At 41.1% G+C, this 68,910-nt stretch overlaps 1 protein-coding gene and 2 long non-coding RNA genes across 3 annotated transcripts; all 3 read left to right on the top strand.

Moving 5' to 3' along the window:
- Nucleotides 1–29,381: 29,381 nt before the first annotated feature.
- LOC309714573 (uncharacterized protein) lies at nucleotides 29,382–42,407 on the top strand (the record flags this gene model as incomplete). Its single annotated transcript, XM_082547117.1, has 9 exons — nucleotides 29,382–29,635; nucleotides 29,952–30,030; nucleotides 36,542–36,566; nucleotides 36,647–36,829; nucleotides 36,925–36,981; nucleotides 37,107–37,181; nucleotides 37,266–37,346; nucleotides 37,674–38,402; nucleotides 42,324–42,407. Exons 1-9 carry the CDS (start codon nucleotides 29,548–29,550, stop codon nucleotides 42,405–42,407), a joined length of 1,401 nt encoding a protein of 466 aa, XP_082403243.1. The 5' UTR covers nucleotides 29,382–29,547.
- Nucleotides 42,408–46,507: 4,100 nt separating this feature from the next.
- On the top strand, nucleotides 46,508–47,528 carry LOC309713907. Its single transcript, XR_014278731.1, has 4 exons — nucleotides 46,508–46,636; nucleotides 46,777–47,005; nucleotides 47,219–47,384; nucleotides 47,470–47,528. It is a non-coding gene; the product is annotated as an uncharacterized lncRNA (long non-coding RNA).
- A 235-nt stretch (nucleotides 47,529–47,763) lies between these two features.
- LOC309713909 lies at nucleotides 47,764–50,445 on the top strand. The gene is made up of 6 exons (XR_014278734.1): nucleotides 47,764–47,784; nucleotides 47,952–48,131; nucleotides 48,380–48,475; nucleotides 48,568–48,648; nucleotides 49,883–49,977; nucleotides 50,333–50,445. It is a non-coding gene; the product is annotated as an uncharacterized lncRNA (long non-coding RNA).
- Nucleotides 50,446–68,910: the final 18,465 nt, after the last annotated feature.

The following is a 68,910-nucleotide window of genomic DNA, read 5'->3' as shown; positions in this document are numbered from 1 at the left end:
AAATAACATTTTTAAGTTATCTAAGTGACTCATATATCATGTTTAACCTGAGTAGTGAAAGACTGCGGTGGGTTTGAAAACGATTTGCTGGGAGTCCGGTGTTCTCACGGGCTCTGGTGACCCTTGACCTCCCAGCTAGCTATCGAGCTAGTGGGTAACAGACGTCTCCGAAAACGTCGGAGCGCTTTTGAAAATATGTGGTGTCTTGATAAACTGAGCAGATATTTGAGGTTTACACAGCTACATTCTTGCCTGAAATATGTTAAACATTTATTTTGTGACACAGAAAGAATAACAAGAGTAATATTAAAACTAAGTAGCTATAAAAAGCTTCAGGAGCTTACAGGAAGTCTCTGGCTGTACTGAGGCAGATGAAGGCCTGGGATCCTCTGGGTTGAAAAAAAACGGTCCAGGACTGGGACACTCAGGTTAATCCTGCAGTATCAGCATCTCGTCTGCTTAAGGAAAAGGTGGAGAACAACATAAACAGTGGAAGAGCATGATTTCATTTATTTTAAGGGATCCAAGCATTATTCTGATTTTTAGGCTTAAGTAAAATACACTAATGCGCTGTGACTTATATTTTACACACTTCATCTGTGTAACTAAGCTTGTTGTGTTACCCGTTTCAGCTTCAGCATTTTTACTGCTGTTCTATGCACACAAATATGTTACAGGATCCAATGAATGATAAGAAATAAATAGAACATGCTCTCCTCTCAGTTTCAAGGACCTTTAGTTTATTTTATATAATATGGTGAATGTGTACGAATGACCAGCAATCATTCAGTCAGTGACATTATCCGTTAAATTAGCTAAGTAATTCCTAAATGTGTGTAGTTTAGGGTAGATTATTTTACCTGCATATGACTGGCTCTGATGAGCTTAACGTACCAAACATGTTGATCCGGTTTAGTATCTTCTCTGAAATTAAAACAGCACACAACACACGGAGCAACATTTCTCAGTCCATTTTTCAGTTTTTGCGCTTTGGCGTTAGTGAGCGGACAAAAACGGAAGGGCGGACTTGAAGCTAGAAGGCTGTCCAATTTCACAGCTGCTCAGTTTCGTCCTACCCGGCCGTCGAAGGGTCCTATGCACCAACAACATTTGAAGACAGAATAAAATATTTGCAGCCATTAAAGTGGCTGTGGCAGGCAAGCACTGCAGGACACTCAGACGGAGAAGTAAACTCAAAGAGGTTGCTTTTTTATTGCAGTTACAGGACAAAGCTCCATAAACAATAAACCTGCAAAAACAAACCAAAACTTGAACCTAAACTTTAAGAATTCTGGAGACATGAGACGAGAGACGAGGAGCAGAGAGGGAAACAGACACTGCTAGCATCATGGACAGGTTTTTGACGGGGCTCCCACACAAACGCAAAGCAGAAAATGAAACATCGCCAAATATGTTTCCAAACCAACTTCATTCTAAGCCAAAGACTAGAAAATATGATGAAGCAAATCTTCCCTTTGGCTTCACCTGCACAAGTGCCGAGGTAGGTCTCCCCGACAGAATTAGTTTCCTCTGTGTCGGTAGCAGTGCTGGGCTGTTCAAATCATGGACAAACAGGATCCTACATTCTTGAGTTTTAGTTCACACACACACACACACACACAAAACTAACTACTCATTAAATTTTGGAGATGTTTGCTCTTTATACAGTAACGTTACAGTGGGATACAAATAACATCAGGCTGATCCTGCCGCAGTTTGTTCCTCCTACCAAATTACGGACAAACAGCATCCCACAACTGTTTGTGGTTTTAAACCCGCTTTGCACAGACAGATTTTTCTTTTTAATGTTGAATATTATTACACAGGAGAAAAAAAACCAACTACACGTAAAATAATGACGTCATAAAGATGGTTTGTTTTTCTGTTATTTAAGGCTACGTCCACACGGGTATTTATGAAAAGTCAAGAACAGCGACCCAAAACGCCGTTTACGTGTGGATGAAAGGCCCAAATGCATAGAAAAGCTGCGTTTTCTAAAATACCCGTGTAGGTGTGTGTGGAATGAGTGTAAAAGAGTTAGATTACTTTATTGCTTCCTCTAATTGATTACAGTTTACTTTTATTTATTTAATTGTTTAAAAAAGGTTTGAGGTGTGAAATAAACTGCAAAGGGGGTTGAAAGCAATAAATGGTTGGCTGAAGGATGGGATTGTGGGAGGAGATTTTCTTGTAAAACGAAGGGGGGCCCAGCAAAAAAAAGACTGGGAACCAGTGGCACAGATCCTGGGAAGTGATCTGTGGTGACCAGCTGCTGAACCACTCCTTTATTATTGGAGATGTCTCGCTAATTTCCATCTGTTGTCGATTCAATTTGCACAACAGCAGGTGAAACTGTCAGCCAGTGTTGCTTCCTAAGTGGACAGTTTGATTTCACAGAAGTGTGATTGACTCATAGTTACGTTGTGTTGTTATACTGTTCCCTTTATTTTTTTGGAGCAGTGTATATTCAAAAGAAGAGAGGGGCAGGTTTTTCTCAGTGCACAATACTAACTGTTTACCTGCTAAACATCAGGTGCTACTAAATTAAAAAAAAGAAAAAAAGAAATGCAACTCAATCACATTATGTTTCTTATATTTCTCGTACAACACTTAATATAAACATTAAGTATGATTCAAAAAGAATTAACATCACTTCCTGTAATGGAATTAAAATCCAACTTTTATTTTCAAATGCAAAAAAGTATATCAGCCAACATACTGGACACTGCTGCACAACAAACAAGCATATTGCCAGCATTGTAGCTTGTTTTATTTCATTATATTTTAAATATTATCAAATTGAAATTGTATATCTTTGTTTTGTCACCAAAAACCTCCTAAATCTAAAAACTTTTACAGGTATATTTGTGCCAGAAATGAAATGTCCACTGAAGACTGAAGCTGGTGAATCTCTACGCCTTGCATTGATCTCCTTGTGCCTTCATCTAGTTTTGGAGACATTCATTTGACCACACTCTTACATGCTCTGTGCCTACATCACCATCCCTGACAGTCGTAGCTTGGCCCATCAGAGGGTGAAATTAAGTGTGCAAAATGTGTTATTTTGCAAAGTGCTCTCTAGGGTTCCTAAATCATGTATAGCATCATTTCTTTTGAATTATTTTTAATAATCCCTTCTTCTGCTATATAAGATCCTCTCTTGGTTTTAATGGTACTTTGGATTTCCTTACTTTCTGTTGCATTCCCAATCCTAAATAGATGCTGACACAGTAACATGGAGGAGGGAGAGAAGTTGGCAAGGACTACTACAAATAAACCTAATGCCTAACAATGAAACATGTAAAATAAGAATAATAAAGATAAAAGATGAAGTAACACGTGTCTGCTTTAGTTCTTTGTTTACTCCAGACAGCATGAACACAATATGACAGGTGTGGTTGAACTGCATGAAGACTGAAGTTTCTCTTCTGGCAGGACAGGAATGTGGCCTTGTCCTGTGAGCCACCGTAAGGATGTACTTAGAGTAGAACTGGCCCGTCACCGGCCTCAGGCTCTTCACCGTTTCAAAGACAAAGCAGTCATTTAGATAGAATATTAGATATAGTTTACCTGCAACTGCACTAGTTTAGAAATGGAATTTTTTTTTTATTGTTATTAGCAATTAACCATTACCATCAAGAATACAATACAATACAAAATGAACTCTCGTACAGGATAAAATTACAACAAAAATAACAGCAAGGATATAAGGGGGGGAGGGGGGTCTAGATAAAAATTCACATTCATAAAAATCAATCTAATGTCACTGTGTGTGTCTCTTCTTTTTATAAAAGCCGACTGACACTCGTCATCTAAGTGTGTTAAACATTCATTTAAACAGTTCGCATAAACGTGAGCCAATAATTTATAATCATTGCACAGAAGGGTTATGGGTCTCCAAATATCCAAAAGAAGTTTGTCTTTGTTGGGTTTTGGGATTAAACTGATGAGACCTTGTTTCGCTGATGAGATACATTCTAAGTATGTAAATAGTAAATACACCGTTAGCCCATCAATTCCTGGTGATTTACCCCTGGGCATTTGTTCAATTACAAGTTTACCCTCCATACGATCCTTCACACCTTTGTCCAATGTTCCAATAAAGCCTCTAAGACACAGGTGTCAAACTCCAGGCCTCGAGGGCCGGGGTCCTGCAGGTTTAAATGTGTCCTTGATCCAACACAGCTGATTTAAATGGCTAATTTATCTCCTCAACATGTCTTGAAGTTCTCCAGAGGCCTGGTAATGAACTAATCATGTGATTCAGGTGTGTTGACCCAGGGTGAGATCTAAAACCTGCAGGACACGGCCCTTGAGGCCTTGAATTCGACACCCCGGCTCTAAGACTTTCCAGAAACACATTCTCTGCTGAATAGTTTGACTTGTAAATGTTACTGTAAAATTGAACTATTTCCTCATTTACTTTGTCTTAGTCCTCAGTCAGACCCCTTTGATATTCAGTGATTGAATCTTCGTTTTTGCTTGTCTGTGTTTCTCTAAATTAAAGAAGCAGGAAGAGTTTTTCTCACCCTCTTCAACCCATCAGGCTCTTGAACGAACATAGGCGCCATTAGCTTTCTCTAAGAACAGTTTGCCCACTTGAGTTTGAAACTTGTTTAGATGTATTTGTTTGTCCAGTGATAAATCCTGTTTGCAGCATAACCTGTTAATTCTCTCAATGGTTTGTTGCTCCTGTCCTTTCTCTTTAGCAGTGGATTTGCTCATTTGAATTGCCATCTGTTTAACTTGGAATTTAAACCATTCCCATTTGCTAACATGTGACATCTAATTTGTCGATTTGGGCCATTAGATTTCTCACTTCGAGGCAGAAGTTGTCATTATACAGAAGGCTGTTGTTAAATTTCCAAATAAGGATGTTCCACCTTGGTTAATGAGATGGACAAGGAAATCAAACAGTGATCAGTTAGGGAGGAAGCTAAGATTTCCCACTTGGAGATGTCGTTGATCAAACTGTCAGAGATTAACCAGTAACCAATTCTGGAACCATTGTTAGATGAATGAAACCAAGTATACAGAGACACAAAAGGATTATTCAGCCTCCAATAATCACACAGACTGACTGTGTTGACCAAATTAAGAATACTTTCATCAAAACTGAGACATGAAGTCCTAGATGGAAAACTGTCTAAAGCGGGATCGGGAGCTACAGTCCCCTCCCACAATAACCTTGTCAACAAAATTAGCTTATCTTCCATTGCTCCCGTTTTCACAGAGGAAGGTTAAAAGTTTCTTGTTCTGAGCTCTATTAGTATAACCATACACGCACAACAAAATGTAGTTAGAACCATTAATCTCTGACACTACCATCAGCCAGTGACCATCAGAATCACTTTCACAGTCTATGACATTTCCTGGAAACCTATTAAGTAAAATCCTCACTCCAGCTGAGACATACCATTACTAAAGAAAACAGATTCACCCCACTGTGTTTTACACAACTTTGAGTCTGCCTCTGCCAAATGGGTCTCCTTGGAGATCTTTTCAGAGAAGCCTTCCTTGAAGCGGATGCACATACTCACAGGACAGTTATCAAAAACAAATATGGAATAATTATGGTAGAGTTGGTGTCCTGTTAGTTCTTCCGTAGTTGGTTGACGTGCACAAAAAACTGTTATTGCTTTTTATAATTTCACAGTTTCAGGACAAAAGAAAACCAAAAACGTTTGGACCCCTGTAGTAAGGTTGCTAGTCACTCTGCCATCTTGGATCCTCCACAGAAATGTAATTATTGACAAGAGTGAACGAGCACTGATAGTGTCATCTACAGCTGTGGCCAAACATTTAGAGAATGTGAAGTGTTGGGTTTTTTTCACAAAGTTTGCTGTTTCACTGACAGTCGTATATCATATCATTTCAAACAGGGGTGATCCAGTAATGCTGCACTTAATGAATTAGACTAACTATTCACTTTAGCTAAAGTTATTAAGTTAGCTACAGAGTTGGGATGCTGTAAGACATAAATAAACCTAAATTACAATGGTTTGGATATTCATTTGCATGTTTCCCTACTGTAGTGGTCTCTGCAAGCATACAGGGCTCTGAGAGTGTACAAGACACGACTTTGGAAACAGTCGATCATGTTTGCAAAGCTGATGGTCAGACTGTGACGGTGAAGAAGAGTCTCCAGAGGACCAGAGTCCAGCTGTGACAGGTGGAGGCGTCCTTCCATGACCTCTGAGGACATGACTCTACACTCACAGCGACACTTTCACTGAGAAACTCTTCCCATAGTTTATACTGGAAACGCAAAACCTCTGATTCCAAAGTCTGTCACACTGAGATTTCACAGTAAAGTGATTATTTTAACTGTGTGTGTGTGTGTGTGTGTGTGTGTGTGTGTGTGTGTGTGTGTGTGTGTGTGTGTGTGATGATATGATGGGACAGCAGCAACTGAGCTGGTTTGTTGTGAAGGGAAATCATTAATCAAACTTTCTGCTTCCATTATTTGGTTTTTACTTTGTTTCAGTATTTTATGAGACTCGTGATAAAACCACAGCAGCTTTTCCATCGTCAGGACTCTGGGACCCAGCATTTTGAGTTCACTTTGTATTTTTCATTTCATATTATGTGAAAATATGCTTAGTTCTTGTGTTGCTATTATTATTTTGGATTTAGTTGAGTTTCATTCTAGTTTTTTTTTCTTGTATGATTCCTGGTTTAAATGTCGTTTCTTGTCTTCTGTGTCAATCTGTCATGTGTTTCCTGTCTGCGTGTTTCATGTTGTCAAGCTTGTCACGTCTACGTCTCCCCATGTTTCCTGTTTTATTGTGAAAGTCTTGTGTTTCTATGTTCAGTGAGCTTAGTTTTATTTTTGCCCTGTGGCACCATCATGTTCATTTGTGTCAGCTGTGTCTCCCCAGGTGTTTCCACTTCCCTCGTTACCCTCTTGTGTGTTTAAGTCCTCTGTCTCTTACGTCTGTTTGTTTCCACGTCACAGAGTTTTTGCTCTTACTGTTCAGATCCTTGTTTGGTTTACTTCATAGTTTCATCTTCTACTCTCTTGTTGTTTCCCAGTTTACTTTCAACTTGTTTCGACTCTCCTTGCTTTTCTGTTTTTCATCAGCCTAAATAAACGACTCGCTTTTTAAACTGTAGTTTGTTTCTCGCGTGGCTGATTTTTTGGTCCGTGCCTTAAACACACTGGCTGCTTGTGAACTTGTATCACATCAACAATCCCCGACTTTACAAAGAAAACATGTCAGATATCCTGATTATCAGCGTTTTAAGTCAAACCACATTTTATAGTAACATGTCGGTTCAAAGAAATTAACTCTAAAGTTCTGAAACTGAATCACATCAGCAGGTTAAACCTGTTTAAACAGAAAAAGCAGCATATTCATTTCAGTCACATATCAGTGTAGCTACACCTGATTGGATTAAAAATGTTCCTTTGTCATCTTTAACTTTAATCAGCTGCTGCTGGATCTTATATTTTGAACGGTTTCTGGATCTTCTGATGTTTCATAATCAGGTTTTAGTTTATTTAGATTTCGTTCTCAGTGTTTCAGCAAATCAAAACAGATTCTACCTTTGAATTTGTTTCTTTGAGTATCACAGTCTGTCTCTGAAGTGAAGTAAATGAGTTGATTTGCTTCTGTTGGTTTGTGAACACTCTTGTTGTGCTGAAGCTGTTTTCCTGAAACAATTATAACCAGATTTTTAAGCATGAATTTATTTTGCATTTTAAATATTTGCTTCCATTTTCAGACCAACATTGACATTTAGCCTCAGCTCTATTAAACTGCATATTAGAGAAAAGCAGTTCATTATGATGGAGTCACTGATTCTCACTGGTCTGACATAACCAGGCAGCAATCAAACATAACCTTTGATCAGCTTTGCAGTGTCACACCTGATCTGTGTGTTTATACACTGTAACTTATGCTGTTTAACGGTAAAAACAAAGCTATACTGTATATCCTACAGAAATATTTCCACAGTTTTTATGAACAAAGCTGCAGAGATGTCTGATGAGGGTCCAACTTTATAATAATTGGTTCTTTAAAAGCGTTTAGATGGAGCAGGACTGAAATGTACTTTACTCACAAGGTGGAGACAATGGTTCCAACATTTTATTTCCACTCTGACATTTATTTTAAGTAAATCATTAAATGTTAGAAATTACTTGACTTACCAAGTAAAGTAGAACATTTAGACTGTTGTCAGTGCAGCTGTAAGCATAGCAAATAAACAGTAACAGCTTATATCCCCTATGCAGGTTTATTTAAGAGAAAAACTTATTTTATTTATTTGAGATGATGGGTAGTTAATTAAAAAATCGTTATTTATTCACTTTTCAGTCCTGAACACAGACCTGCTGACATGTTGAGAAGCAACTGATAAATTTGTAAAAGTTTACTTTGCTTTTTTTTTTAGTCGGCTAAAACACCTGAAGCTTAACCTACTTTGTGACACGTTTTATTGTTTTATTTGTTTATATATTTGTTCACGATTTAATTTATTTCTGTATTGACCACAACTGATGACGTTCTATCAGCGCCATCTGGTGGAGACTAATAACAAGCAAAGGTTCCTTCTTGTTCTTAAACATGAGTGTTTCCTAAAGTAGCGCCCCTACAGGTGGCAAGAGACAACACAGGAAGATAACATGAGATTGCCTAAAAGTCACTATTTTGATGGAGCTCAAAACATCTATAGGTGAAGGAGCATTTCTCTGGAAAAAAAGACTGAAATTACAATTTCTGACCCGTGTCTATGTTGAGGAGACAAATTTTCTTACTTGTTGAGATCAAGTAATTTAAAATAAAGCCTTTGTTGGATAGGAACACGTTTGGAATGAGCACAAGGATGACCTGTTACACCTACTCTCCTAAGTGAAAGTATTTAAGATTCCTAAGAGTTTCTCCAGGACAGCAAGAGTAGTAGCTGAATGAAAACAGTGATTGAGTGAGTAAAATGAGTGGAAGACTGATCAACAGGAACGCTCTGTGGTAGCTGGGATTGGATAAGTTAAAGAAATTGTCTGTATGGATAGATGGAAGCTAGCATGAAGCCAGGTTAGTCTGGCTAGTTTTTTTTATTTATTTTTTGTTATTTATTTATTTCTTTAAATGTAGTCTTTGCACAAATGTAAAGACTCTCAATGGGAGATAACATTGGTGCAATAACATCTGGAGAAAAAAAACCCATTTACAATATAAATATGTGAAGGCCATTCTAATGCCTTTTTTCATTTTCTTTTCTGGCAACACTTTAACATACATGAGGCTTGCTTGGTACAAAAAAAACAAAACACATTCATAAAAGGATAGAAACTGGGTCACATTTTCACATAACAAAGCAGCATCTTTACATGAAGCATTCAGTAGTTCTAAAGATGAGGAAAAAGATGGTTCCTCAAGCCATTTACACTTATGGATGTGCTATTTTCCCATAATTATTAGAACGTTGTAAAGCATGACAAGTTCCTTAGAGTCAGTGGGGTCATCCCAACTATTCTTACGCTCATCCAGTTTACCAAATCCTGCAGGAAGCTAGTCATTACTGAACAGGAAAAAAACACCTGGTCAATACTTTCTTCTTCTTGTAAACAAAATGGGTCCACCTCAAACCCAAACCTTTCTTTAAGCCTTTCTGCTGCTGGGTAATATCCATTGATTATTTTAAATGACATTTCTTTAACTTTGGGGGGGGGATAGGATAGGTTTCAAAAATGTGTTTATTTGTTTGTTATTTTAATATTACTCCATTTTTATATTGTGTTATTGTTAAAATTGTAAAATATATTTTCAAACATTTTATTTATGATTTTATAACCACACTTTAGTTTAATGAATCTTATTTAACTGTAAAGAGGGTAAACTGGTTTGTCCTTTAGAGTGATTTAAATGATTTTGTATCAAACTCAACAGAGATAAAGGGATTGCATTAAAAACTTTATTATATTCTCTACGGGAACACTGAATATTAAACTGGACAGTAAAGTAAAGTAAATCTGTTATAAAGATGTTTTTTTTTTTTTTTTTTTTTTCCATTCGACTCTTTAATGAATAATGACTTCCTATTAATTGTAATGGTCCTGTTATTCCACAAGGTGGAGCCATGTGGCGTGAAGTTATGGGCTTATGAAATCCTGACAGGATATCATAAGCAAAGCATAAGGATATCTTGACAGGCAACTTCAATATATCAAAATGATTAGTCTGGCTAGTTAGCTTATTGAGAATGTTAACTGGTTACATTAGTATAGCTAGTCGTGTGGCGTAATAAGTTTTATTGTGAAAGGTTTAACACGAAGTGAACGTCGGGTGAAGCGGCAGCTAAAGAGAGAAATAGTTCGTGGGGATTAGTGATGGTAAATTTGATTCTTTTTACTGAATCGAGTTTTAAAGAGTCACTCACCAAAGTGAATCGGGTTTTTTGAGTCATTTGATTCACTGAGTCAGTCGACCAGAGTGTGCAAAAAATTTACATTTTCACTCAAACTTAATTTGTTTCTCTTTTCATGTAAATCCTACTGCTAAGATGAATGATTCTAAAAGAAAACAACTATTTTATAGAGCAAAAAAGAGCAAAAACATTTATAAAATTAAGCAATTTTCTATCAAAATTTTATTTTAATATATTTTTATTTATTTATTTTATTAGTATTTTCCTTAAATGTGTTAAATATACATTTTCTCATCTAAATGTCCACTGAGCTGTGAGCCAGGGGGCGGTAATGCGCCTTAACATTGGTTGCCAACCAAGAAGAAGAAGCTGTGAGCCAGGAGGGAGGGGGTGAGCGAGCGAGTGAGTGATTCGTTCGTTCTATGATTCAGCACAGGAGGGAGGGGGTGAGCGAGTCCTGAGTGATTCGCACACGCTTACGAATCAGCACAGGAGGGAGGGGGTTAGTGAGTCCTGAGTGATTCGTTCGCTCTATGATTCAGCACAGGAGGGAGGGGCTGAGTAGCTCAAATGTGCTGTTAGCATGTTAGCAGAGCGATGCTACTGTGAACCGAGGAGCTATTTTCTTGATGTGAGCTTCTACTCAGGGTTTTTTCTTCCAGTTCAGAGCAGAATTTTTTTTTTTTTTTTGTTACGATACTGGATGTTGTGTTTTTCTCCACAATTTTAATTATAAGCTAGATCATTGCTGCTAACAGCAACAGGGATGAGTCAGTGAGTCAGTTGGGCTTGTGAATCATGAGTCAGTAAAGTGATTCTCGAGTATTGAACGATTCGTTCATGATTCGCGCGTCACTAGCGGGGATTTTGAAAGTACCAGTTTGAGTTGCTCTACAACAATAAGATGTCTGACGAAGAAGCGGAAGCTAGCGCGACAGCTACACAGCCTCGCACGCCACCGCCCCAAGCAAACACCGGGGGACAGGGGAAGAGGCCATACGGCTAGCGAGTCGGCTACGAGATTAGCTAAACTAAGCTAGTGAGACAGTAAAGACACGGTGAGTTAATACTTTGGTTATAAATTAGCGTGTGAGTACACAGAGTGTGCAAGTGAAGATTACACTATGACATAAGAAGATATGTACAACTTTTTCATTAAATTGCTATGCAGATAAGCTACACAGAAACACCACTGTGTGTTGGAACAAGAAACAGGAAGTGACACTCAACTGCAGAGAGAGCGAACACCAAATGACAGCGCCACCCAACTACAGAAAAAAACCAAAACAATCATAAAGTATGTGTAGTCATTACTAAAATGTCTGTCGAAAATATGTGGTGTGACCTCTTAATTCAGAATGAATTCGGGTATGAATTCCATGTCTATTAGTGGCATCACACTGGATCCACTGGTGCGGCTGATCCTGTCATCTTCACAGGCCTGCAGGAGGTTGTTGTTGCGGTGTTTATACGGGCACTTAATTTCCACACATCCTTTACCACAACATTCACATTTTACGAGCGCATCAGGGGTGGCACCCAATTCTGGGAATGAGGGGTTGATTATGAAACCACACTTATCCACTTTAAGTTCTCTATGCCGCACCTGTGTACCACTCTCGTGCTGTGTTTTCACTGTCTCTTCCCCACTTGAATTGTTGCGGTTCGTGGTCGGAGAGCTGATGTGACAGTTTTTGTGGGTAGCACACTTTCTTAACAGTTGACAATGCAGGAGTGGCAATGGAGGTGGACACAACTGCATGTATGTTTGACGCAGTGATTCTTCCTGCTCGTGCTGTGTGCCAAAGGTCACATTTGTGCTGCTCCCTGGTTTTCTCTTCCAGTGCCTCTGCCTTTGAGACAACAACACAGTGCTTCAGACGATCGCAGTGCTGCAGAAGGACAGATAGCTGACATGCATGAGATCTGTGAGAGGCTTTAAATCGGCCAGTGTACGCACTTGTAGCGAACTGCCACCAGTGCGAGTCCGGATTTTGGGATTTGGAGAACAGTCACTTTGTCCAGCACTGAAGGATTGGTCGAGTGCCCTTTTTCTTGCTGCACTGGTGGTGTAGTCAATTGTGTGTCCAGGTACTCCTTGCCCTCTCTTGATGTTGGAGGGCATTATCCAGTAAGCTTGGACATCTGTTGGCGTGATATTCCCTTGTAGACGCACAGTTGTGTCAACTTTGTAAAGGAGAGCCGCCACATGCACACACTTCTCTGCCACACTTCCCATGCATGTGCAATGTGCACTTTCAACATCCCCATTAGATTGCTGAATAACCCAGGGCTGAAGAGGCTTCTGTTTGAGGTGCATGGAGTGATTTACCTGAAACAGTCAGTGCAGAAAAACGTGTTTGTGAGGACAGAATGTACAGTAAATATTAGGCTTGGCATAAATTGTGAATTGTCCTGACACAATATTGCGTTTCGCTTCTGTTATTACCATGGTACATTGACAAAAACATATACTTTTATTCACAGGATATATGACAGATTTTTGTATCACTAATTGCCCTGTACAATTACAGCATATAATATTATGCACTCACTCCAAGAACCGTATAATTATAAATCTGAGCGTGGTGAAAGTTGGGCAGCACGCTAACGTCTTTTGTTCATTCTGTCTGCTCATAAGGGTCTAACCCTTTCACTCCTTTGATTTTTTTTTTCTCGTATCTTTTCTTTGCCTTTTCGTCGAGTCTGTCTTTGTACGGACCGACATTGTTCTCCTTCGTTTTGTACCTACCTTTTTTGGGGAGCAAAGAAAAACCAAGAAGGTATTGGAACCGGAGAATGAACATTTTGTGGTGCTGCAAATGCTTACATTTGATGCGGCGCTTGGATTGTTTTGCCACGAGTTCCCGGCATGCAATGCGCAAAAGTCACGTGGTCTGTCAATCGCTATACTCAACCAAGTAGGAGAGGGACTAAAGCTCTGTGGTTTAGATGAGGTGTGGGCACCCCCTCACCAGATGTGCCAGCAGCTCTTACAAAGGATGTAAGTAAAGTTGTAAAAGAGGCTCACACTCGTTCTAAAAATATATATATTTTTAGTTATGGTATCTGTTTCTTGTGGACGAAAGAACCCCACTTTTTGTAGATATGCAATAAGCCATAGACACAAATTTGCAGTGTGCAAAGATTACTGCATCAGCAACTTTGGTTATGTGCATTGTTACTTTTATCATAAAAGCATTTTGTATAATTATTTGATGTGTTTCTTTTTTCCAGGTGGATGCAGACTTCCTTGTGTTTGCCTTGTTACCTCCCTTCAGTAAGGAAACCCCAATCAGAAGACACTGAGAGATGCGTGTCGTCAATTTTCTTCAGGGTTTCTTGCTTAAGTTGGAAGATGACGATAAAAGCACATAAATATCCACCTTCTCTGGAAGTACAGGAGTCGGGATCTGAGAATGTAGGAGGGTCCCTGCAGGCAGCAGCGTCAAACCAGCTGGTGAGTCTGGTGTAGTGATGGGATTTCCGGCTCTTTTTAGAGATCCGGCTCTTTCGGTTCGGCTCACTAAAAAGAGCCGGCTCTTTCGGCTCCGAACCGGCTCTTCAGGTTGTTTTGTTGCTTTAATTAATTTATTATTAACAACAATATAAAATTATGCACAAAAGTAATTACTAATGTAAAAAAAAAGGTGGTTTTATTTATATATGTTTATATATAAATATATGCGGTGGCCCCTAGAGACAAAACACGTACAAACTCCAAAACAATTTCTTTTTTTTTTTTTTTTTTTCCTTTTTTTCTAAATGACATCAGAAACAGCAGTATGCGACATTACGTGATGGCAGAGCTTCAGTTCATCCTTTGTCATTTTTTTTTTTTTTTTTTTTTTTTTTTTAATAAATAGGACAGGGGGAATGAATGAGAGAGAGAGGGGGAGAGAAAGAAAGAAAACCCAAAGGGGAGAAGAGACGGTGAGAAGGGGGGGGAAGAGAGAGGAAAAAAAAAAAACTCCTGGGTCACCTGTATGGAGAAAAAACAAACAAACAAAAACAAACAGAGGAGACAGCAAACAACAAAGAGCAACATAATAATAGAGAAAACAAAGCACCATCACAATAAACTAGCTAGTCATAGATATCAGTATTTACTAAGTAATAAACGATATTGTGCAGCACGCAAGATAGACAGCGCACAGTGTGCTTTGAGGCAGCAGCCAAGAAAGCTTTAGTCCGCGTCTGTGAATACCCATGTGTGCATACCTGTGTGGATCAGCATGCTTGCATTCCAAAGGTTTCTCCATGTAATGATCTGCTAGGGAGTGTGGGGGGGCCACAGCCCCGTCCTCCAGGGTGTGAAGCGGGTATGGAGGAGATCAAAACTCCAGACATCCAGAGGCCCCCAGAACACAAGAGACCATGGAAGACCAACAGAGGGGCAGCCGCGCCACTGTCCCAGTAAGAGCTGAGGAGAGTCCCAGATGAGGGCTCGCCCAGCAGCCGCGGAGCAGAAGTCAGGGGGAGTTGCAGTGACGCGCCCGTGAGCTCCGCCGGCCCCCAGCTGCGCCTGAGTGACCGAGCCCTAGGCCGAGAGGCCGGGGGCACCCCACCTCCAAAGGGGCCCGAGCGAGCCCCAGGCCCCAGGCCCCGACAAGCGGCCGCCAAGGAGTGAGCCGGTGTGCACCCGGACACCCACCCCCAGACACAAAGAACCACCAACACACCGACACCTGAGGGAGTCCGCCACCGGCAGGGGAAGTGGTGGTGGGTGGAGATAGGCCTCCAAACCTTGGAGGGCCTGAGGTGTCCCCAGAGAGGTGGCGTCTGATACCCAGCCTGACATATAGACACAGACATACAGGCACACACAGATACAAACATCCATTCCCACCCTCATGCTCTCATATGCACTCACTCCACACTCAACCAACGTGGAGACAGACATAAAGAGACGCTGTACACACAATCACACTCCCCAAGCGTACTCTACAAACCGGGTCTAGGTACCCTTGCCCCTGGAGGGGGGAATTGCACCCAGACCCAGGTGGTGTTACCCTTTTCCCTGCGGTGGGGAGAGGCAGACCACCCCGACTCCGCAGCAGCAGGGAGGCCCCACACCCCAGACCGCAGTCGGACGGCCAACTCCTCCTACTAGCCCTCCCGCTCCAGCAGGCCGCAGAGAATGGGGGTGGGAGAAGACTCCAAACCTCCCTCCACCCGCTCATTGTAGTGTTGATGCATATGTGTTCTAAGGTGCAATTAAAACCCAGGAGGGCATGGAGCTACCTGCCAAGGAGCAGCAGGTAAGCGCATAGTCCCTCCTGCTAACCCTCAATGACTAAGTGTATTTAAAATTGAGAGGTGGGCAACGACGTCAGGGGTGAGGTATACACCCTGATGGTGATTTGGACTCCGTGATTGTGCCCACCCCAAGATCCTATATGTATGTGTAATGAGAGTGTGAATAATGTGAATGTCTAAGTTGTGGGATAAAATTGAGGCAGAGGCAGCCAGAAGGGGACAGGGGGGGGGGGGGGGTAGCCTCCTCTGCACCCTGGTGACATACCCCCACTCCAAGGCCCTGCATGTGTGGGTGGTTGTGGAGGAGCGGGAAGAGGGAGGCAGCTGGAGATGGGGAGGGAAGGAAGGGACGGGCAGGTAACCCCTCCCTGGGGCCAGCTCCCCCGCTGACCCCAGTAGGCACTCCCACCCTCCGCGACCCGCCAGGGAAGGGGGGCCCAGGCCCATCAGACCGGGGCCCAGTGCAGTAGCGCCCCCCGGCTCCACAGAGCCCTGGACAGTCCACCCAACCCCACCACAGAGAAAACTGCACCCACCCCACCAACCACACATCTTCCAGACTACATAAGACGGTAAACGCCCAGGCTGAGATCTTCCTCCACCTCTCCTGTATCTCCCCCTCCTGCAGAGAGTTCCTGAGAGAAGAAAGCTCCTGCAAGATGTGACCATCCCCCCCACCAGTTGAAGAGCCCCCCAGGCGGCTCGATGCACCGGCGGCACCCTGCTCCAGGGCCGGGCCCCCATGCACCCACCCGCCCACAACCCCGGCAACACACCAACCAGGACCCGAGCCCCCGAGGCCCGGCCCGGGCCCCAGCCCAGAGACGGAGCGCCCCAAAAACCTCACGCCCATCCCGGACCCACCCAGGGGCAGCCAGGTTGCCAGGTCAGTAACCCACGTCCGTCAGCACCGACCCTCCCCTAGCCCCGCTGCACGCAGCCGCGAGGAAACAGTCACCTGAGAGCCAACAGAGCCCTCAACCGGACGTGACCGCTACCCCGGGTTGAGCCCCCCAAGGAAGATGCCTCCGGGGAACCCCCCGACGCCCTAAGCCTGTCCCTACCCCCTCACCAATCACAACAGTGAAGGCGGGACCAAACTATGACCCCCCACCCCCACTAGGTGATGGAGCTGATAAAAGGGGCCCAGAGCAATTGATCTAATGTGGTGGCAGAGGCTGTGTCAAGACTAATGTAATCTAATAGATAATTTCTATATTGGTTAGAATTAAGATTATTTTTATTTTTCCAGTTCATGAGGACTGTTTTCTTGGCTATGCATAGGGCAGTGAAGATCATATGGGCTATATTCTTTTCTGAAGTGACATTATCTAAGCTGCCCAACAAACACACTAAGGGGGAGGTTGGAATGTTACATTTCAGACATTTTGATAAGTCTTCACATATCTCGCGCCAAAACTTTTGCACTGGTGGACAGAACCAAAGAGCGTGGATGTAATTGTCTGGTGTATTGCCTTGACAGTGTGAGCAGTTGTTGGAAGATGTAAAGCCCATCTTGAACATCCGATGACCTGTATAGTGCACTCTATGAAGTATTTTGTATTGTATTAATTGCAGACTGGGATTTTTAATTAATTTAAAAGTTTTTAAGCAAATCTGAGACCAGAAGTTTTGGTCTAGGTTGACTGATAAATCTGCTTCCCACTTTGCAGTAGGAAGGGATATTGATTCATCTAATTTAGAAAGTGTTCTGTATATTTTAGATAATAATTTGGGGGATTTAAGAGTAAGAAAATGTGCCGCACTTAGTGGTGTTTGTAATTCAACTTGACTGAGGTTAAATTTCTTTTTTACTATGGATTTAATTTGTTGATATTCTAAAAACCTTGTCTTGTTGATCCCATATTGTGCAACTAAATATTCTGTTCCCTCTAATATATGTTCTAAGTATTTAATTCCTTTACAACTCCATTCTGGGAAATTAATCATATTATTGTTTTGTAATATGTCAGGGTTATTCCAGATAGGTGTACGTTTGCATGGGATTAATGAAGACTCCGTTATTTTTAGAAACTCCCACCATGCTGTTAGAGAAAAGCTGATGTTGATACTTTTAAAGCATTCATGTCTTTTGATGTTTGAGCTAATAAATGGTAGGTCTGAAATCTCTAGATCCTTGCATAGTGCCTGTTCAACATCTAGCCAGGGCTCAACTAAGAAGGTATGTTTTAACCATTCTGAGATGAACTGAAGCCTGTTGGCTAAGAAGTATTGGTGAAAATTAGGCAGATCTAATCCTCCTCTATCCTTGGTTCTTTGTAGCGTTTTTAAGCTAATACGCGGGGGTTTATCTTTCCAAAGGAATTTGGAAATATATGAATCCAGAGATCTAAACCAATCTTGTGATGGTTTGTTAGGGATCATCAAAAATAAGTAATTTATTTTTGGCAAGATCATCATTTTTATAGTGGCGACCCTTCCCATGAGTGATATGGGTAAAGATTTCCATCTAGTCAGATCGCCTTCTACTTTCTTTAGAAGTGGGATGTGGTTTAGTTTAGTTAAGTCTGAAAGCTTAGGAGAGATATTAATACCTAAATATTTAATATTTCCGGATTGCAGTGGGGCAGAGGAAGAATTATGGAAGGAGCAGTTAATGGGGAGAACTGTAGATTTTGGCCAGTTAATTGAATAATCTGAAACTCTTGAAAACCAGTTTATTAAAGTAATTACCTCAGAGAGGTTGGTTTGTGTGTTTTGCAGAAAAAGCAACACATCATCCGCATAGAGACTGATTTTATGTTCTATGTTCTTACATTTTATGCCCTTAATTGTTGTAGCCTGTCTAAATGCTGCTGCTAGAGGTTCGATAAAAATTGCAAAAAGTGAGGGGGAGAGTGGGCATCCCTGTCTGGTGCCCCTCAGGAGACAGAAGCTGGGGGATGTCTGGTCATTTGTTCTGATACGAGCCGTTGGGGAATTGTATAATATTCTTATCCAGTTTATGAAAGAGTTTCCAAAACCAAATTTGTGTAAAGTTGCGAATAAAAATTTCCAATTAACTCTGTCAAATGCTTTTTCTGCATCTAGAGATAATATTATGGCTTCGATGTTTTTATCGTATGAGTAGTCTATTAAATTAAGTAATCTACGAGTGTTTGTTGAGGAGTGCCGACCTTTTATGAAACCAGTTTGGTCAGGATGAATTAAGAGGGGGGTCATTTTCTCTAATCTCTTTGAGAGAGCTTTGCAGATTATTTTAAGGTCTACATTTAAAAGAGAAATTGGACGATAGCTTGAGGGAAATAAAGGGTCTTTGCCTGGTTTTAGCAGGAGACTAATGTTGGCAGAATTCATATTTGGTGGTAGTCTGCCCTTTTCCTCGATTTCCTGCAACATGCTGTGGAATACTGGTGCCAAAATTGTCCAGAATTCTTTGTAGAATTCTGCAGGGAAGCCGTCTGGACCTGGAGCCTTATTATTAGGCATACTTATCAGGGCTTCCTGGAGTTCACTTGGCGTCAGTGGCGAATCCAGTTCCATTGCTTGACTGTCTAGTAATTTTGGAAGAGTTACGTTGTCAAGAAACAGATCAATTTCATTTTTAGATGGGTTTATTTGTGGTGAGTATAAAGTTTCATAGAAATCCCTAAAAATGTTGTTTATTCTTCCAGGATCATATATTGTGTTCCCCGATAAATCTTTAGCAGCACATATAGTTGTTTTTTCTTTATTTATTTTTAGCTGGTTAGCTAGAAATCGACCTGATTTGTTACTGTGTTCAAAATTCTGCAAGCGAAGTCTTTGTATAAGGAATTGTGTTTTTTTATTAATAGTTTCATTTAATTCTAGTTTTGTTTTGCATATTTTGTTCAATGTTTCCTGATCTTGGTGGGACGCGTAGGCTTCTTCTAGTGATTTGATGTTTTTTTCTAATTCCTGAATATTTTTGTTTTCTTCTTTCTTTTTGTGTGATGAGAAAGAAATTATTTTACCTCTCATCACAGCTTTCCCTGCTTCCCATAGAACAGAAGCAGATATTCCGGGAGTGTCATTAAAGTCTAAATATGAAGTCCATTCCTTTTTAAAGTATTTAATAAAGTCTTCATCTTTAAGTAGTGATATATTAAATCTCCAGTTTTTACTTGGCGTAGTATTATTCTTGTGCATTAGTGTTAAAGATACAGGAGCATGATCGCTGACAGCTATAGGATGAATCTCAGTGTCTGAAATGTCACACAGCAGTGAGCTGCTGACCAAAAAATAATCCAGACGAGAGTAAGAGTGATGAACATGCGAGAAAAAAGTATATTCCTTACTGGTGGGGTGAAGAGAGCGCCATGCATCGCAAAGACCAAAGTCGTTCATATACTGTTTGATTATATTTGTGGACTGCCAATTACGCTGAGTTCCTGTTGTGTTGAGCCTATCCATTTCTTCATTTAGTCCAAGGTTGAGGTCACCGCCAAGAATGAGTGTGCAATCAAGGTGTTCAGAGAGTGCACTAAAAAAACCGTGGAAGAATGAGGGTTCATCAACATTTGGACCATATATACTAACAATACATAGTTTTTTGTTCAATATTGATAGTTTAATAATTAGAAATCTGCCCTCTGGATCTATAACTGTATCGAGTACTGTAAAATTAACATTTTTATGTATTAAAATTGCTACTCCCCGTTGTCTAGAATTATAACCGGCTGCAAACACGTTAGGAAACTCAGGTGTTTTAAGTTCATTTAAACCTGTGACAGGTTTGTGAGTTTCTTGTAATAAAACAACATCTGCCTGTAGTTTTTTAAGCTGGTTAAATATTTTTAACCTCTTTCCTCTGGTGCCAGCTCCATTTACATTCCATGTGACAAACCTCAGCATGCCCTTAATTGTGCGTGTATGTTTAATGATGTATGCTGGGTGTTTCGTTTAGACAGGTGGAGAGAATATGGAAACATCCCTTGTTTGTAAATAGAAAGAGAAAAAGAAGTGTGGTGAGAGACTCCATAAGTCTGACTATGTGTGTGAATATTCACTAATATGAACAAGCGTGGCTTGCTTATGTGTCCTGCAAGTCTGTGCGTGCTGTGAGGCTGTTGTGAATGTGCTGCCGTTGAGCTGATGTGTTTGCGTGATCGTGTTGTGAAAATATGGAGAAATAGAGGGTGTTGTTTGTAGGTGAGTGGGGGAGTAGGTGACCACAGCAGTGAAAGACAAGAGAAAGAAAGAAACCACATGAACTGTGAGCGACAACAAAAAAAAGGAAACGAAACGGAAACATTCCAATTAAAGCAATGACGGAGGGTGACGGTGTTATATCTGCTATGACATCCTACTGATATTACTAGGTTAAACACATTTTAAAGGAGAAAGTGTGAATGAATAAGAAAAGAGTGTAGCGGGTTCTTATCTGGAGTGCAGTCAGTATAACCACGGTGTGGTGCCGGGGTCGCGGTACAGCTGTCCGTCCACGTAGAGCCGGTCCACAGCGATGACAGCACGGGAGCCTTTCTGGATAAAGCTACGTCGAACTGGGAACAGGACCTTGCGTCGTTCCAGGATCTCTTTGGGGAACTGGTCGTTCACGCTGAAGTCCGTTCCTTTCAGCTCTCTGCCGCGACTCTTCACCTGTTCCTTCTGTTTGAATTGACTGAATTTGGCCACAATAGGCCGTGGTCTCCCGGTCCGCAACCGCGCGCCCCCCAAGCGATGTACTCTATCGAAGTCGATGTTCTTTACGGTGTCCTCCGGCAGCTTCAGGTGGATTTTAATGAAGTTTTTCACCGTTGCCTCTGCGTCCTCTCCGGCAGTTTCTGGAATACCAGAAAACACAAGATTATCTCTCATGCTACGGGCTTGTAGATCGATAACGGACTCTTTTATTTTTTTATTTTCAATGTTTAGCTGGGTCACGTTATCGGTGAGAGATTTAACCGACTCCCGTAGCGTGGCATTTTCAGCGGCAAGCGTTTCCACCTGCCGCTGGCTGAATTCCAGGGATTCTCTCAGAGATTTAAATTCCCGGTGTAAAATCTCCACCAGGGACAGCCTCGCATCGAAACTGGACAATCGCTTGTCGATTGACTCCAGGATTTCTGCGATGTCTTTGCCGGCAGGCGATGTTGTACCGGGGGAGTCTGCCTGGCGACTTCTCTTCGATGACGGCGTCTCGATTTTGGCCGGGGAAGATGCACTCTGGGCCTTATGCATTACTAAATCTTGAAAACAGCGGTCGATGTAATCTTGGAGAGCGTCTAAACTCTCCCCGTTGTCCTCCAGGGTGTTAGAGATGATAAAACAGATGTTGTTAGTTATATGACAATTGATTAGTATATTTGGTAATACTGAAGCTTGAAAAACCTTTGTTAAACTCTATGCTACCATTTGCTTTTTCTCCGCCAAAATCTCCGGCGTCTGACGTCACCTACAACATCACTTCCGTCACTTACCTCCGACCCAATTTCCGGCTCTTTTTAGAGATCCGGCTCTTTCGGTTCGGCTCACTAAAAAGAGCCGGCTCTTTCGGCTCCGAACCGGCTCTTCAGGTTGTTTTGTTGCTTTAATTAATTTATTATTAACAACAATATAAAATTATGCACAAAAGTAATTACTAATGTAAAAAAAAAAGGTGGTTTTATTTATATATGTTTATATATAAATATATGCGGTGGCCCCTAGAGACAAAACACGTACAAACTCCAAAACACATTTCTAGCATGAACTGAACTTCCAAAGCAGAGCTACCTACATCACTTAAATTACACAATTGAAAGCATGTGTATATTGTTTGTGTATTTATACATAGGCACTCATATACAGTGGGGCAAAAAAGTATTTAGTCAGCCACCGATTGTGCAAGTTCCCCCACTAAAATGATGACCTCTGTCACAGAGGTCATCACTAAAATGATGACCTCTGTCATCATTTTAGAGATGGGTTAATCTGTGGGAGAAACAAACCGAAAAGACAAGACACAGATGCCTCAGTCCAATGGGTGAGACACGGTGGTGGGCCAAGCATGATGCCCTCCAAAAAATCTTTGGACATTTTGGAAAACCAGATGATGGCCTCTTCGTTGATGTAGTGCTGACGATGGAAGCCATTGAAAAGAGGGAAAAAGAAAAGCCAGCTGTTCGTGCCAAAGCACGAGGCTTTAAAGAGTGTCTCTTGAAGCATGAAACTGTGTTAACAGGACAGATATTTCTTAGAGTGTTTGAGCAAACAACTCCTCTGTCGAAGTACCTCCAGTCAAAGGGGATGGACATTCTCTCTGCCCATCATATGGTGACTGCCACACAAGATGGCCTCAAAAGTATCGCCAGGAACTTTCCAACTGTGAAGACAGCTGCAGACACATTTGTGAAACAGACAAATCAAAAACTAGAGGAGAGGGAGAACAATACAGACATGGAAGTGGAGGCTGAACTACCTAAAAAGAGAGCCAAAAAGAGAAAAGGCATGGCCGGAGAGATGCCTGAAGATGAGTTGCAAATCAATGCAGAGAAATCATATGAGGTGAAACTGCACAACATCATCCTGGACACAGTTATTTAAGCAATCCACATACGATTTGTTATACATGGCCCTCTTCTTGCCGATTTGGCATGGTTGGACCCCAGGAAGTTTAGCCAGGTCAGAACAGTTTCTCTTCCAAGTAATGCATTTCAGAAACTCAGCGCCTGTCTACTTAAATTTGACAGCAGGGCTACAGTTAATAACCTTCAGTCAGAACACAAACGTTTTGCTGAACAGTGGGAAAGGCTTAAGACATCACATGTAGATGAGTACACGACCAGAACAGCAAAGGACAGATCTGAAGAATGGGACGAAGAAAGTGAAATTGTGACCAAAAGCTGTGGTTCTTGCAAAAATTGCCCACTGTGCTGCTATCAAATACTCAGGCGGTTCAACATGCTGTCTGATGCCTATCGTCTCCTTGGGCTGGCATACAAGTACCTGCTGACCCTCTCCCTCACTCAGGTTGCCTGTGAAAGAACATTCTCTACACTCAAGTTCATTAAAAGCAGACTCCGAAGCAGCCTGCCTGCAAACAAGCTGGAGATGTTTATGCTGATGGCCACTGAAAAGGACATTCTCATGTCATTGGACTCTGACATGGTCATTGACAGGGTAGCTGAGAAGAGTGACCTGCTGAGAAAGCTCCTTTTGTAACCTGGTGAGGTGAAATAAAAATGAGCAAAACATTCCTAATTATCTATTGTTAATATTAAATTCAGCTTTATTGTTATTGCCTAAATGAATACGTTTAGTATCTACCTTCACTTCAAACAAGTCAAGTGATTGGTAAATGCTTAGAATTTGTCCATCTTAATAGATAGAATAAATATGAGATTGGAGTATTAGGCATTTATAAACATATATTCTTACAGTCTTAATCTGTCATTGTTTCATTTCAGATGCTGTCAGTCATTTTAGGAGGACTGAAGTGTGTTCATTTTAAGTAAGTACTATATGGAATATGATTCAACCATTTTTCTAGAGTAAGCATACCAGTGCTGTCATCCTCTGAAAAAATCTATTAAGTACAATTCTTTCTCAACCTTCACTGTCTGTCCTTTCACTTCTTAAAGGTTTCCATGTCTTAAGATATGTTCAGTGTTGCTGCTGTGGAAGTGTTGTAGGTGACCTTTTATTGATGAGTGAATAGTCTTTGGTGATACAATTCAATCATAATCTGTCCTTTATAGATTTTAATATTCATCTAATCTTTATTCCTTTCTGTCCTGTTTGTCAGGGTCTGATCATACATTGTTTGTTTGTTTGTTTGTTTGTTTGTTTGTTTGTTTAAGAGGTTCGAGACCTTTCAACTTTTTAAGTTCATCAACGTAAGTACTAGTGTATATGATTCCTCTAATTCCTTTGTGGAATAAAGATGCCAGTACTGTGATCATCTGAGCAAGTCCATCAATTGCCATTCACAGTTCTTTGTCCTTTCACTTGTGTCCTCTTTTTCAGGGTCCCATATAATTTCTTCAGAAGTCCATCCATCCATCCATCTTCATCCGCTTTGTCCGGGGCCGGGTCGCGGGGGCAGCAGCCTAAGCAAAGAGGCCCAGACCTCCCTCTCCCCAGCCACCTCCTCCAGCTTATCCGGGGGAATACCAAGGCGTTCCCAGGCCAGCCGAGAGATATAATCTCTCCAGCGTGTCCTGGGTCTGCCTCGGGGCCTCCTCCCGGTGGGACATGCCTGGAACACCTCACCCAGGAGGCGCCCAGGGGGCATCCTTGTCAGATGCCCGAACCACCTCAGCTGGCTCCTTTCGATGTGGAGCAACAGCTGCTCTACTCTGAGCCCCTCCCGGATGGCCGAACTCCTCACCCTATCTCTAAGGGAGAGGCCAGCCACCCTTCGGAGGAAGCTCATTTCTTGTATCCGCGATCTCCTTCTTTCGGTCACTACCCACAGCTCGTGGCCATAGGTGAGGGTAGGGACGTAGATCGACCGGTAAATTGAGAGCTTCGCTTTTACACTCAGCTCCCTCTTCACCACGACGGACCGGTGCAGCGTCCGCATTACTGCAGCTGCAGCCCCAATCCGTCTGTCGATCTCCGGCTCCCTTCTCCCATCACTCGAGAACAAGACCCCGAGATACTTGATGTGATGGATGCATGCAACCACACAACTGAGATACTTAGGTAATATTCATGTGGTCTTTTGTATTATGTTTACGTTATGCTCTAAAGCTTCTGTGATCATAAGTTAACTAATTTGATATTTTGAGTTACCTGTAATGCATGACAGCACTAGCTATAGCCCAAATGGTGGCATAGACTTTGCTTTGCATTGTTTGTTATTTTATATAGGTATATGTTATATTGATTATATTTCTGCTCTTTCTGAGTTACCTGACTTCCGCTCCAGTCCTTCCTGGTTTGGCTGAAAGAGGAGGCTGAGGGTGGAGCTGGTTTAAATGCAGAAGCCAATAAAGTGGACTGAACCATCTATTGTGATCATGCAGGGGGAATGGGGTTCTTCTTGAATGATGGTTGGCTGTTATCTCTTTAGTTTTCACCTTTGGTGTATATAATGGTTTATTCATTTGCTATATAACTGGAGCTGTTTCTCATTTGAGCAGGTCAGTTTGTTGAGTTATGTTTTTGTTAAGTGACTTTTGAGTAGCGTTATGTTATGTTAACCTCTTTTACGGGCCCACTTGGTTCTTAAAAACTTTATTGTTGATATCTTGAATTTTTGTAATCATCTTGTCCTTTTTGGGGGTATAATAAAACCCATTTTTTGAAGATTACATTTGTGCCTGTGTGTTCCTGGCTGCTTGGATCATGACACTTGAACTCCTCCACTTGGGGCAGGAACTCATCCCCGACCCGGAGTGGGCACTCCACCCTTTTCCGGCTGAGAACCATGGCCTCAGATTTGGAGGTGCTGATCCTCATTCCCGCTGCTTCACACTCGGCTGCGAACCATTCCAGTGCGAGCTGGAGGCCCTCACCCGATGAAGCCAACAGAACCACATCATCTGCAAAAATCAGAGATGAGATTCTGAGGCCACCAAAGCGAAAGCCCTCCGCCACTTGGCTGCGCCTAGAAATCCTGTCCATAAAAATTATGAACAGAACCGGAGACAAAGGGCAGCCCTGGCGGAGCCCATCACCCACCGGGAACGAGTCCGACTTATTGCCGGCAATGCAAACCAAGCTCTTGCAACGGTTATATAGGGATCGAATGGCCTGTAGCAATGGGCCAGACACCCCATATTCCCGCAACACCTCCCACAGGACACCCCGAGGGACACGGTCGAATGCCTTCTCCAAGTCCACAAAACACATGTAGACTGGTTGGGCAAACTCCCATGCACCCTCAAGTATCCTGGAGAGGATAAAGAGCTGGTCCAGTGTTCCGCGACCAGGACGAAAACCGCATTGTTCCTCCTGTGTCCGAGGTTCGACTAACGGACGAACTCTCCTTTCCAGCACCCTGGCATAGACTTTCCCAGGGAGGCTGAGGAGTGTGATCCCCCTGTAGTTGGAACACAGAAGTAAGTACTGTATATGATGCCAGTATTTTCCCATATTTTCTAGATACTGTATTAGTACTGTGTGTAAAATGCCATCAAAAACTCAATTAAGTGTTATTCTTATTCTTCTTTCTCACCTTTCACACAGGTTGCTGTGTTAAAAAATATATTGTGCTACCATGCTGTTTTGTATTGTTTTGGTAAATAAATACTTTATGAAAATATCCCTAAATCTGTCATTTATTAATTTTAATATTAATTAATGATCATGTCTCACCTCTAGTGTTCTTGGTCTTAATTTCAGGTTTCCACCATGTGTTGTAGATAGTTCAGGAGGTTAACTCTACCAAGCAGTCTTTTTGTTTCCGCTATGTACTGTTTAAAATCCAGAATAGGGAGAATGGTGTAGGTTTTGTCACGGCGGGGCGCGCCGGCGTGAGGAATGAGGTAGACCCAAGAGCAGACACGGTGGAGACAGAACTAGGTTTCCAAAATAAGGCAAGCCTTTATTGTGGCTGCAGGCATAACAAAAACACTAGGGGACACTGAAACTGGGAAAACTAAGAAGACAGAGAACACTGTGTAAACTAAGAAGGCTAAGGCACTCTGTGAAGGAACTATGGAAAAAAAACTATAAACACAGAGTAACTAAGCAGGCTATGAACACAGTGTCACAATAAGGGAAAATACGAGGTGAGGATAACAGACGATCTGACACTGACACAAAGACACACTGGGCTTAAATACACTGAGGCAGTCATCAAGAAATTAGAGACAGAAGGGGAACACAGCTGGGAGGAATAAGACCTGATAAGACAGAAGGAACAAAGCTAGAAACACTGACATAAGACGGGAACATGAGCCTTCAGAGTAAAACAGGAAACAAGACACCACTAAACAAACACGCAGACACGACACAGAGAGATAGACTAGACACTGAACTAAACCTGCAATAAACATGAGAACACAAAAACCTACGAGCTAATCCCTAAACAAGAATAACCGAAACATAGAGTCATAATCATCATTATCATCATAATAAGAAAAGAATCCAAAATGCAAAACACACCAAAAGCATAACTCAAAATACTGGGTCAAACTGACCCAGAACCATGACAGGTTTAAGTTTATTAGATTGATACATATATACCAACAAGGCAGTGTACACCAAAGCAGTTGTTTTCATGCAAAGGCTTTATGGTTTTTCCTATAGCAATTAACAGACCACGTGACTTTTGCGCATTGCATGCCGGGAACTCGTGGCAAAACAATCCAAGTACCGCATCAAATGCAAGCATTTGCAGCACCGCAAAACGTTCATTCTCCGGTTCCAATACCTTCTTGGTTTTTCTTTGCCCCCCAAAAAAGGAATGTACAAAACGAAGGAGAACAATGCCGGTCCGTACAAAGACAGACTCGACGAAAAGGCAAAGAAAAGATACGAGGAAAAACCAAAGGAGTGAAAGGGTTAGACCCTTACGAGCACACAGAGTGGACAAAAGACGTTAGCGTGCTGCCCAACTTTCACCACGCTCAGATTTATAATTATACGGTTCTTGGAGTGAGTGCATACACTCATGAAGTTTAGTAACTTCAGGTCACTGCAACAAGCCCAGGTACAGTTTGCCAACGGATGGGTACAGGACCTTGAAATGCACCGTGCAGATCGAAAGACCATCGTACGAACAAAGGTAAGTTTACCAGTCTCACAAATCGTCTTCATAAATACACATTCGTTAACCGTTTATTAATAGGACCTTTGAGCTCAACGGTAATTAATTAGTAGTGGAAATAATTTCTGGTTCGCATTACAGAAATGTAGCAGTGACAATAATATTGTATGCTGTAATCGTACTGGGCAATTAGTGATACAAAAAACCTGTTTTATCCTGTGAATAAAAGTATATGTTTTTGTCAGTGTACCATAATAACAGAAGCGAAACGCAATATTGTGTCAGGACAATTCACTATTTATGCACAATAAACAAAGGAGCATAGCGCGACAATTTCTGTTCAGCGCCAGACTTGCTTGTAACCTATATCACCAATTATGTTATGAAAATGACGTATTAACTACTAAAAAACACTGACCTTCGTGTAAATGCTTGGAGCAGACTAACCTGTGAGCTGGAGTGTTCTGGGACGTTATATTTGGTATATCCAGGCAATCCGTCGCCTCTTTGTTACTTCGGAAACATGGCTTAAAAAATTTCTCTTCCACGACGTAATCCGATAACAACCGATCTCTTTACCTGTCGGCTTCCCGTGGCTCTCATGCAACAGGTGTTGTGCCAAAAAGTGATTGCCTGCCAAAAACTGATTTCCAATGTTTGCTTGTATTTTTTATGTGTAATATCTTTACGTGTGTTGGTAAATAGACTTTAGTGAACAGCGTTTACAAAGGGACTATATATGGAATTTAAAAAATTATGTTTTTTCAAGTATCTTTACAACTCTGTGTTATTGTACTTACATTATAACCAATCCGGTCCTTTATCCCCACTTTAAATATTTTTACAGAACTATTGTAATATTTGAGCCATTTCTGCTGTCCAACTACTTCTTACAAAAGACATTTTTAATGTTAATTAGATTTTTTTAACGGCATAAATAACGGTTATATAAAAGTCACTGCCAAAGACTGATTGCGGCTTCTACCTTGTTACACTAATGTTGTTTATAGCTCAATATGACTTTATGTCATCCATGAGGGATGCATTTGACATATGTTTCACATATTATAGCCCAACAAGTTACTTATAGCAATTTAAATACCAGCAATCAGTTTTTGGCAAATACCGGAAATCAGTTTTTGGCAGACAATCACTTTTTGGCACAACACCGGCTATTGCAGTTAATAATACAACAGCTTCTTGCCATTTTTTGTGTTTCTTTTTATCCAACACGTTCTCACTCCCAACTCGTCAAACGTGTGACGCATGGTCAGGCTCCCTCTGCTTTACTTATGGACGCGCAGGGTACCCCCCTTGCGTCGGGAATTGACGTGAAGGGTCCTCCGATTGAAGAGATTGCTGCGGAAGTGCCTGTTGTCGGTATATTTAGACATTTTCCAAATCACATTGTAGTGACGTATACAGAACACAATAAATTATATAATGTAAGCAACTACCTGAGAAACAGCAGATACAGCAGATATATTAATTATAGGCTATTACTTTTGTATCGTTTATTGCATTTATGGAGGGAGTGGTGTATGCTGGGTAATGGCACAGCTAGCGACTGGGTGACTTTATTCACCCGCTTCGGCTGTTATTAGTCCATACAATGGGCGTTATTAGCACAAATCAGTCCCATAGATATAGGCCATCTCCTGCTAGATTGTTCAGAAGGTTGTTCTCATCCATCCAGATGGAGGATCACTAACAGGAGCGTGGAAGACTCCAGAATCCACTCTGGCTGGAATCCGGTGGATATGCAGTGTGTACAGGTAAGACCATTTAAACGGACAGCATTTATAGAATGACTATTAAAAGTCAGCTAGTGTCAATAATGTGGTTATCTTAGTAATACACAGAGTGCTAATATAACAGATTTAAGATGCATTTGTAGATATTATTACGTGTTTTACCGTCTTTATGGTGCTAGCTTAAAGTTACGGTGTAAACGCTAGCTTATATTACTGGTGTCAAGCCAGCCTCCAATTCGAGACTTGCAGTCAAGCCAGCCTCCAGTTTGTTTTACGTTCCCTGTGTATTCAAAGTATTACGGGAATGGATGTGGAAACCGGATTTCAAAATAAAAGCCAACTTCGAGTGAATTAACAGATGGTTTTTTTTGTTTTTTTTTTCTTTTCTACTTTCTTTTCTTTCTATTTTTACTGCACTTTACATACGTCAACATGTCAAATTGTTTGCAATCTATCTAAAAAGAAACCAATTCAAAGCACGGGCATGGAGGACTTCCTGGAAAGTTAGCTGGGAATTTTTTGGCTTCAATTTCACACATATTTGAAGTGCTTTGAGGAAGTTGTGCATTTACTGTCTTTTAAGTAACTCACTCTTGGGATCCGCTTGAATGTATGCTAGTTTCTTTCCTAATTAAATCATGTGAATGTCACCTTGTGGCTTGGTATTCTCAGCAAAACCATGAAGGTAGGTGTTGTGGAAAGGACAGAGAGGAGCAGCATTATCAACAGTAGGTGCTGTAATAGGTGGTGTTTGGCAGGTGAGTCAGTGGCTCCTAATATAGAGCCAAGTAGTAGTTGTGGGTGTTAAGTGTTGGAGGTGTGACTGGACTTTTTTTTTTTTTTTTTTTTGCCTGTCCCGTTTGGCTCTTTTGCCATCAGAATTGTCTAAAGGCAAAGAAAGATGCCCAACGGATTTACTTTACCAAATTGACCATCCCAGCCTTGCCGTAATGGTCCATTTGATTCACCTTTTATTGTTTATTTTATTTTTACTTGCTGAATACGGGACAGACTTGACTGGGGGAAAGAAGGGGAGAAAGAAAGAGGGAAAGAGAAACAGCTGAGAAGAGGGACGGGGAGAAGGGCAAAAAAACAAAAACCAACAGAATGAGCAGAAAGAAAAAAAATTCATCTAATTAACAATTAACAGGTATGTTAAGAACATAATAACATATAATTTAGGCTTTTTTATTTTATTTTACAAACTCTAATGAACAATCTATATGACACAGCCTTGTACCCTAATTGTGCCCTGTCACTATCAAGGCCATCTTATTTTGGATTTCAAAGTAAAAGCCCTGTGAATCTTCATTTTTGAACTACTCTTTCAATGACTTCATAATGCTCTTAAAAGCAAAAGTCGTATTTCCAAATACTATTTGAACTTTGTATCAACACTTTCCAACCGCAGTCTTTTTCACAGTAATACCATATCAATATCAAGTCAGTCTGGTTTTGCCTTTCATAGTAATGGCCCTTTGAAATTGCCGATATTTGACTTAATCTTCTAACGATTCAAAATGCTCTAAAATGAAAAATTCCTGTTTCCACAGGGTAATTCTACTTTAGATCAACAGTATACAACCCCACAGTGATACCATATCAATATCAAGTCATTCTGATTTTGCTTTCAAAAATAAAAGCCCTTTCAAATTGTCCATAATTGACCTAACTTTCAGTGATTTCAAAATGCTCTAAAATGGAAAATTCCTGGTTCCACAGGGTAATTCCACGTTAGATCAACAGTATACAACCCCACAGTGATACCATATCAATATCAAGTCATTCTGATTTTGCTTTCAAAAATAAAAGCCCTTTCAAATTGTCCATAATTGACCTAACTTTCAGTGATTTCAAAATGCTCTAAAATGGAAAATTCCTGTTTCCACAGGGTGATTCTACTTTAGAATTATTCTGAAATGTTTTTTTATTCTTTCTGTTACTCACATTTATGTTTTGATGTGCAATGGTGTTAGTTTGAATGACATCTCCAAGGCCCTTTAATTTATAATTGTCTTTTTGGTTTTTTCTTTTTACTTTGTTTGTCAAGTATTCACCACATTTAAAACCCACAAAAAAAAGACAATAGTTAACTTTAAAATTAGTACAGAGGTGGACAATAAACTCAGCCGTGGTGTCTTTTGTCTTATGCAGTCAGAGAGATTATTGAATGTTTGGGTGGATGTACACTGAACAAAAATATAAACGCAACACCTTTGTTACTGCTCCCATTCCCCATGGGATGGACGTAGAGACCTAAAATTCATTCCAGATACACAATATAACCATCCCTCCCAAACAGTGGTCACAAATCAGTCCAAATGTGTGGTAGTGGGCACATCTGCTATATTGAGATAATCCATCCCACCTCACAGGTGTGCCACATCAGGATGCTGATCTGACATCATGAGTAGTGCACAGGTGTACCCCAGACTGCCCACAACAAAAGGCCACCCTGGAATGTGCAGTTTTGTCTCACAGCAAAATGCCACAGATGCCACAAGCAATGAGGGAGCGTGCAATTGGCATGCTGACAGCAGGAATGTCAACCAGATCTGTCGCCCGTGCATTGAATGTTCATTTCTCAACCATAAGCCGTCTCCACAGGCGTTTCAGAGAATATGGCAGCACATCCAACCGGCCTCACAACCGCAGACCTCGTGTAACCACACCAGCCCAGGACCTCCACATCCAGCAGGTTCACCTCCAAGATCGTCTGAGACCAGCCACCCAGACAGCTGCTGGAACAATTGGTTTGCACAACCAAACAATTTCTGCACAAACTGTCAGAAACCGTCTCAGGGACGCTCAACTGCATGCCTGTCGTCCTCATCGGGGTCTTGACCTAACTCCAGCTCATCGCCGTAACAGACTTGTGTGGGCAAATGCTCACATTCGATGGTGTCTGGCACGTTGGAGAGGTGTGCGCTTCACGGATGAATCATGGTTCACATTGTTCAGGGCAGATGGCAGCTGAGAATGTCCCAGTTCTTGCATGGCCAGCATACTCACCGGACATGTCACCCATTGAGCATGTTCGGGATGTGCTTGACCGGCGTATACGACAGCGTGTACCAGTTCCCACGAATATCCAACAACCTCGCACAGCCATTGAAGTGGAGTGGACCAACATTCCACAGGCCACAATTGACAATCTGATAGACTGCATGCGACGATGTGTTGCACTGCATGAGGCAAATGGTGGTCACACCAGATACTGACCGGTTCTGGGTCCCCAGACCCCCAATAGCGCAAAAAACTGCACATTCCAGGGTGGCCTTTTGTTGTGGGCAGTCTGAGGTACACCTGTGCACTACTCATGATGTCAGATCAGCATCCTGATGTGGCACACCTGTGAGGTGGGATGGATTATCTCAATATGGCAGATGTGCCCACTACCACACATTTGGACTGATTTGTGACCACTGTTTGGGAGGGATGGTTATATTGTGTATCTGGAATGAATTTTAGGTCTCTACGTCCATCCCATGGGGAATGGGAGCAGTAACAAAGGTGTTGCGTTTATATTTTTGTTGAGTGTATTTTCCTCTGTGGTGGGTTACGATGTGCGCCCACCACCCAAGGCTCCGTGGGGCTTGGTGGTGGTGCTAATGTAGGCCCCCGTCCGGATGGGCCTTTGTGGCTTCCAGGGGTGCCTACTTGGGTCAGCGGGGGACTTGGCCCCACGAGAGAGTACTTTGCCTTCACTTCCCTCCCCTCCTCATCCCCACTCCATCACACCGCCACACATGCAGGGCTTTGGCGTACAGTTGTTTCACTGAGGTGGGTGTGAGACATTCCTGCTGTGTCCCCTTCCGACCACCTGTACCTCAATTTTATTCCACAATCTATACATCAACATCACTTGTGCTGGGCATGCTGAATGCCGTCCAAGGGATGGTCTGTGTATTCAACCTCTCCTAAGTTGCCGGTCCCCACGTCTCAATTTTAAATACATGTTATTAGATTATTCTGTTATTATATGTTACCTTATATATGTAGTCAAAGTAGTTGAATTATGTTAACTGCTGTAGGACACTTATTATCCTTTAATTTAGATGGTGCTGTGTATGTAGTTTAGTTCTTATTATACTTTTGAGTTAAAAGAACATATTCACTTATTAGTTTATTAGATAAGTGTGCATCACTCTGTATCCTTGATCTGCTGTGAATGTCTCACACTGTGATTCTTGACATGTTTTATTGCTGAATCATGAAGAGAGAGGAGACTCTGAGTCTAGGGCAGAAGAGATAAACTACATTCCATACCCCCACCTTACAGAAAGCAGAGAAACAACTGCCGAGGTCATAACTTAGGCGCTGTAACAGAGAAAGAATGTGATGTTTAGGCTTTTACGACTAGGTGGGGGCCGCTAGGAGCTATAAAAGGCTGTGTAATCCGTCACCATTTTGAGACTGCTGTGACCCTCTTCAGGCATGTCTCCCCATCATGATGGTCCTTATGCTCTTAAGTGTTGAATTGTATGGAAATAAATGATTGAGCATAAATACACCAAGTATTGTCCTTCCTTCAGCCCAAAGATTCAAAGAATTGGGAGATTTCAACAATGTAGATGGTAATGTTTCTTGGCAGGGGCCGTGCTGACACCAATATTTATTATCTACTGTTACTTATACTTATCTAGGTTGTGGATGTGATACTTGCTGTTGTGTACTGTGTTATATTTTTGCTTGTTTTCTTTTCTGTTTTTTTCTTCCAGTAGGTATCCAATGGAATTTACTGTCTTGTGTCACCGTCCCACATCCCCTCTGTTTTTTCCCATCTTTTGAACGTCTCTTGTCTAAGTCTTAATATTTCCTATCAACCACTTATGTGTATTCCTTTGATAATAACTGCAAATTTAAATTTTACAATAAAACGATTGAATAAATAGAGATATTTTAAAATTTTAATCAAGTGGAGCAATATTGCAAAGCCATAATTGTCCACTTGAAAAAAACAAAATCTGTTGGAGAGCCTATACCGCCCACTACTGGACATGCGAGCTTTGAGTGTCTGACTCTGTCGACATTCCAAAAACTAGAGGTGAAAACATGTCATTTTGAACATAAAAGTCTTGTGCAGAAAAAATGCCGAAGAAGGAGAAGGGGTGAGTTCGTTTTTTAAGTATAAACTTTAAATATTAACTTTTAAAATTTGCTAACAAAGTAGTTCATCTCCAATTACATGTAACTGAGTAATCAAGTCTTGTAGCTAGGGATGGGTACCGGTGTCCGGTGCCAGTTCTGACATAAACGGTAGTAACCAGACCGAAAAGCAGCGCACATTTCGGTGCTTTTTTTTCCTGAGCTGTGATACACTTCTAGCCAATCATTTTATGTTCCCGAGGACAGTAGGCGGGTCCAGGTACGTACGTTCTTTTAGAGCAGAGCTACAGATTAAAAATGCCCAAGACGAAGCGGTCAAAAGTCTGGCTGCGAGACCTCACACCGTGCACATCTACTGCGGGTGTGGTGCCTGTTATCAGACCCGGATTTAGCAACATCCCCAAAAACCCGAAGAGGAGAGTCCTGGCCCCTAGCCCTGCCAGTGTAGCAGAGGATGATGATGCAGCAGCAGCCGCTCTTCTCTGCGTGAGTAGCTTCATGTTGTTCGTGTGTAATTTACGTTTAGTAGGCTAACCACGTTATTACATTAATGCATGTAAGGTGAACTAGCAAACACCGTCGTAGTTACATGCGGCTGTCTTCTTGTTTGATGGCAGATACTCCCTTCACCCTGGCCAAAAAGGCTAAAATGACCAAAGAAAAAGAGGGAAACAGCTGAACATGAGAGGTTTTTGGACAAAGTTTGTGTTTTTTCCATTGTTTAAGCACTGCTTCCAGCTAAGAGTGATACCATATATGCCCCATAGCTGCAGAAAAGGCTAACATTGTTATCTTTTTACAAAAAACCAGCTGAACATGAGAGGTTTTTGGACCAATTTTGTGTTCTCCATTCTTTAAGCACCGGTTTGAGCACCGTTTGAGCACCGGCACCGTTTCAAAAGTACCGATTTGGCACCGGTATCGGATAAAACCTAAACGATACCCATCCCTACTTGTAGCCTAGCCTAAGATATTAGCTAGTTTATTTCTGATTGTAAAAATGTCATTTTTCTTATGTGTAACACTTAAAATTACATTTATTTCACCATATTATTACTGGGGTTTTTTTCGATAACAGGCTTCGCTATGAGCAAAAACAAAAAAAGATTTGCGCACAGGACTCAGGCAAAGTTGTAGCATACGGCAGAAATTAATTAACACGTGTTCTATAACAGGCACATCTGTTGCTAACAGGCAATGGCTTTTTAATATCAAGTGCTGCACATTTTCTTCAGGGGCATTGCATTTCACAAAAACATGTTCAAATAGTACTTGAATAGAAACAAAGTTGATAGTTTTGTAATTAGTGGCACCGATTTAAAATTGTTCTCAATTCATTGAGAATATTATACATATTCTTTATAAAATGTTATGATTTCAATGATATAAATGACAATGTAATGATTTCTTTTTTTACACTTAGAGTCTACCGCTTCTGCTTATTTGGGGTATGTATTTTTTTCTTCTTTTCTTTCATATACATTTTCCACGAAAAATAAAACTGAAAATGCTATATCTTCTGTTTTAGAACAAAAATAAAACGATTACAATCAATGAAATTATTGAAACTGTGGAACAGCTGAAAAAACATGGCATCCAACTGGAGGACCATGCACTTCATAAAGAAGGCCCCTGGGGTCAAGTTTGCCTGACACTTGGTATTCAGAATAATCAAAATAACCGCTACAGAATTTGTGATGCATTTCGTCAGGTTAGTTCTTTTCACTTATTTTTAAAAAATATATATTGTATTAAATTATTTAGTTAAAATCAAATTTATTAAAAATGTATGCCTGTTCTCTACAGAACTTGTCTATACCAGTCAAAGGGGATTCAGATAATGGACAAAAGCCACCAGAGCAGGTTCCATAAATAAAATTCTATGTGTTTGATATCAAATATGTTGGTATACCAAATTTTAGTCAATGTGTTACTGTTGAAATTATCCCTCAAATTAATATTGTTACGGGTAATGTCATTTTCAACAGGAAGAACTATCAGCTGCCGCTTCTCTGTCACCGGACATCTCCTCGCAGGAGGATGGACAGCTGTCTCCTGCGCAGGTCAGTCTGTCTGTACTATCATAATGTCTTCTTAACACTTCCATGTAATTACACTAAAGTTACACCTCTCAACTCATGTAATAGCAACCAGAAGAACTATCAGCTGCCGCTTCTCTGTCACCGGACATCTCCTTGCAGGAGGATGGACAGCTGTCTCCTGAGCAGGTCAGTCATTAAAAATGCTTTCACATAAGTTATGATTGGCACTAGGATCATTGTTTAAATGACCACTTTATATTACATAAAAAATATTTTTAAAAACACAATATACAATTAAATAAAGAATTTTATCAAATGTTGTAACATAGAATGAAATTTATATTTCATGACACTTCTCAACATGAATTTTTGCTATATATTCTGACATTAGAAACACTGGTTGTTAATATACTTAAAATACACAAGTATTTCAAGTATATTTACTGATATTACGGTAGTTATGTAACATGGACAAAATGTTTTCTCACAAAATAAATTTTTCCTCTTTTTTAGCCTAACAGCAACTCATCTGATGATGGATTCATAAGAATCAGGGTCCCACTTGCAACAAATTTTTTTTTCCTGAAAAGGAAAGAATGGACTAATATAAAAAATAAGAGATCCCAAAGAGGATACAAGGGACTACAGTGGACAAATCTGATTTCAGACGGAATACGGACAGTGTTTCCATATTGTTCCTTTGCCTTCAAAAGGCACAGAGTCAAGGCTTTGGACTCAGTAAGAAAGGGCCCTTTCTTCTGGTGTCTGGGTTACTGCAGTTTTGAGGATTGTCCAGTCACTGTCACTGTCACTGTAGATAATGAAGACGATCTAAAGGCAAAAGTCAATTTTCAAGGTCTCGAGTGTGTGCACAACCAGTATGAACTAAGAAGAAGACCTGTAAGAGCTCATAAGAGAGATAAAATTGGCCATGAATTGGAAAAGCAATTACCTAGAGCCATGTATCTGGAAACAATGAGCAAAATGGATGATGATGTTGTGCAATCGGGGTGTAGAGATGAAGTTCCAACTCCTCAAGTGTTGAGAAACATAGCCTTGGAAATCCGAAAGAAAAGTCGTCTTCATCATAATGAGATTATGAGTCTCCAGTTAATGGTGGCAAACAAGAAGAACAACCCAGAGGATGTATTGCAGAAAGTGATGTTACATCCAAAAGGTGTTTTTTTTTATGGTCTTCCAGGAGCATTGAGATTTTCCAGAGCCGCTGTCGGGAGTGTCACAGTACGGCTGTGTGCAGGCAGGAGAGGACCCAAACGCAAACTCACAGAGACAAAAGGTAAACTCAAAAAACACAGCTTTATTGCTGGCGTGGGACACGAAAAACAATACAAAATAAACTAAACTGGGAAAACTAAAGCACAGGGAAAAATCACACAGCTATGATGGAGACTACGACACTGACAAAGAGAAACACAGGGCTTAAATACACAGAGGGATAACGAGGGAATGAGACACAGAAGGAGGGCACAGCTGGGAGAAATCAGGACTGGACGAGACAGAGACGCAAAACTAGAAACACTCACATGAGGCATGGACCTTCAAAGTAAAACAGGAAGTATCACACAGAGACGCGAACTAGACACAGTGGAGACAGCAACTAAGAAACAGAGACAAACCATAAGGCAGAGGTCTAAGAACCAAAATACACAGAGGGAAATACTCAGCTTTGAACACAAGAGACTAGACTAGAGGGAGTAACAAAAGACCAACCATGAGAACATAATGCACAATGCAGGGTGACAGAAAACAAGAAACTCAAACATGCAAAGACACACCATAAACAGAACAGAGGGGGCACAGAGAGACATGAAGGGCAGGGGAGACTTAACATGGGTTGAAACACAAGGGGGAACTAATAAGCAAATCAACATAGGAGGCCTAATGAGCTAAACATACTATAAACATCAAAATGAACTAAAACGCAAAACACTGGGTCCTAAGACCCAGGATCGTGACAGGGAGGACATACTTTATTTGGATGCTACAGGAAGTATCATGAAAAAAAGAAAGGGTTCGCCTCCTTTCTATGTTTACGAACTTGTAGTAAGAAATCCACGGAAAACATCCTCTCCCCTACCAGTGGCTACATATTTAACATGTGACCATACCACTGCCTCAGTTACATATTTTTTGGAAGCATTTCTGACTGATGTTGCAAGGGCCTGTGGAGCAGGGAAATTATTTTACTGCTATTGTTAAAGAATAATCATCATCACCATTGCATTAATAATATAATCTGTAGTTTATATTGGATTCAGAGGTTGAACAGTGTGTGTCTTTCAGAAAGACTAAGTCACAGGCTGACAGGAAACAGGCTTGCAGAGAGTTTGCAGAAGTGAAACCAGTCTTAGGTTATTTTGAGCAGCAGGCTAAGACGATCATTGCTTTAACAATGTAACAGATAGCTTTAAGATGGCCTTAAGATGTTTATGATAATGTTAACTTTGTATTCCAGGTGCAGTTATAACTATTTTATACACAATGCATATCTGTGCTTATTTGAGTTGATGTTCAGGTTCATTAAGGGTCCAAAGCTTCACTAGTGAGAGTGTCTAGATGATCCATGCTGAGGGAAAACTAGAACATAGAAGGAATTGCAATACATGCTTACACAACAGTTCATTTTAATATCTTTTATATGTTCATATTCTTGTATTAAGCTTTTAGTAGGGGTTCTTGATTAAAACATTTATTTAGTAGATGACACATATCTATAGTTTCAGTTCGGTTATTACAGAGTGGCTTCTGTCTCTCTGTCTAGAGGTCAGGAGCTAGTCGGCGAGGTGAAACGGGGTGCAATTGTGGTTAGCACACAGACACACACACACTCAGTTAGAGAGAATCATTTATAGGGGAAGTTTAATTATGTTTTGCTTGGGGTTGCAAAAAGAGCAGTTTGTAGCAGAACTGCTGCTGAGGTGTCAAGATGACAAGCGAGCATCCGGCAGTGACAGGAAGCACCTGTTATGAAGATAGAAGACAATTGTTCTTTTAAATTGTGTCAAAAGTCGTTGTGGTTTTGATATTGACGTATGTATATATCCTGTCTGTGACGCATGAAGGGGCGTCAGTAAATCAAGACCTGACGGTATAAAATCTGTGTATGCTTTGAGGAAGTCGAAGACCACTTGCTGTCTGCGCACAGAGTGTCTTCCCACACGTGTGTAGTCATTAAAATCATTGTTTGACCAAGAGCTTCTGGACCATGGGTGGTTTGTACTCTCCTTCCTCAATTTTTGAACCTTAACATTTGGGGGCTTCGTCCGGTAATTGAGGAGGGAGGATTGGAGGTGTAAACGGTGAAATTCGGTGGTCCGTTGTGGTCAGACAGGCAGGCGTGACCCGGCAACCAAACTGAGGGGACAGGCGCCTTTAAAAAGAAGTAGGCACAGGCCTGTTGATTTTATCCGAAGTGTGCTGAATTGGATGATAAAATTAAATGTCTATTCAGTAAAAGTTGCCGGTAAATGTCTGCTTTGATTTTGATGAGAATCTCATGACAGTACTGAGGATTTAAAAGCAGTTGGACTGCTGGAAATGATTTAATACGGTTGGACCGTAAAAAGCAGTTGGACTGCTGGTAATGATTGAATGCGGTTGGACCGCTAAAAGGATTTAATACGGTTGGACCGTGGAAAGCAGTTGGACTGCTCAATGATTTTAGTATGTTAGGGAATTTGGTTATTTTTTGGTTATAAGGTTGGACCTGCTTCAGTCTTACACTTTGTTGGGTGTTTTACTGTTGTTCCAAAGTATTATAAATTACTCAAGAACGCCAGTTGGACTGGTAGGAAGTGCAGTTCTCGGAGGTAATGCTCCCTCCCGGCCAAGGACGCTTGGCCCTGACCTATCGGCGAATAGGGTTAGTACGGTTGGCAACCGGGGAGAACTTGGGAACCTCCAAAATAGCTAGTGGTTGGACCACTCTACCGTTTGGAACGGTAATCTGCGCTTTTTTGGTTAGCAGAAGTTGGACTTCGGGCGTGTAACTTTAACTTAACACTTCGGGGTAAGCCTTGGCTGTGAAACGCCAAAAAATAGAGCTTCAGGCAAAGTTTGGGTTGGTTGACGCTTTTAAATTGAGTTAGGGACTTTAGAGATGAGGCCAGAAACTGTTGGACAGATACTGGTTAATTGATTACAAAAAAGTTGGACTTTTTCGGTGGGACCGTTAACTTAAATTTGTCGAAATTGTGTAGGCGCTAAAGCTGACAGATCTGGCAGTAGTTGTAAATATAAGACGTCTTTGTAATATAAAGTGAAAGGAGTCTGAGGCAAGGCTGGAGCTATTTTCAGACGGTGTGTGTGTGAGTGAAAAGGCAAATGAGTAAGCAGTGAACTGTTTAAGCCACAGTTGGTTTTACAAATACTGCTGCAAACATTGTTGAGTGTGTTTAAAATGCCATTTATGTTTATTAGAGGACTATAAATAAAGTTTTGAGTTGCCGTAGTGGATGTATAGTAATTGACTGAGTTTGGATGTAGATATATAAACATATTGAGCGCATTGTATATACTTAAGATTAACATATTACTTTAAGTAGCAACTTCTTTCCAGCAATAGTTGCTGGTGTGTTTTATTTTTTCAATTTCTTGTGTGCGCGGTGAGAATTAATGGAGGTTTCAATTTTTCGTGTGTTTGTTGTTAACTTGCTCTTTCTGATTATGACAAGCATGTCTAAAATACTCTTAGGAAAGCGTATTTTGAGTATATTCCTGAACTCCTGTCACAGTTTAAGGGTGAATGCTGTGAGTAGGAGGCTTTGAGGGATTGGGTGTGAGGTGTACAAAATACTAAATAATAATAACACTATGAAAGTTGATAGTAGAGTGAGTGCAAGGCGGTGTGTGAACAGAGGAAGTCTGAGAGAGAAGTGTGTGCGTAGGCAAAATGCAGAGTGTGTGCGTGAAATAAGGGAGTATTGTTTTTACATCAAGGTTTAGTAGAACTAAAGTAGAACGTCACAAACAAACAAAAGAAGGTAAAATGAAGAGAGAAAATAACTGACAATTACATTAATGAATAGAAAACACACATACACAAAGTGTCATATGTGAAATTATTCGAGGAAAGAATCAGAAGTGAGATAGTTTAATATAAGATGCAATGAAGGAAGCAGCTTATACTCCTTTAATTTCCAGAGCCAGTGTATTCCCTATGCTCATAGCACCCCTGCCCACTTGGCCCCCGTATCAGGCGAGTATGGAAGGCTGGATAGCCCATGACGGGTAAGATCCCACCTCGAAACCCTGGGACAACCTAAGGCAGGCACAGTCACGATTACTCGGCCTCCTGTGACCTCAGACTCACTGGTGAGATGAAGTGAAGAAGACGGGACCTCACGGGTAAAGCCGCTGGGCTGAGGCAGAGGGGGTAAGTGGCAAGTGGAGCCCTAACTTCTGGCTGAGGACAAGGAATGCTGTTATTCAAGGTGGGAAATCAAAATTTGGGTTAGTAAATTTGGGAAAGAAACTGACGGCTTAAGTGGAGAATTATGAAGGAGTCTGACATACTGCAAAAGCAACATATGCAAATTCACATACACAAACAGAAAATGCATTAACCTTATAAAGACAAGACAAGCTCATGATGATTCATGTATAGACACTGATTAAACCTGGCTTAGAACACAAAGATACGCAATGAAGATCAGCTTGCTACTTGTATGAGTGGTGGAATGGTGTGAATGGTTAATAAAATACATTTGAGTTTGTGATTGAGGAATAGAAGAAGCCATATGACAAAGGGAGTTATGAAAAAAGTGATTAAAGTAGTTTTAAAAGAGTGACTTAGGAGTGCTCTCTCGTACTGAGTGATCAAAACCAGTGATCACTGTAGAAAGAAATAAAATAATTTAATAAGGTGGTAATGTTTATACATATGTTTCTGTTGTTACAGCAACTCATTGAGATATGACTCAGTATGCAAATTAGCTGGAGTGAGTGGTGACGAAGGAACTTCCTGTGTGTGTGTGTGTGTGACTGAGGCTTTCAGAAGAGGAAGCATAGCAGAGAAGAGAAGTGCAGATTGGGGTAGGAAATTTATAGTTTAGTGATATGTTGTTGTAAGGGGGGTTGTGTTTTATGTTGAATCCAAGTATGTTGAAGTGCATAAAGGGGGTGATTTTTGTGTGCAAATTGTGTGGTTTTAACGAGACTTTCGGTGTATTGAGGAGGTGACATTATGTGGTGGCAAAACTTGTGTGTTTAAGGTTGTTGGGGTGATGGGTTGATTTTGTCAGTTAGGTTTGGGTTGTTTTTGTTTTTAATAGAGGGGTTTTGGAAACATGGACATGTTTGAGGGGCCCATTATTTTGTAACAGTGCACTTAAAGAAAACCTGTCAGGCGATTTTGTTTTGTGTTTTGTGAGCTAATAATCAGCTCTATTTTTTTTCATTTTTGTTTTAAGCAGGACTGCAACAGTGAATAATGGCGCTGAAAATTTTCGGGAAGAGCAAATGTAAGGGGGGCTTTCCAGATTACAACTGGCTAAGGAGAAAGCTACCTGTGAACAGGTCTAAATCCCTGTAAAAAGGATTGTAGCAAGTCAATCCAGTCCAAAAGCATAAAGAAATATTTTCCTATGGAAAATAAAAATGAGCTCATTTTGCTGAGGGTGGAGAATCTGATCTGAAGCTCCACTATTAGCAAATATATGGTGTGACTGCATGTGAGTGAATGTGTGTGACTGGATGAAGGTGAGGATGAATAAATGTGGACAAACAATTGGCTTTTACCAGAGAAAATTTCTGTTTTGTTGACTGGGGTTAGATTATGGGATTATAGTATATTGTTGGGAGAATGCCAAATGTTAAAGGGGAAACATTTTTTGATATAACTCAGTTACCATTAATTGTAGAAACACATGACTGATAATTGTTCTGTGTTAAGTTTATTTGTATGACATAGATTGGAGCATGAGTGGGGAAAACTGAGCATTTTAAGTTTTGTATAGTATTGTGGATGTATAGTATTTTTGACACATGAAATGTGTCAAAAATAAAAGGGGGAATTTAGAGTTTAATAATTTAGGATTATTTTAGGACTTTTTGGGGTTTTTGGTCATTTGGATATGGTAAGACTGAAACTGTTATTTTTATGTTAAGGTTAAAGGATTAAATCCTGTTTAGAAGATACAATGCCGGTTTTTCAAAGCTGTGAATAAATCTTAGGGGGAAAAATTAGTGAGGGTTGAAGGAGGAGAACAGGTTTGATTTCTTTTGATAAAGGGGAGAGCTTATAAATAGAAATGATTTTTATACATATTGCATTTTTTGATATGAGTTATTGAAGGATTGCACACACTTACAGACACAGATATTACACAGAAACACACATAACAGTATTGATTCCAGGCAAAAGGCCTCAAATTCATTTAGCTTTTAACTGAACTTAAAGAAGGACCAAAGAGGAAGGAAAGCATATATTTTGGTTAAGTCTGATAAACTAGAATTGGAAGGTATTGTTACATTAAAAGGAGCAAATGAAATAAAAAGGCTATACCAAAAACGGGTTATAACATAGGAAATGTGAGGTTAAAGTGAAGTTAGTGTTAACACACAGGAGTTGTTTCTAGGCAGCATTTAGCTATGATGAAATGTATACAGGAGTAATTGCTTATATGCTTAAACTTAATTGATTAAAGTGGTTGTTTTCTTTTGGAGCTTTTAGTAGAATAGGCGCTTATAATGATTTTCTTGTTAAAAAGGTGACTTAAGATTAGAGTGGGGGCACTTGCAGCAGCGACAGTTTGTGTGTACAGGATGTTGATGATCAGATAAGGGAAAATAGAGCAAGCAACCGGACGTGAAAGCAGCGCTTTAAGAGTTTCAAAGTGATGAGTAACGTTGAAGAATATATAAATACAAGTCAATAAGTTAAGAAGATAATTAGGATCAGGCTTTTGATTAAAGAGTCCCAAATAGGATAAGTTAGGGAGGTGCAGGAAAAGGTGTTTTGTTTCCTTTGCAGAAGATCTCGACAACCACAGGGAGGTCCGAGGCCTGATGAACCACCAGAGAGGGACCGAGAAAACCTAAGCTTACACATGGAGTGTTCTCGAAGGGGAGCTGGTGTTTATTACTGGACCAATTAGATGACATGAGGTTGTCTGATTTGCTGAGCCAGGACACAATGTATTGTGACCTCTGGTGTTCCAGAGGTCGAGAGAGGGAGTGTGGAGCAGGGAAATTATTTTACTGCTATTGTTAAAGAATAATCATCATCACCATTGCATTAATAATATAATCTGTAGTTTATATTGCATTCAGAGGTTGAACAGTGTGTGTCTTTCAGAAAGACTAAGTCACAGGCTGACAGGAAACAGGCTTGCAGAGAGTTTGCAGAAGTGAAACCAGTCTTAGGTTATTTTGAGCAGCAGGCTAAGACGATCATTGCTTTAATAATGTAACAGATAGCTTTAAGATGGCCTTAAGATGTTTATGATAATGTTAACTTTGTATTCCAGGTGCAGTTATAACTATTTTATACACAATGCATATCTGTGCTTATTTGAGTTGATGTTCAGGTTCATTAAGGGTCCAAAGCTTCACTAGTGAGAGTGTCTAGATGATCCATGCTGAGGGAAAACTAGAACATAGAAGGAATTGCAATACATGCTTACACAACAGTTCATTTTAATATCTTTTATATGTTCATATTCTTGTATTAAGCTTTTAGTAGGGGTTCTTGATTAAAACATTTATTTAGTAGATGACACATATCTATAGTTTCAGTTCGGTTATTACAGAGTGGCTTCTGTCTCTCTGTCTAGAGGTCAGGAGCTAGTCGGCGAGGTGAAACAGGGTGCAATTGTGGTTAGCACACAGACACACACACACTCAGTTAGAGAGAATCATTTATAGGGGAAGTTTAATTATGTTTTGCTTGGGGTTGCAAAAAGAGCAGTTTGTAGCAGAACTGCTGCTGAGGTGTCAAGATGACAAGCGAGCATCCGGCAGTGACAGGAAGCACCTGTTATGAAGATAGAAGACAATTGTTCTTTTAAATTGTGTCAAAAGTCGTTGTGGTTTTGATATTGACGTATGTATATATCCTGTCTGTGACGCATGAAGGGGCGTCAGTAAATCAAGCCCTGACGGTATAAAATCTGTGTATGCTTTGAGGAAGTCGAAGACCACTTGCTGTCTGCGCACAGAGTGTCTTCCCACACGTGTGTAGTCATTAAAATCATTGTTTGACCAAGAGCTTCTGGACCATGGGTGGTTTGTACTCTCCTTCCTCAATTTTTGAACCTTAACAGGCCTTTGGGCGCAAAGCCATGCGTTCACCTTTAATGCTTATGTGTGATGGATCTATGCATTAGGATAGACACAATAAATGATTATTATAACATCGCTTCGGGGAAAGGAAACAAGGAAGACTTCGAGGTTCCAATTCTTCACAGATGCCTTAGTCATGTTATGAAGAATGCCAAGGAGATCTGTAAAAAGTAGTAAGTGTAGTCCTTTTAATACGGTATTCACTTGTTTTTTTTTTTATTGTGACATGTGACATGGCATTTCATTTTTCAATTTGGGAAAACATTATTACTGTTTTGGAAACACTTAAAGACAATTTTTTCTTTAACTGCAGTGCACCAAAGAACTACCATCTTGCAATGCACACTTTTGGAGTCTTCACTACTGCAACTTCCTTAAAAGACCTCACTGACATGGTTCAAAGTGCTGCAGTTGTTTTTGGGAGTCCGTGTAGTGGTGAGAATGTCGAAAAACATTTTCACAACCTTCAGTTGTTGATGCAGAAAGCCAATGTTGATGTTGATGGCAATGACAGAAACTCAAAAGCTGATGAGGACCTGAAGGTAAACTGAAGTCAATTTTTATTAAAACTAAAGGCTAAACTTTTGCCTCTTATATATCTTTTTAAATACTTTGGAATAGCATAATAATCACAAGTCACAAGTAATTTTAAATGTTTTATACAACATAATGTTGGGTTTTTAGATTATAGATATGAAAGATGAGTGCACACAATGTTCAAATCACATAATTATTCTGTTTTGTCTGTTGGCTAGGGAGTCAAGGGAAACAACCTCTTTGGGAGACATTTTAAGAAGCTCATTTCCAACACATCATTGGAGATGGATGGTGAGGCAAACCCTTACTACAGCAAGGGGCTCATGGAGCACATCAGCAAATATCTTCTTCCTTTTTCTGGATTATGGTCTGCAATAATGTTAGGTAAGCCATTTTAAAGTAGACAAGTAATTAGTTTATAAAATGAAATTACACACATCAATATTAGTCTAATCTTCAAAATCCAAAGGTGACCTTGGAAGACATGGCACTGGGAAAATGTATGAGCAGTACCACAACAAATACAATGCCTTGGGGGCAGGGATAGCTCAGTAGGTAAAGTGGTCGCCCCATGATCGGAAGGTCGGCGGTTCGAATCCACTTAACGGCTACCCTGAGGTACCCCTGAGCAAGGTACCGTCCCTACACACTGCTCCCCGGGCGCCTGCTTAGTGGGCTGCCCACTGCTTCACTGAGTGAATGGGTCAAATGCAGAGAAAAACAAGTAATTTCCCCATGGGGATCAATAAAGTATCCATTATTATTAAGAAAGATCAAGAGACAAGTAAGACACATGATTTTTAGTATATATACATATTTGTGTGGTGTGATTGAGAAACGGCGGGTCCAGAGGAGTCATCTGTATTGCAGATCATACAACATTGCACACAACAACAATGTGTATCTTTAAAAAAAAATCACATTTAATGATTTCTTAATTTGATTTTTCAGAATATTACTGAGAATAATAAAACGCAGGGGATAATGGAGAAGAGCCAGTGGGATCTGAAACATATCCGTCTACATTCGGGAAGGCTCACCAGGCTGGATGACTTTGTTGTCCAGTATCAAATCAGTCACACAGCGCTGCTGAAGGAGTACGAAGACTCAAAAAGAATGCTTCAAAGAAAGGTTTGCAAAATGACTGGCTGATGTCCATCAATGCTTTGCCGTTTCAAAATGGAACATTAAAAAAAAGTCTTCTTGATGTGGTGGGATATTGAGGTGCCCCACATTGTGATGTTATAGCTTGGTTGCACCTGTGTGTCTTACTGGACATTTTTGTGTGTTTTGGTTTATTGTAAATTAAGGAAAATGTTGTCACAGCATTTCACTTGTAATTCCTAAACAATGTTCAATGACTCATATTTTTGGTTCAGAAATTTAGAGTGGACGAAGACGTCGCCAAAAAAAAGAAGGGGAGATATGTAACAGTACTACGCAAGCCATTTCCTTTCAGGAGATCTTCAAAGATGGTATAAAATGTTGCGCAAATTTATCGTTCATATATAAAGACCAATATCTTGCATAACATTTTTTGTATTTCTTGTACACAATATTTATATAGGTTGCTTCCTCTATGGCCCCGAGTTCCCCTGTGCAGACTGGTAGAGTTGAGGATGTTACCTTGGAAACTCCAGAATTCCAGGTAGGATTGACAACTGCTAACATAAAGGATTCATCAAAGTAATAGTAATGCCTTCTTTTTCCATAGAAGATCCTTTCCATGACACAGTAATCAGTCATGGACACGTGTATGAAGGGCAAATCTTATTTATTTACATGTTGATATTCATGTTCAACTCATTCGATGTGAATATCCAGGATTTTGGTTGACTAGTTGTAACCTTAACTTAAGTGGGAGGCACCGAAATTCAAAATGAATGCAGTGATTACATGGTAAATTTTGGGAATAACTAAATAAATAAATATTTTTTCCTCAGTAGAAACTGAATGGGAAAAAGCATTCGGGAACATAGTTAGAGTATGGGAAAATTAACTTTGCAAGTGTTGCCATTACAGCTTTGAGTTTATATAGTTACCAGTGCTCAAGGGTGGCTGTAGCTCAGGTGGTAGAGCAGGTCATCTACTGATTTGAAGGTTGCTGGTTTGATTACTGGCTTCTCCTAGTCTGCATACCAAAAATCCAAGATACTAACCATAAATTGCTCTCCAGTGCATCCATTGATTGTGTGTGAATGTTACTTAGAACACACTTAGAAAAATCTGCTTGGGTGAATCCACAGTTGTGTAAATCGCTTTGAGTGCTCAGAAGTGTAGAAAAGCGCTTTATAAGAACCAGTTCATTTACCATTCAAGACTTGGAGTGATACATTTTGAATTAATTTTCCAAAGACATATTGTTAATAACAGTCCATAAACCTTTGTTAGAAATAACAAAATCATGTTCAATAGCTGGTAAGATCGTATGTTAAGTGTGTTTTTCTTTAATGAGGAGGTCCTGTCTTTGTGGAAGAAAAGAGACACAGAGGTTGTGGTTTCTGTGCTTCCCTCAACAAACCATGGTACGTCCATTATGAACCATTACACAGCGGGCTTGATTTTCTTTGGTGATCGGACACAGCTTTCTCGCCAAAGCTTGCGGAACGTAAGATGACTGTCCAATGTCCATATAATTATGTTCAAATACATTTAGAAAGAATTACTGATTGAATGCTAATAGAATTCCACAAACTGTAAGACATACATAAATGTTTTCTGACAGGTAAACTTCGATCAGTAGCAGGCCATTGTCACGTTTGTTAACATTAAAAATGTACACTGGAAGTTTCTGGTAAGCAACAAGATTATAACTTTAAAGCCTGTGTATTTTTTTAATGACGATATATTAATATTGTTTTAATGATTTATCTTTGCTACAGTTCATCAATGCAGTGAATCACACTGTTTATCTCCTTGATCCTGCCCCAAGTTCATCAGAGGAGGAAGACTCTAAACTCGCTGCACGTAAATTCAGGTACTTAGGCTTCAACACATTTTGTTATATGCAAATAGGCTTTACAAGTTAGTTTACTACAACTGCATTTTTGTAGAAGCTTTTTGTACCTGGCCCCACAATGCGTGTTTCTCTGTTGGCATCCTCTTGGCCAGGTCTCATTTGCAAAATAAATCAGTACGGTTAAATAAAAATTATCAGGTGAACAAATTATTAAGACAATAATTCTGATGGCAAAAGAGCCAAACGAGACAGGCCAAAAGATAAATAAATAAAAAATAAATAAAATTCTCTTTAATTCTGTAAAATATCTTTTTTTTAAAATTAGGAAATATGACATATACCAAATTGTATTCTGCTTTGTAATAATGTGCAGTGATTACTTAAAAATGAGGAGAACCCGCCACGCAAAAACAGAATGGGTCGACATTAAATGGAAGGGAGGTGTCTTGACCCATCCAGTGCTGAAGGATGGCTTCAGCTGTGGAGTATTAGTGGTGATGGTAAGTGATGATAATATACATTTGTATATAATTTCTTACTTGTTTGCCATGCCATCATGCCATGGTCAGAAGAATATCCACATCCATAACAGTAGCTGTAATAGATATGAATACATCTTAATTCTAAATTTCACAGTATACTGCACAAATTAAGTATATGGTTAATACTTTGGTGCCCTAAGTCATGCAGATTTTGTGACATACTCTTTTTAGGATTTGCAAATATTAAGGCTGCACAGCGATTGCAGATAGTACTTATACTTTAAAGAGAGCAAGTCACCGTAAGCAATTATTTCCTGTGTCATAATGGTGCATTATCAGTAATCTCATTCTCTCACTGAGCACCCTCTGGTGAATGGCTAGCACATCATGATGCAGGTGGTATGTATTGTCCAGCATTGTGGTTAACTTGGAAAACATCCACATCTCTGACAGAACCTTACGAGACTGTAGGGCCACCCTGTGGACTCACTTTATTGAGTCTCTGTGGCACTAGCATAACACAGGTTGCGACTCTCCACAACATTTTTATAGAATGTACTGAGTATTGCCCAACAGATGTTAAAAGAAGTCAGCTGCCCACACATTGGAAGCAGACTATATCTAATAACTAGTAACTAGAGATGTTCCCTATTTCAGTTATTCATCAGCTTAAAAGAATATACATGGCTCTGGCCCTTACTGTAGAGTGGAGTGTTATTTTTAACCCTGTCCATTTTGTTCTCTATGTTTACAAGGTATATCACATAGTTATTCATCCACGATGTCCATTTCAACAACTGAGTGTTAGAAGTTACCTGGTGTTCATAAAGACTTAAATCTATTTATTGCTCTTTGTTTTTCATACTGTTTATGCAAGATTATAAACATCAGAAATTTTATATTGAGCAGAATTGTGTTTTTTTTTTCACAATTAAAATTTTGAGTATTTCTCGGTAGATGGCACGGGCAGTGATGAAAGTATTTCCAGATTTTCCCGTCATGAAATTTAAAACATCAAAAGAGAAAATGGCAGAGTAAAGAAAATTGATGGCTGTGGAGATACTACAAGCATCAGGTTGGTTTGGGGGTGAATAAGAGAGAAAATGTGTGTGTGTATATATATATGTATTTGAATGTATATGTGTGCGTGTGTGTAGATTGAAATGTATTATTCTGTTAGTAGTATTATTATAGTGCACAATGGCACTTTATGCTGTGGTCTAATCGATAGAAATTTTTAAGTACACAGTTTAACATATGCATGAATTGGCCTTCAATTAAAAATGTCTATCTAATGTGTTTTGATCCTGTATTTTAGTTTTCGACACTAACAGCAACTGTGCCATGTGTTCGCTGACCAAGCCACATGGATCAGGACCTTCAATGATGAACTGGGTGAGTTGGAGGGTATTTGAATTTCTCAAAAATGTGTAAAAGTCTTTGAGTATAAATGGGTTTTTTTTTTTGCTTTGTCTGTTTAATTTTAAATAGATACAATGTGACGCCTGTCAAAGATGGTACCATGAACAGTGCCTTGACATGACCAACAATGACTTTAAAAAAGCAAAGGAAGAAGCGTGGAATTGTCTCCTGTGCTGTTAAACCACAGACTTATTGGATGCTTGTGTCAAAATATTTGAAGACGTACTCTGTTGTCTCCACCAAAGTGATAATTTGAGCAACATAATACGGTGAAATGTTTTCATACATATTTCATTCACATTTCCCTGATGTTTTCATTTACCTTTAAAGCACCTTTAATGTTATCATGACTGCACCTTTTGGAATTTACAATTTACTCTCCTTATATTGAGCTGTTTTCTGGGTTTTGTTTTCCAAGATAAACAGATTTACCTATGCTACTTTTATGAAAATAGTTATATTTCATAACATTACAAATACAAAGAAAAGATTGTGTCATTAATATGTAATGACAAGAAATCCACTTCAGTAAATTTTAATAAATAAAATCAGAATGACTTGATATTTATATGGTATCACTGTGGGGCTGTATACTGTTGGTCTAAAGTGGAATTACCCTGTGGAAACAGGAATTTTTCATTTTAGAGCATTTTGAAATCACTGAAAGGTAGGTCAATTATGGACAATTTGAAAGGGCTTTTATTTTTGAAAGCAAAATCAGAATGACTTGATATTGATATGGTATCACTGTGGGGCTGTATACTGTTGATCTAAGGTGGAATTACCCTGTGGAAACAGGAATCTTCCATTTTGGAGCATTTCGAAATCACTGAAAGGTAGGTCAATTATGGACCATTTGAAAAGTCTTTTATTTTGGAAGGCATAATCAGAATGACTTGATATTGATATGGTATCACTGTGGGGCTGTATACTGTTGATCTAAGGTGGAATTACCCTGTGGAAACAGGAATTTTCCATTTTAGAGCATTTTGAAATCACTGAAAGTTAGGTCAATTATGGACAATTTGAAAGGGCTTTTATTTTTGAAAGCAAAATCAGAATGACTTGATATTGATATGGTATCACCGTGGGGTTGTATACTGTTGATCTAAGGTGGAATTACCCTGTGGAAACAGGAATCTTCCATTTTGGAGCATTTCGAAATCACTGAAAGGTAGGTCAATTATGGACCATTTGAAAAGTCTTTTATTTTGGAAGGCATAATCAGAATGACTTGATATTGATATGGTATCACTGTGGGGCTGTATACTGTTGATCTAAGGTGGAATTACCCTGTGGAAACAGGAATTTTCCATTTTAGAGCATTTTGAAATCACTGAAAGTTAGGTCAATTATGGACAATTTGAAAGGGCTTTTATTTTTGAAAGCAAAATCAGAATGACTTGATATTGATATGGTATCACCGTGGGGTTGTATACTGTTGATCTAAGGTGGAATTACCCTGTGGAAACAGGAATTTTCCATTTTAGAGCATTTTGAAATCACTGAAAGGTAGGTCAATTATGGACAATTTGAAATGGCTTTTATTTTTGAAAGAAAAATCAGAATGACTTGATATTGATATGGTATCACTGTGGGGTTGTATACTGTTGATCTAAAGTGGAATTACCCTGTGGAAACAAGAATTTTTCATTTTAGAGCAAGTCAAATATCGGCAATTTCAAAGGGCCATTACTATGAAAGGCAAAACCAGACTGACTTGATATTGATATGGTATTACTGTGAAAAAGACTGCGGTTGGAAAGTGTTGATACAAAGTTCAAATAGTATTTGGAAATACGACTTCTGCTTTTAAGAGCATTATGAAGTCATTGAAAGAGTAGTTCAAAAATGAAGATTCACAGGGCTTTTACTTTGAAATCCAAAATAAGATGGCCTTGATAGTGACAGGGCACAATTAGGGTACAAGGCTGTTGTGATATTTTGATACCATGGTAGCATTTACAGGATATTGTTTTATTGTGATATTATACAGAAAAGAGTTACTCAATAAGGCCCATTTAATAGTTGTTTTTCTCTTTCTCTGTGACCCAAGAATTAATGTGTAAGACTCACAGGCTGGTACCCCAAGGTCGAAAATACCACAGAGACGAGACCACTTCCTTACTCCCATCCTCCCTTTTTCTTTATCTCTTAGAAAAAGGCTCGTTAAAGGCCAGGTGGTTTGTTTCAGAATTCACTAATGAAAGAACTCTGTACTCTATGTCTAGGAGTGTATTTTGCTGGGATGATCATAAATTGTAGCTGAACTGATAAACTACACACAGGATACTTCTTTGCTCACAAGGCAGGAAGACGTTTCCTTATTTGGTCTGTACCGGTTTGAACTGAGAACTTGCTGACACACGAACCTTTTTTTCCCTCTATATAAGCTGTTATGTACTAAATAAACCTTTGAGTCGATTTGGGAAGACAACCTGAAGCAGTCTGTGTTTCCTTGTTCTCCCAAGCTGCTCCCGACGTCGTAACTAACCCAGCTGAATGGCATACCTGAGTGTTACTTTAAATAATTAGGAATCTTAGAAGGAAAGGACAGAACTCTGCTTATCGCTCGTGCCTTGGAGGGAAAACCGGGATGGACATTTTTTCCTTCAAAGGCTGTGTCATATAGATTGTTCATTAGAGTTTGTAAAATAAAATAAAAAAGCCTAAATTATATGTTATTATGTTCTTAACATATCTGTTAATTGTTAATTAGATGCATTTTTTTTTCTTTCTGCTCATTCTGTTGGTTTTTTTTTTTTGCCCTTCTCCCCGTCCCTCTTCTCAGCTGTTTCTCTTTCCCTCTTTCTTTCTCCCCTTCTTTCCCCCAGTCAAGTCTGTCCCGTATTCAGCAAGTGAAAATAAAATAAACAATAAAAGGTGAATCAAATGGACCATTACGGCAAGGCTGGGATGGTCAATTTGGTAAAGTAAATCCGTTGGGCATCTTTCTTTGCCTTTAGACAATTCTGATGGCAAAAGAGCCAAACGGGACAGGCAAAAAAAAAAAAAAAAAAAAGTCCAGTCACACCTCCAACACTTAACACCCACAACTACTACTTGGCTCTATATTAGGAGCCACTGACTCACCTGCCAAACACCACCTATTACAGCACCTACTGTTTATAATGCTGCTCCTCTCTGTCCTTTCCACAACACCTACCTTCATGGTTTTGCTGAGAATACCAAGCCACAAGGTGACATTCACATGATTTAATTAGGAAAGAAACTAGCATACATTCAAGCGGATCCCAAGAGTGAGTTACTTAAAAGACAGTAAATGCACAACTTCCTCAAAGCACTTCAAATATGTGTGAAATTGAAGCCAAAAAATTCCCAGCTAACTTTCCAGGAAGTCCTCCATGCCCGTGCTTTGAATTGGTTTCTTTTTAGATAGATTGCAAACAATTTGACATGTTGACGTATGTAAAGTGCAGTAAAAATAGAACGAAAAGAAAGTAGAAAAGAAAAAAAAAAACAAAAAAACATCTGTTAATTCACTCGAAGTTGGCTTTTATTTTGAAATCCGGTTTCCACATCCATTCCCGTAATACTTTGAATACACAGGGAACGTAAAACAAACTAGAGGCTTGCTTGACTGCAAGTCTCGAATTGGAGGCTGGCTTGACACCAGTAATATAAGCTAGCGTTTACACCGTAACTTTAAGCTAGCACCATAAAGACGGTAAAACACGTAATAATATCTACAAATGCATCTTAAAGCTGTTATATTAGCACTCTGTGTATTACTAAGATAACCACATTATTGACACTAGCTGACTTTTAATAGTCATTCTATAAATGCTGTCCGTTTAAATGGTCTTACCTGTACACACTGCATATCCACCGGATTCCAGCCAGAGTGGATTCTGGAGTCTTCCACGCTCCTGTTAGTGATCCTCCATCTGGATGGATGAGAACAACCTTCTGAACAATCTAGCAGGAGATGGCCTATATCTATGGGACTGATTTGTGCTAATAACGCCCATTGTATGGACCAATAACAGCCGAAGCGGGTGAATAAAGTCACCCAGTCGCTAGCTGTGCCATTACCCAGCATACACCACTCCCTCCATAAATGCAATAAACGATACAAAAGTAATAGCCTATAATTAATATATCTGCTGTATCTGCTGTTTCTCAGGTAGTTGCTTACATTATATAATTTATTGTGTTCTGTATACGTCACTACAATGTGATTTGGAAAATGTCTAAATATACCGACAACAGGCACTTCCGCGGCAATCTCTTCAATCGGAGGACCCTTCACGTCAATTCCTGACGCGAGGGGGGTACCCTGCGCGTCCATAAGTAAAGCAGAGGGAGCCTGACCATGCGTCACACGTTGGCCGAGTTGGGAGTGAGAACGTGTTGTTTTATCACTGTGTAACTGAGCTCAATTGAAAGCCTGCATGCGCTAGTACCTCTTGCCACAAGTTCCCAGAATCCTTTGCGGTTTTACCCCTGAATGATGTCACATTTTTGGTGGGCCGGTCTCTAGTCAAAATGCCCGGGCCGATTTTTTTGTCCCAGTCCAGCCCTGTGTGTACTGCCTTTTGTTCCTGGAGAAGGTATTTAACTGAGAGCCATGCTAGGCTCAGGGAGACTCTGCTGACCGTCTGTCCCGCGGTCATGCAGGGACTTCATCAAGCTTGGTTGTCTGTTCTTTGTGTGTTTGATTAAAGAATGTTAGCTACCGCTCACCGCTCGTCTGCAGGCTTTATTTAAATGCAAAACTTCCACAACAGGCAAAAAAAAAGCTTTTTGCTAAAAAAAAAAGATTTAGAGCAGAAGTTTTTTGCACTGCATTTGAAAATGAAAACATATTGCATTTATTTAAAATTAAAGACACAGAGCAGAAAGTGTGTTACTGTTTTACATCCACAGACACACAAGAAAAGAAGCAGGCAACATGAGGTCAAGTAATGGCAATTTTATTTGTGTATTTCAGTACATGTATTTAGATTAGAGTTTTTAAAAAACAAACAAACGTCCCAAGAAGAAGGATGGGGAGAAAGAAAGGTGGAGAGAGGAGGAAGAAACTATTGATGTCCTCAAACTCGATGCTGTTGGGTCACTTCTTTCTCAGCAGTCTGCTCCAGAATCCCCTCCTGTCCTCGGCTTGCTCTTCTTTTACCTTCAGTTCTTTTAGGGTTTTGTTGAGCTGCTCCTCAGCATCTTTAAATTTTTCTTTCAGCTGCTGTTTGGCCAGTTTCCCTTTGTGTTTGAGGAGCTCTTTAGCTTCCTTTTTGTGCTTGCGTATTTCTTTCAGTGCGTCTTTGCAGCCTTTCTTGGTCACCGTCATTTCTTTCTTCAATACCTTCACCTCAATTTTCTCTTCTGCAAGTTCTTCTTGCACTTTCATCAGTTCCTTCTTCATGTTTTGAGTGTAACTCTTTGTATCTTCCATTTCTTTCTTTGCTCCCTGTATTTTAATTTTCTCTTCCTCCAACACTTTTTGAGCTTCCAACAATTCTTTCTTCAAATTTTCAATCTCATTTACTGCCTCGTGTTTACGTTTTTTCTCCTCTTCAAGTTGTTGCTTTACATGCAGTAATTTCTTCCTTAGTATTTCAGCTTCAGCCATTACATTTGCAGCTTCTTGTGTTGCCAACTGCATTTTCTTTTTTTCCTCTTCAAAAGCTTCCTGCACCTCCTGTAATTCCTGCATCGCATTTTCTGCCTCCTTCTTTGCAGTTTGATATTTATTTTTGGCTTCTTGTGCTGTGCTTTTCTCTTCCTCCAATGCTTTTTGAGCTTCCAACAGTTCTTTCTTCATGTTTTCATTCTCGTTTTCTGCCTGTTATCAGGTGGAATATTATTTCAGTGTCTCTGTGGTATTATTCACACTTAGTATTATTGCTTTTGCATCACTTATGGTTTATCATTTATCATTTATGGTTATAGAAGAATCCTGCATTCCAGGTTTAATTATATCCTTGTTAATCTGAGCAAGATATTAATGTATATAGATTATCATCACTTTAATTCAGTCTATTGTTGGTCTGTATTATTCTTTCTATCTGCTTAAGCTGTTGTCCATTAGTGTATTTACACCTCTCGATCTGGTGGGTCCAGCAGGGCCTGTTCCAGTCACTTGGACATATTCAGGCGAATAACAACATGCACGTAGTTATGTAAAACACGCACGTTCACAAACACACTTATGGAGAACTGTGAGGGCGTCTCAGGACATGCTCCCTGTTTGACACACACACACACTCACAATCGACACGAATAGATATACACACCACACACCCTGGTTTTCTCTGAGTGCTGGACTGAGTGGAAACATCTGGAGGCCATATAAGGGGAACTTCCTGAGTTCTGAGAACTGACTGATACTTATCATGTGTCTTGACGTCATCATTGCAATAAAAGCCTTGTGATAGGGTTGTTCGGGGGAGATCAGCTCTAAAAGGCTTGTGATGCTCATCTTCCCCATATGTACATATGTATAATAAAAAACCACTATTTTGACATCTACTGAGGACCATGCAGTCGTTTGTCTCTTCCTCAAATTCGAATCATGACATTTTTGGTGCCGAAACCGGTTTGAGGAGGAAACTAATGGAGCTTGGCTGACGTTCTAGTGGTGTCAGACGGACAGCCAGGAGGTCGACTGAGTGATGGGCCCCGGAATAGGAGAGGTAAGCACCGCCTGTTAACGTCCAAAGGTGCTAAATTGGAAATTAAGATAAATTAAATGTTCACTCAGTGGAGCTTCTGTTCTGTCCGTGGTGATCTTGGTAATTAGTGTTAAAAACAGGAAATATTGAATACTGCTCTGTCTAAATTTATTGCTGTTTATTTTGGGGGTGAATTTTGAGCTAAGAGGTTATATATGTTTAAGACAATATGGTTTAAAGTGTTTAATGCCAGACAGTAAATCGGTAGTGTAGGGAATTTGGTTTTATTGATCAGCAGAAACGCGGTTTCGGGCGTCAGGTAATTAAACTGGGGGCGGAGACCTCGCAGTGATGCTTATAATATATAGAGTAAATTTGTTTAGGACGGGGGCGCGGCCCCTAGGAATGCAGTTTTCGTTCAGCAGGTGGCACTGACCCCTAATCGCGGACGCGTGGTTAGGTTTTAGCCCGGAGTTGGCCTTCCGTGGGGCACTTGGGACGCCTCGTTAACAGGCTAGGCAATCTATGGGTGATTGCCTTATACTGCATTGATTGATTGACAGAGTCAGACTCGCCTGCCCCTGTTAACGTCAGGGACTTGTGAACTTTAAGTAAAGCCAAAAGCGTGATCTGTGATATGTCACGTGGCTGGTGGAGCTCCTGGTTTCCTGACGGGGAGCAGGTATAAATTAATTAGTGTTTAGAAATCTGACCGCGGCCGGCGAGGGCGTTCCCGACGCGGGGTATTGACCAGCAAGGCGCGGCCTGGGCTTAGAGCTTTTAAATTGGTCTAAAAGTCAGGAATACCGGTATAGAAATAGAGAGAAATAAAGAAGATAAGCTGTTCTGGCATACGGTGTTTTCTTACGTTTATACGGGCCCGTGTGTAAATAGAATATAAATTACGTGGGTGTGTAATTAAAGTGTAAATTAGTTCTATAGACTGTCATCCTGTTAAACCTGGAACTTCCTCTCTACAAACTCTTTTCTTTTCTCTCCCTCTTTCTCTCAGAAGGGATTCTGTGTGTGTATGTGTGCTGGAGAAAAAAGGAAAAGGGTCTCTCTCTCTGTCTGTGAGAGAAAAAAGGTGGGGGCCGAGCGGGTCCGCGGGAGCGAGCGTGCATGGGGAAAGAATGAGGAAGAAGGGAGTGAGAAAGAGCGGGTGAAAAGAGTAACCGAGTGTTTGGTGATTTTTATTATTTCAGAGGCTGTGTGTAAGAGTTTTGACTATATTGATTGGTTTCTGTGGTTTTGGAGTTGGTGACTTTAGGTGTGAGAGCTGTGAAAAGAGCAGGTTTTTCTCTTGTTGTGATGTTAAGTATAAATTGAATAGACTGTGATTAATCGGTGATTTTCTGCCTGTTGTGCAGTGTGGAAGACACAGAAGTGTAGAAATGTCTGTGGTTTATCTTTGTTTGACGTTGTATATAGAAGGGAGTTGGTTGGGTGATTTCTCCCGTTTGAGGGAGGAGTTGGATTATTGTTATGTTAAAGCTTTGCTGTAGGTGTATGAGTGTGAATTTTTGCTGGCTTCCCATGTTTGAATTGATGCATAGGAGTTTGTGAGTGAGAAATTGTCTCCAAGAAGGGGAGCAGTGATAGTGGAGGTCACCTTCTTCCCCTGCTGGACACAAGAGAAAACATGATTTGGAGTGTTGTGGAGGAAAATAATTAGTAACAACATCAAGCAGTTTTTGTGTTTGCAGTCAAGAACATATAAAATTTTTACTTGTGGGGTTTAAAGTTAGTAAAGAGTTAAATCAACCCTCCTCAAGAGTAGGAGTGAGTGATAAATACGGGAAATGAAGCTCCATCACCTAGTGGGGGTGGGGGGTCATAGTTTGGTCCCGCCTTCACTGTTGTGATTGGTGTGGGGGTAGGGACAGGCTTAGGGCGTCGGGGGGTTCCCCGGAGGCATCTTCCTTGGGGGGCTCAACCCGGGGTAGCGGTCATGTCCGGTTAGGGGCTCTGTTGGCTCTCTGGTGACTGTTTCCTCGCGGCTGCGTGCAGCGGGGCTAGGGGAGGGTCTGTGCTGACGGACGTGGGTTACTGACCTGGTAGCCTGGCTGCCCCTGGGTGGGTCCGGGATGGGCGTGAGGTTCTGGGGGCGCTCCGTCTCTGGGCTGGGACCCGGACCGGGCCTCGGGGGCTTGGGTCCTGGTTGGTGTGTTGCCGGGGTTGTGGGCGGGTGGGTGCATGGGGGCCCAGCCCTGGAGCAGGGTGCCGCCGGTGCGTCGAGCCACCTGGGGGGCTCTTCAACTGGTGGGGGAGATTGTCACATCTTGCAGGAGCTTTCCTCTCCTCAGGAGCTGCCTCTGCAGGAGGGGGAGATACAGGAGAGGTGGAGGAAGATCTCAGCCTGGGTGTTTATTGTCTTATGTAGTCTGGAAGATGAGTGGATGGTGGGGTGGGTGCAGTTTTCTCTGTGGTGGGGTTGGGTGGACTGTCCCGGGCTCTGTGGGGCCGGGCGGCGCTGCTGCACTGGGCCCGGTCTGGATGGGCCTGGGCCCCCTTTCCCTGGCGGGTCGCGGAGTATGGGGGTGCCTACTGGGGTCAGCGGGGGAGCTGGCCCCAGGGAGGGGTCACTTGCCCCTCCCTTCCTTCCCTCCCCATCTCCAGCTGCCTCCCTCTTCCCGCTCCACCACAACCACCCACACATGCAGGGCCTTGGAGTAGGGGTATGTCACCAGGGTGCAGGGGAGGCTACCCCCCCCCCCTCTGTCCCCTTCTGGCTGCCTCTGCCTCAATTTTATCCCACAACTTAGACATTCACATTACTCACACTCTCATTACACATACATATAGGATCTTGGGGGTGGGCACGATACACGGAGTCCAAAGTACCATCAGGGTGTACACCCCACCCCTGGCATCGTTGCCCACCTCTCAATTTTAAATACACGTAGACATTGAGGGCTAGCAGGAGGGACCATGCGCTTACCTGCTGCTCTCTGGCAGGTAGCTCCAAGCCCTCCTGGGTTTTAAATGCACCTTAGAACACACATGCATCAACATTACAATGAGCGGGTGGAGGGAGGTTCGGAGTCTTCTCTCATCCCCGTTCTCTGCGACCTGCTGGAGCAGGGGGGCTAGGACTAGGAGGAGGAGTTGGCCGTCCGACTGCGGTCTGGAGTGTGGAGCCTTCCTGCTGCTGCGGAGTCGGGGCGGTCTGCCTCCCCCCACCGCAGGGAAAAGGGAAACACCACCTGGGTCTGGGTGCAGTTCCCCCCTCCAGGGGCGGGGGCACCTAGACCCGGTTTGTAGAGTACGCTTGGGGAGTGTGATCGTGTGTACAACGTCTCTTTATGTCTGTCTCCACGTTGGTTGAGTGTGGAGTAAGTGCATATGAGAGCATGAGGGTGGGAATGGATGTTTGTATCTGTGTGTGCCTGTATGTCTGTGTCTATATGTCAGGTTGGGTGTCAGGCGCCACCTCTCTGGGGACATCTCAGGCCCTCCAAGGTTTGGAGGCCTATCTCCCCCTACCACCACTTCCCCTGCCAGTGGCGGACCCCCTCAGACATCGGTGCGTTGGTGGTTCTTTGTGTCCGGGGATGGGCGTCCAGGTACACACCGGCTCACTCCTTGGCGGCCGCTTATCGGGGCCTGGAGCCTGGGGCTCGCTCGGGCCACTTCGGAGGTGGGGTGCCCCCGGCCTCTCGGCCTGGGGCTCGGTCACTCAGGCGCAGCTGGCTGCCGGCGGAGCTCACGGGCGCGTCACTGCAACTCCCCCTGGCTTCTGCTCTGCGGCTGCTGAGTGAGCCCTCATCTGGGACTCTCCTCAGCTCTTTCCGGGACAGTGGCGCAGCTGCCCCTCTGTTGGTCTTCCTTGGTCTCTTGTGTTCTGGGGGCCTCTGGATGTCTGGAGTTTTGATCTCCTCCACACCTGCTTCACGCCCTGGAGGACGGGGCTGTGGCCCCCCCCACACCCTCTAGCAGATTATTACATGAAGGAACCTTTTAAAAAACAAAAAACAAGCGCGTCCATGCTCACAGGTGTACACACGGGTGATCACACCCACAAACTACACCCTTTTTGGCTCCTACCTCAAAGCACACTGTGTTCTGTTGATCTTATGTGCTGCACAATAATGTTTAACATTTAGTATTTACTGTCATATTCCCATATATCATTGTGATGTTGTTTATTCTATTACTCTTGTTCTCTTCTGCTTGCTTTCTTTTTTCTTTCTCAGCATCCAGGTGATTGATATATGCATTTTTTTTCTCTGCCCGTTCTGTTGGTTTTTGTCTTTTGCCCTTCTCCCCCGTCCCTCTTCTCAGCTGTTTCTCTTTCCCTCTTTCTTTCTCCCCTTCTTTCCCCCAGTCAAGTCTGTCCCGTATTCAGTAAGTGAAAATAAAATAAACAATAAAAGGTGAATCAAATGGACCATTACGGCAAGGCTGGGATGGTCAGTTTGGTAAAGTAAATCCGTTGGGCATCTTTCTTTGCCTTTAGACAACAATTCTGATGGCAAAAGAGCCAAACGGGACAGGCCAAAAAAAAAAAAAAAAAAAAAAAAGGAAATGAAGCAGGATTTATAAGGTCTTCAACTGACCCTTGGTTCAGTTCAATAATATAGGCAGTTATGTTTATACAAATACTAAATGTATGTTTAGTGTCTTCATACAGGTGGTTTTTTCTTAACGTGGAAACCTGAGTATGGCAGCAGGAGACAAGCCAAGCTTTGGCTCAAAAATTCACGGCTGGACACCAGAGTTGTCCCCACCCCACCCGGGAAAAAGAGAGAATGAAGTTTTAGGCAAGTTTTTCTCGCTGAACTGCTCCTGGTGCTGTGTTCCTGGATCTCACCAGTGTTAACCTCTGGCGGAAGACATGGAGAAAAGGAAAAGATGTTCCTGGTAAATGACTGAAACAAATAAAACCACACACAACCAGATAAAGGTATGAGAAGTGTGTGGAACAGACACAGGTGCGTGTTAGAGAAATGCCTCGTTTGAGAAAAAGTTAAATTAACCCACATACAGACGCACCCACACATGCAATGAAGAAACAGCTTACATACATGTGCACGTACAAGCAAGGTTAAAGTAGCGACACTTAACATACACCTGTTTTTAAATGATATAGTTTATCCACTACTGACAAATTAACTCTCTGGGTTGCAGGACAACAGCTTAACTTCGAAAGAAAAGACACTGGTCTGACCATCCAGTGATGACATGACAAATTTAGTGGTTAAAGGAGTCAAATTGTGACATGTTTTTGTTGATTGCTTAAGACAAATGATTACTGAATGACAGAAAATTCCTTTTTAGGTTTTTAGGCATGATTGTAAGAATTTTAACACGTACCTGTGTTGTCCTGCCAACTTGGGGGGTTATGAGTTGATTATATGGTGAGAAAAAACAAAAAGGGGGGGTGAGGAGGCCCCGTTGTTTCTCCCCTCTCTGGATAACACAGCCAACATCATCATTGTTTTACAACACAACATCATTTTCCTGTTCGCCTGTGGTTGTTTTGTTTTTGTTTTTTCTGAAAGCCGAAGCTGACCTGGACTCCTACCCTCCCCTCTACCATCGTTGCCCTCTCCGCTACCATCTTTGACCCTTTGACCCCTGAAGGCCACAGCAGCTGGACTCACAACAACAACTTGAGGATGTCAACAGTGCTGCAGAAAGCAATCTCATGCAGCGGAGATGGAGAATGCTAAAGCTTCAGCTGACAGAGCTGTGACGAGACGCGCATTAAGCCCGGAGGAAAAGGGAGGGTGAGCAAAAGAATGCTGACCTCTGAGAAGAGCCGAACAGCAGAGCTGCAGAAGGCCGTGGACCAAAGTAAGGACAACATCAATAGACTCCAATCTGACGTGGAAGGAAAAGACTCTGAGGTTTTTGCCCTCAGTAAGAGCTCAAGGCATCAGAACAGAAATTGAGCATGGCTCCGGAGGAGCTGGCTGCTAATTGAACTCATCAGTCAGACTTGGAGTTTCACGTACAGGACTTGAAATCAGGCGGAAGCTTGCTAGAGCAGGAGGTCGCCAGACCTGACGCAAAGCTCCAACAGCAGGAGCAAGCCCTGTAGGAGCTACAGAAGCAAAAGGGTCAAGTTACAAGGAGAAGATGCAGGCAGCTGCAACAACGGATGCAAACAGACCCAAAGAGGAGGGCAGGACCCCAGGGCAGGCTTCAGGCCGCTGGTTTACCTAAACAACAGAACAGGAAGGTGATGAACACAAACATACACCAACACACAAACACACACTTCTGCATGCGCCGACTTAGAATGAAGAGAAACACACACATGAACACTTATGCACTCGTTGAGTGAGTGAAAACTGATACACACCCATGCACCAAAATCAAAATGTTGATTAAATTCACTAAGAAGTGACACACAATGCTCCAGCTGCTGCAATGAAGAATGCTTTACTGACAAAGGCTTAATGCTGCACACAACAAATTCAAATACAGAATCTGCTACAATAATAAGCCCAGAGGGCATTTGTGTGGTCTGGGGAGCAGACTCAGGAGCGGTTTGGGTATGAAAACGATGCCTGTGTGAGATATCTGGGGCTTAAGGCCTCAACTTAATTGTTTGCTGTACACTAAAAAAGAAGAAAAGAAAACAGCCTGAGCAGTGGTGCAGAGTGAAAAAGATGAATTAACAGTGTGAGTCTTATTTCAGAGCGCCACATCATTGTGATGGAGATTTAATAAAAGGAGGAACACACGGACAAAGAAGAAGAGAAAGGGGGGGGCAGCCTTTGACCACGATTGCCTGAGGTATTAAAGATATGTACTAAATTCTGGTTTCCAGTGTGAGAAAAGTCACGCAGTGCCAGTAGTAGAGCTAGGTTGAGTGATGATTCTATATTATTGTAAGTAAATCATTGTAGACCCGTTCAAGTTTCATGATAACTGGGATCTAGACTTTGGTGAACCCTAGGCAATTTGAACAGGTAAGATTTGAGTGACCAAGTAGCAGTTGAATAAAAGTTATTGAATAAGTGTTGAGATAAACAGGCAGAATTAAGAGAACTAAAACATTTCAAGAGCTCAAATTACTTAATATGGAAACGGTTCAATTTTGTTTCACGAACGCAAAATATCTAGGTTTATGAATATGAAAAGGTTGAGGTGGTGTTGATTTGACTCTGTGTAGGTTTAGGTTTGGCTTTTTATTGATAGGAGGAATATTCAGTGACAAGTCCTAAGACCCGGGCGTCTGCATTTTTGTTTTTGTTATCTTTCATTTTATTTTGTTCTATATTTTGAACAGTGCACTGATTTTTGTTTCTGAATCTTTTCTTTAAGCAGATCTGCACATCGGAAATTACAAGCATTACACGTCGGCAAGAAGATTGTTGTAAGTGAGTTTCTCCGCATTGAAATGGGCTCTGGAGGAAACACTTATGGGGACAATTAGAAATGAGAGTCCCTGCCTAAAAAAGGATTCAGCGAGGTAATCCGATCTCAAGTTCTTGTTTTTCTTTTTGAGATGATGTCATCTTGCTGAGGGCGGAAATCTAAATGCGGCGATGGTTTCCACTATCAGCAAAGAAAAGAATGAATGAATGAATGGATGAAAGACTGGAAATAAAAACAAACGGACTGACTGGTAAAGGATGACAAGACTTGACTACGACTCAAGGTTAACCTCCACCTAGATAGAACAAGAGGGTGGATGAATTTATGTGTGTTTCTTTTTACAGGAGTAGAAGGATGACAAAATATTCGAGGATGAGTGAACTTTTAATTGCCATTTTTGTGTCGTGTGTTGCTTACAGAGGTAACTGCGCAGTGTTAGCATTTACATTTTCTTCTCTACAGCGTTACAGTTCTTAATGTTTTCTTTTTATAGCACCTCTGGAATGTGGATGGCTGACTGCGGTCAGTGTGCTGCTAATGTTTGCTTTGCTTTGGTAAGGACGCGTGAGGAGGGTGCAGTAGAAAACCGACAAGTGACATGAAAACAAAGAATAATAATAAAACAAGTAATAATAACAAATAACAAATTTGGGGACAGTTTGACGTAGAGCTCACTAACTGGCCATTAGGGGGCTCTTAGTGATAAACAAGTGGAGTAACATTGCCCAAGTGTGAATAAAACAAATTGCGGCAATAATAGTGATTTAATGATCGGAGAAAACCTGAACATGATACTTGTCTGTTGTGCTGAATCTTTTATTACTCTATGATGTACAGGTGGTTGTAAATAAGCTGTTTGATTTAACAGATTTGCTTTTTAGGTGAATTGGGAGTTAAAGGAGCTTAACATGTAACTGCTGACTAATGTTTTTTACACAGGGTTACAGGTTGGCGGGAGAGTGTTTTAGAGGGGATGTGTAATGTTCTTGTGCAGTTTTCAGTGGGGAGATTGCAAATACAACTAGAACTATTAATTGAGACTAATCAAAACTAACCTGAAACTGAGGCGGTTTTAGATAAGGAAGAATTAAAACGGATATAAAATGCATCTGATCTTTAATTGCAGGGGTAACCATGAAGATTTTTGGTACAGATTGCAGGTTGTTGCTCATTATAGAATTGTGCTCATAAAGGCAACAAGCTATATAAAGGGTCTATGATTTCGTTTGTGTTTTAATAATTTAGGTATGGCAAAATTAAAGGTTTCTAGACAATTTAGAGAACCAGTGAGAAGCATAATTAGATGATCAGAAACTGAGTACTACATTTAAATGGAAGTTAGAATTAAGAATGCCCAATTTGTTTTGATGTCTGTTGTTCACTTTTATACACACACACTGCAAATGTGCTTATAAGGAGCTGGCACTTAGTCTCTCAAGGTCAAAAGCTTCATCCGACAACGGATCGGATTGATATATTGGAGGTATTGACTTCAAGTGCAGAGGGTTAAATGCATGCACTCTTACACACATAGGCATAGCATAGGATTGGAATACATAAAGTCAACAACATTAGGTTAGGAGAGCCAGCGAGGGAGATGGGTTGGCTTCTGTCTCTTGCAGAGAAAGGAGTAGACACCAGAACAATGAGGTCTCGAGGAGTGCGTGGATGAGACGTGAGCGGAAATGGCACCGAGAGCTGTGCTACTGAGCTTCCAGGGGATGGAGAGGAGTAACCTGCTCTGCCTCAAACCTTCAGCAGCATTGGAACGTGAAAACCGGAAGGATGGAGGGAGCGTGCCAAGCTCCGGAAGTAATAGCTCTGCTTCCAGTGGTCTCAAGGTGAATGAGCAGAGGGGAGCTCAGGGAAAGGGCGCATTCCAAGTCACAACACGGGTGGTAAACAGAGGCAGGATAATCCTCTGCAACGTGGCTGGCTCACTCAGTAGTCCACCTGGGCGAGTTGAAGAAAGAAGAATCTGAGGGCGTTTCTTCACTCCAAGAGGAGGTGGCAAGGAGGCCTGAAGCGTGACAGGCTGAAACTCGAGTCTGAAGCTAAAAGGACAGCTGGGTTGTGGGGAAATTGGAAAATAAAGGGGGTGTTGACATGTATGAGTGTTATTACATGTTTGTTTGTTTTTTGACAGACGGGTGAATTGCCCAGACGCAGAGGTCTACCTGCTCGAGAGTCCAAATTGATTGAGTCGCCGGATGGGATGGCTCAAATTGCTAAGGGAGAGCAAGTAGATGATTGTGTTGCTTGTGCTATTCTCAGGCCTCGTCTGTTTACTGAGCCTGCGGCTCTGTATCCAGAGGATGACTGGGGTTATCAGTGCATTTTGAAATTAACTAGAGAGGCTGTGGACACAGGTAACTGCACCACCTTATCAGGTTTATATCCGCAAATTGACAAACGTACGTAAACACGTCGATCCACGCCTAAACGAAATATTTACACATGTCTTGAATTTGCGACGGACGTGATGAAAAACACTTTAACAATGCATGTACATTCAGGTGTGAACACGGCGCTGGAGGATTGGATGACGTCTGTTTTTGGGCAATGGAAGGGTGTTTATGTCTGCCATGTTTCCTTTTGTTACTCTTATAGGTATATTGATGAGACACACCTGGAGAATGTTGGCCTTTTTCAAGGCCAAGAGGAGGGATTATCAGGTGGAATATTATTTCAGTGTCTCTGTGGTGTTATTCACACTTAGTATTATTGCTTTTGCATCACTTATGGTTTATCATTTATGGTTATAGAAGAATCCTGCATTCCAGGTTTAATTATGTCCTTGTTAATCTGAGCAAGATATTAATGTATATAGATTATCATCACTTTAATTCAGTCTATTGTTGGTCTGTATTATTCTTTCTATCTGCTTAAGCTGTTGTCCATTAGTGTATTTACACCTCTCGATCTGGTGGGTCCAGCAGGGCCTGTTCCAGTCACTTGGACATATTCAGGCGAATAACAACATGCACGTAGTTATGTAAAACACGCACGTTCACAAACACACTTATGGAGAACTGTGAGGGCGTCTCAGGACATGCTCCCTGTTTGACACACACACACACTCA

The sequence above is a fragment of the Aulonocara stuartgranti genome (genome assembly GCF_965226115.1).
Source record: "Aulonocara stuartgranti genome assembly, chromosome: 9".
Taxonomy (NCBI): domain Eukaryota; kingdom Metazoa; phylum Chordata; class Actinopteri; order Cichliformes; family Cichlidae; genus Aulonocara; species Aulonocara stuartgranti.
This window is presented reverse-complemented; position numbering and strand designations above follow the sequence as displayed.